This window comes from Anthonomus grandis, chromosome 3 (genome assembly GCF_022605725.1).
Source record: "Anthonomus grandis grandis chromosome 3, icAntGran1.3, whole genome shotgun sequence".
Taxonomy (NCBI): domain Eukaryota; kingdom Metazoa; phylum Arthropoda; class Insecta; order Coleoptera; family Curculionidae; genus Anthonomus; species Anthonomus grandis.
This window is the reverse complement of record NC_065548.1, coordinates 28,253,102-28,324,499: the sequence shown is the minus strand read 5'-3', so window position 1 is coordinate 28,324,499 and position 71,398 is coordinate 28,253,102. Positions and strand designations below refer to the sequence as shown.

The window sequence follows — 71,398 nt, the reverse complement described above, 5'->3', positions numbered from 1 at the left end:
TGATATGAAGTAAACCTTCTTAAAACATCATCTTTGCAACTACCAAAATTTATACTCTCATGTGCAGGAAGGCCCTACCTAGCTTTGTCTTAGGGTCAAGAAAACTTTAAGAGAAATGACATGGAAATCTAAAAAAATTGAAAGAAAAATTATTAATTGTTTATTTTTCTCTGACATTCTTTGAATACAATATATCAAAATAAGCAATTTTTTTTAAGACAATTTTTAATTTTCTATTATTTTTTTTTTTTATTAGTGGGCACTTTACAAAAGAGATGCTGGTAAACAAAAAATAATTCAAATCTTTGACACATGATTTTTGTGATAGGTCAGACTGTGTGTGCGATAAAAAATGTGACATATTCCTATATTAAGATGTAAGATCATAATTGAAAACCTTAATGGAAGAAGGGAATATAATCAAAAAGCTAGTTTTGAGATAAATGGGTTATAAATATAAAATACTCGATCAAATCCTGAAATCATGCATTAATAGGTAAAAATTAATAATACTGGGTATTATTTTACTGAAGATATGTAATTTTAAAATTCGCAAATAAAAATCAAGTATGATAAAAAAGTTTGTTTTATCCAATTCTTGAAAAAAAATGTGGCCTACATTTAGGTACCAAAAATTTTTTTTTTGTCAAAATAAACTAAAAGAAAACTTGGAAAAAACTAAAAGAATGGTTCTTTCTTCCACACTAGGAATATTTTAACAGATACAGGGTAACATCTTAAGCTATCTGAATTAAAACCCATTTAAATTGAACTTGCCATTTTCATTTCCATCTTCGCTACTCCAAACAGCCTAAAATTTTATTTTTCCTATTTCTTCATATATGCAGATAGAATGTACTTTATGTATGTTGGAAGCTTATGTACTTTTTTTCATTCAAAAGTAGAAGTTTATGGTAGCACTCGTTAAAGTTTTTGTTTATTGCATGTTTTATGAAGATGTTATTGGGATTTTCAAGATCAGATTGTGTAGATCCTTAAAAATAAGACCTTTCTGCTTTATAATATTTACTACAAAAGGATTTGTCTTTTTGCTTTTTTAACAACTTGATCCAGTCATTTGGCTTATAAACTTGTCTCATACTTCTCTATGAGAGAGTGAGAAGGTGAGTGTGGCCAACACTTAAAAATCAATGCTTACATAATTTTTTCATTTAACTTACAGCAACTACCTGTACTAAACCAGCCTTCTATTTAAGAAAAGCCTGGATACATAGTCCATGCATTCATGATAATGCGACAGGTGTGGGATATATGTACAGTGTGGCCATTTTATTAAAGGCCTATACATTTTCTCAGAATCTATAGAGTGTGCAAAAAAATTCTTACAGAAGTATTATTGTTTTAAGAGAATTTTTAAATTATTTGAGTTTCATCAATACAGGCTGTTCAAGTGCTGTAGGTTCCTTGGGAAAATTAAAGGTAACTGTCGTAAAAACACCTATCCGAATTTTGTGTAGTTTAGACAGTAAGGTTTTGTATTTCTTTTTGCAAATTTATGTCCTCGGCATACAGTGTTTTGTAGTGCTGGCAATTAAGACTTTTTAATAAAATTCCTACCATGACTTAAGAAGACTACCTTCTATTAATCGACGGTGTCCGGGTATTTTAAATTTATACAGGGTGTCTCAGGTAATAAGATATATTTTTAAATTTTCAATTCGCAATATTTCCGTTTTTTTTAATGGAATACCCTGTATTTTATATGGTATTTTTTAAAAGAGTTAAAAAAGCTATTCATCGAAATATATATATATGTCCTATACCAAAATTTAATAGTTTAGAAAATATGTAGAATTTTTTTGAAGTGATATAGTTTCAACTCTCTACAATAATAACTGTCTTTGAACAAATTTTGCTAATTTAGTATTTTACCATAGGCTGTGAAATAACAATAGTTAATATCCGTACTTGTATCCATAGCTACTGTGATGAGAGATGTGGTGCCTTGCAGTTGTTGATCTGGGGTTTTATTTGGCCGATTTTTATGAGTTCTCCGTTTATCTTTTTCAGGTATTATTAGGCCACAATTTGTTTTCTAAAGTAACTCAATTCTCGTTACATTTACACCATTCACTTTAACAAAATATTCTATTGAAAAATATGTTTTTTTTTGGTGAAACCGCTTCTTAGGTAATGTTTTTATGCAAGAATATAAGTAAATATTTTGTTTATGGTAATCGACGAAATCTCAAAATGATTTAAATATATCCAATCCTTTTCGTCCTAGCTTCTCCCAGTTCTTTTTCTTAAAATTACTTGATTGCTACTATCTATCTGCTACTTACTTAATTCGATTGCTTTGTGATTATTGTAATAATGGTCCAAATTCCTTCTTATTTTAGTTTTTTTCCTCCACTCCGTCTTTGGCAATTGGAAGGCATTGGTTTTTCTGTAGTGGTCAAGAAGTCTCTACTCTTGAAATTGTAGTCCCATGAATCAAGCTGGTTATGGAATTTATGATGCCGGTCGAGATGTTTCGTGATTCACGTAGGGTTTGTCATGTCAGGTAACATGGTAAAATTGGAACCTCCCTACAATGCATGGTTTTTCTGCAAATTTCGAAAAACCTGAAAAATGCTATATTTCGAGAAGATAGCTTTGGTGTAAGATAGCTTGATAGATAATTTTTCTTTCACTCAAATCTAGAGAATGTTTCCCATAAAAAAGCTATTTATCAATTTTTCGCTCTCCTGGACGATTCTCTAATTACGGCGAGTTGTAATAATTGGACAGCCGAAGGAGAGCAGGGCAGAGGTATTTTTATTGAGGCGGAAAAATTCACCGTGCTTGACATTTATCATATTGACAATTTTATGGGTATTTTGCGCAATAAGTAGGAGATGGATGGTGATATATGGCATTAAATCATCATGATCACTATCAGAAGTAGCATGATAAAATTAATTTCACTTTTAAAACTAATTTCATATTACCAGCATATTACCTTATTTCCTGAAAAATATCTAATTTTATTTTTGGAGGAAGAGGAGGATTTGCGGATGGTGGCGCTATCTATGCTCTAAGAGATGTAATATTTCATATTTCACCAAGTTAGATATATGTATTTCATTTAGCAAGCTACATACACTGTTCTTTTTTTTTTTGCTGAAATATGGCTTATGTTAAATCAAAACACATCCTTATTGGGGATAAAAAGTAGTCCTAATGTAATAAACTGTTGTTTATTTTGATATATTTATGTATTCAATGCACAGCAAAAATGTTTATCATCTTTATAGATACATAGATTGTTAATTAAACTAAAGCAATTTACTGAGAAACAAATTATGCAACTTTGCGATAATTCATCATCCCTCTATATCGTAAAGTTTCTGAGGTGACATAAATCAAAATTCTGCCACCCTTTCCATGTGCAAATTGTTTAGAAACTGCCCTAAATTTTATACATACCAATCAATCGGCAGTTTAAACAAATTTGGAAATTATTTTTTAATTTTACATATGAATATAGTCTAAGAAAGCTTTGAACTAAGCCAGTTTCTTATTCTGCAAACTTTGAGAAAGAGCATAACTTTTTTTGGTTTTCTGAAATCAAAACTTTGTTGCAGCTGGTTGTGTTGCTATGTGGCTCAGATGAACCCCTTGATTGGACCCAAACTAGATAAGCATACTATTATGGTCATGGCAAAAGCATGGGTAGGTAATTTTGAAAAATATAAATACTGGATAGTTTCAAGAGTTTATATACTAAAATATTTTTTTTCTTTTCAGGGAAATGAACTAAAAGAACAATAGCAAAGTTTAAATCTCATGATTTTCAAATTTAGTGAATCACTTTGTTGTTAATGTTGTATTTAAAGATATCTTATGTTTTCATAAATGGTTATTTTAGATTTTATTAGCCTTCAAAATAAATTTCATTTTAGGGAAATTAGTTAACAATTATAATCATGATTTGCATATAACAATAGATACTCATTCTGTACTATGTATTTTTATGTATATAATTTTCATTCCATTAAATAGTTTGTAGGTATCAAGGAATGTTATTTTAATTACCACAGTAACTTTTATGAATGATTAGCAGTGGATTTAATATTAATGATAAACCTTAATAAATGAATGGTATCAGGAATTTCATGCTTTGGAGATTTGACATTTTGGAATGGTTGCGATCTTCTCAGTAGAAGGCGATATGCAGCTGTATGTCATCTTGATTCTCGTGGTCGCATTACAGAACTAAATTGTACATCTGAAGAATGTTCAACCATGTTGGGGCAAGCTCTTTTTATTTTCTACCCTACTTTTTGTACGTATTTTATAAAATAAAAAAAACGCTCTTACACGTCAAGTTTTGATTCGAGGAGGGCCAATAAATTTATTTCCAACGCTCCAAAATTTATCCCCTACGCGGGGATGGGTATCAACCCAAAAATCTCAAATGGGCATAGGGGTCGAGTAGCAACTTAGATCATTGAAAACACATTCTAACATGTTAAACATGTTCTAAGAGTAGCACCTTATTTTAAAGGTGTTTCAATTCTATTCGTCAAGTTTAAAAAGTCTGCTGTTATTAATTTGTCAAAATAAAATTAAATTTTAACGTAAGAATAATGAACACAATAAAAATTGACTTAACTATTACTAGTACAAAATAATCTTTTAAAAATAAAACTATATAGCTATCATTGCAACAAAATGAAAACTAAATTCCGGTTCTGTTTAATAACAATAAACTTATTACATAATATGTTCAAAGCGTATGACCGCCATTAACATTTATACAGTAATAAAATCGATTTTCCATTTATTATTTATTTATTCTATCGATTATATCCTTCACATCATCACCTTTCACACTCTGTGGAAATCCACTCTTGCAAATCTTGAAGAGAAGGCGGCTCCGTTTTATAAAAAGATCTGGCAGGCCATTCGATAGGTCCCCTATGTCCAATCCAGGGATGCCTGACCTACTCATTTAAAAAATCGTCTAACACGTGCTGATGATGATAATGATGTGGGAACTCTGTCTTGTTGAAAACAACATTTTGTTTGGCCAAATTCTCATCTTCGGCGATTATCGCTCTCATTTTCAGAACAATATTTTCTTGGAGCAGAGCTAAATACATTTACCTAGTCAGGTTGCCTGGTAAAAAAATGGCCTGATTAGTTCTTTTCCAAAAATACCAGCCAAGATATTAATTTTTTCTGTATATTGAGTGTGAGCTTCTCTATACAAATTCGGATTTGTTGTTTCTAATATCTACAATTGTGCCGATTACCTAATCCATGCAAAAAAAAAATTGTGAGATTTTAAAATCCTTCTTACACTTGTTTGGAAGACGCCGGAAACAGATAATTGCCTGATAATTAAGGTTTTATCCATATTAATTAATACAGCAATTTGGATTGTGCTTGCACCTGAATCCGATTGTGCTTCTGTTTTCGCACTGTCCCAGTTTCGAAAAACTTATTTACTAATTGTCTGACATGTCTAATCGCACTAAATACTACTAAAAAACCTTACCCTAAGTATTTTTGGGCTGCTACATTCTTTATAAAGACAAGACTTGTAAATTATTTAGGACGGCTAAAGCAAAGATTATATGTACGTTAACGTTGCAATGTCTTATTGGAACTTATACCAAAATAAAATTTAATTGAAAAAAAATGTAACGAATTTCTATTGTTCTTTTAATACATTATAATCCATTTTTTATATTTTTTAAAAAGCCCTTTTAGTTTCTTCTTTACGTTAATTTCGACAAGCTGCTACACTACAACAATTAAAGATAGCCGTTTTAAACTGGATCCTCGGTCCCATTTTAGGGTTAACAGTAACCCCTACCTAGGGGATGCACTTGGGGGATTAAAAACGTTAAATTAATTTGTTCTTTTGGTAGTAAAAATCAACGTGTGCAAGCTGCTGAAATTTTTGAATGGAAATATTTTTAAGTCGTTTTTTACGCAATGGTCATAACAGCAAAATTTTGACAAGCTGTCATATATTGGAAAGTTTTCATTGGACCATCTTGTATATAAACAAATTGCGAGATATGATCTACTGTAACATAATTTGCAGATGATACCTACATGCTACCTTCCGGGTCATCTGAAGATCTTTTCAAGTGTATGTTGGATCATCTGCTTCCAGACTGAATGACTAGTTTTAAGATAACTCGTTTTTTAATATGGCTGATACAAGGCAAAGAAACTATAGTAAAATAAATCTTGAATTAAGTAATAAAACTATTATGTGAGGGAGCACTATGCCCTCTTTTTTTTTTAACGTTCTTAGGAATGATCGTTTTTCCAACCAATTCGACCATAATAGGGAAGGCCAGGTGGGGTTGAGAAACTGTATTAATTAAGGTTCGTGAAATTAAAGTAAGCAATTCTTTGGTTGAACACCTATTTGTGCAGATGCTGGTAAAATGATAATTCTAGCTGCATTTATATACCACCGGCGGTTCCTTTACCTGTTTATGAATGATGTGCTCAAACTATGTCGTTCGCGGTAGCTTGTACTTATCCGAATTGCGAAATACAAATGGTTTGTAGCAACTTTAATTTACCGGATGCGACTTGGCTTAAAGCTGACAAGTTACGTTTAGATATTTCACTAACAACCTCAGCTAATTATCTGTGTTTAGCCTGCAAATAATACGCTAATATGTTACAAATAAATTATATTCCTAATTCTTATGGGAACTTGCCTAATTACACTTTTGGTTACAATCTGGATTCCTACGTTACCTTTTATTTTGTCTCTCTATGTTTTTCCAGACTTCTGAAAACAAATTTCTCCGATATATAAAAGTGGGAATAAGAGTGAAATTACCAACTCCAAGAGCCGTAGTTGGGTGGTCGGTATATTTAGACTGACTTCTCCAAGGCGTTTGACACAATGAGCCATGGACATCTTATTCAGAAGTTGTGTGTTACTGGCCTAGGAGACTTTTAAAGTGCATTGCTAGTTTTTTATCGAATCATATTTGATGATGCGAATAAATAAAATAATATTTCTGAACAAATTCAAGTCTTTTCTGGTGTAATTCAGGGCTTAACCACAGAAGGTAGTTTAAATGGCCTTTGTTGTGTTATCGCCTCTCGGAATTTTTATTATTTAAAGACGACCTAACATGGGCGAAGTTAGAGCCTCAAAAATGGGGGGGCTAAAGCCCCCATCCAGGGTCAGAGTTACGCGAAGAGGTGAGGGGGTGGCCATCAAAGAAAATTCCGCCGCAGGCACCGCCGGAGGTAACAAATTTTTTTGGTGGGCACCTTCATTTTTACTTATAAGCCGTTAAAATTATTAAAAAAAAATAATAGTCTTAAACAGCTTCTATTCTAATTTGCTATACTATATACATAATATCATGAATTTGTTTTATTTTTATTTTCATATTAGGTTTCATCCAAGGAACACGTTTCTGAATTTTATTGCAATATACATAATGTATGAACCATTCTGTATTTGTATTGTATATTGCATACACAGCAAAAGTCAAAAGTCGCTAGTTTTTTAAAAAATTTTAAACTTTCAAGAAAAATTTCAAAGTTCAAAATAATATCATTTTAATATCTAATTGTCGAACTTAATTAATTTAGACAAAGTTAAACACGACGTTTCGGTTGGTAAGTATCTCCAACCATTATTATATTAAAATGTTATATTAAGTGTAAACTATCAGTTTACACTTGGTAACGGTTGGAGATACTTATACCAACCAAAACGTCGTGTTCAACTTTGTTTAAATTAATTAAGACAATGCAAATCGACAACTAGATATTACTTCACCATTGTCTGCCACCTTCAAAACCAATATCCCATCTGACCCATCGTTGACCTAAACCAATTTTTAATTCTTCTCATTGTTGAGAAAGAGCGTTCGCAGGACGCTGAAGAAATTGGCAAAACTAATGCTATTTGCATAAGGGTATATGCATTTGGAAAAGTCTCTTTTCTTAATACATCTTTAATATCAGAAATGGTAATGTTGTGGCTCTGGCTTTTATTTATGCAATTCCCAATAACGGTCATTTTAGCTTTTAATATCTCCTTATCGATTAAAAAGGTATCTCCATACAATTTAATGAATTCCAAACTACCATCAAAATCCATCTGCAAAATATTGAAGACAGATTTAGCTAATTTCTGACTTTCGGAAGAAAACCTTACTTTTAGATGATTTATTATATTGTCGAGAGACCTATAATAAATTGAAATTAGCCAAAACTTTTGTGCCTCATTTTTTATCAAAGGTGAATTTAAGAACGTTTCTTCGTGTACTGCGGAAGTGGAAGCTTCAACCACATATTCTTTAAGTCTTATACTTTCTGTTTTTTTACGTTTTGAATAATTTTTTTGGGGGGGCTAATTTCATTTTAAAGGGGGCTAAGCCCCCCCCAAGCCCCCTCCTAACTCCGCCCATGCGACCTAAAACTGTACTAGTTGATAAAATTCGCAATTTTTACAAGCTGAAGTTGATAATGTTTTTTTATAGTCAGTAAATATTGATTTGGAGGTTCATATTAAAAAATGCTTGAGAATTTAATTTTTGTTCTCCGAGATTAGATGTAGATCATTACACAATAAATGGCCTAAGTTCTGTTACTACCATTAGAGATTTTGGTGTATTTCAAGATGCTCTATTTTTCAATTGTTCGTCCTAGGCTTGAATATGCCTCGGCTGTATGGTCACCTTTTTCTTCCAACCATTTGGTAACATTTTAATCCGTTTAGAAAGCATTTCTTCGTTCGCTAGCTTCTAAGATTGAAGGTGAAAATTACCAGAATAGATAGTCTTAAAGTGAGGAGGACTGCTGGGAAATTGGAATTTATTATTGCCCTAGTATTTTGGAAAATGTACCATTTAATGTCTACATGAGGTGCCAGAATCCTGCTGTTTCATTTACCTTTTCATCATTCTAATTACGGTTTCTTTTCTACAATCGTCAGAATGATGAGAGCATTTAATGAACTTTTTCTGCAGCCCTCGCAGATAAATTTGTTAGTTCATTTCAATTAAAACTTAAGGAACTAAAAGACTGAAATTGTCTGTAATTGACTCTGTCATTGAAATTAATATTTAAAATCCTAACTCTGGCTTGTCTCTATGTATTGGAAACTCATACGTATATATGTTTTTAAAAATAAGCGAAGCTATCCAAAATTGCCAATTGAATTCATTTAATATTAGAACTTCATTTATGTATTTAGTTTTAAGATAGATTTTTTCAAAACCATTCCTATAATATTCATTTTAGCTATTAATAAGTAAAGTTTTAGTTACAAAAAAGAAAATGAACTTTTTTGCATATTGAATAACAGATGTTTTGGTGTGCTGAGCTATTTTCAAATCATAGTAATTATAATTTGGTAAAAATAACTTCTTACATGAAATTAAAAAGACAGTTCATTCCTAAAGTCGAAATTATACCCATTTGTAGTTACGTCATGCAGGTGAGAAAAAACGTATGGCGTAGATATTTTTGCCAGTCAATATTAGGTTAGAAACTTTACCATCGCCTTCAGAAATTAATAATCTGCTATGTATTTTTATACGTTCAGAAATTAACAAATGATTTATTTTAGCAGCATATTATTATATTTTTATATTCGTGTATATACTTTCATTTCCAAAAAAATTAAAAAATCTTGTAGTATTTATTGTATTATTAACAAACTTAACAATTAACAAATATTATATTATAATTAATCATAAATAATGGGACATAAACAACAAGTCCGAAATGGAATTGCACTTCAAATTGAGAATGTGATAGAGCGAGCCGCAGATGCAAAAAAATTGAGCACAACAACGATCGCAAATATAAAGAAGAATGGGATAAAATTAGATGAAAATTAGAAAATTAGCTGCTCATATATTTTCCAAACAAAAGACCGCAAAAACCAAATCTACAACATATTTGAAAAGTTGAATTCGGCACGAGCAGTAGACGTAACAAAACCGAGCTTACAAAAATTGTGAATAATGGTATAAAGTTATTTGAACTCACTGGGAAAAATTTAAATACTGACAATTTAATTTACTTGTTCATGAAAAAAAAATGCTGCTTGAAGGAATATGTTAACACATTAAAATGAAAATACTATTCCAAAAAATAAAACATACAAACTCAAAAAAACACGCCATATTGCATTACCAAGTTAATGAAATTGCAACGATATGATTGAATACTTGATATGATATATACTTGATGATTGAATAAAACGACGATCATAAAATAAAATTTGCTAGAACAAAAAAAGCTTAATCAATCTCGTCAGTATTGTCAGAGTCAGAACTGAAATCAGAGATATTGTCTTCGTCATCGTCGCCTTCGTCAGTCGTAATCACAAGTGGCAGAATGTCATAGGCATCACATACTTGTATGCCTCCCAAGCCTTTTCAATTACCTTTTCTGTATGAAAAACATATTTTTGCCAATGATCTATAGAAATTTCGTTTATTACCCTTTCCCATGTAGTTAGAACTTCTGAAGGTGACCCCTTAAAATTGGAAATATATTGATCATATTTTCGTTTACATTCCGACCATACCATTTCAATTGCATTAAACTGGCAATGATATGGTGGCAGTCGCAAAATTTTGTGTCCTAAAGGTTTAACATATTCATCAAGGAAGTACTTTTTTTCACTAGGGCAGTATCTGCGTGCAATACTCCATATTTTATCTTTCATGGCTTTTTCTGGAAAGCCAATATTCTTTTTCTTCAACCATTCGGTCAGTCTCTGCTTTGTCCAAGATTTTCTCGGGATTTCTTCTAATAAACCAGAATGGTAACTTGCATTGTCCATGATTATAAATGACTTTGGGGGAAGATTTGGAACCAGTCGAGTTTTAAACCAGTTTTCGAAGTTTTTCCTGTTCATATTGTCCTGATAATCTCCCGTCTTTAATCCACTCTTGAATATTAAATTTGCACCCTTGATGAAGCCATCTTTGGTTCCGGCGTGGACCACGATATAACGATGACCTTAAAAATAAAAGATAATTCAATTCTCTTCTTTTAGAAATCATTCTTCCAGAACATAAATTTAATATAATTAATAAATAATGTTTCATGCACATACGAGTAGTGTATGGAGTTAAATTCCCTCATATTGTCTTGGAGAGAAATTATATGAAACAGATGAAATTATGAAGTTAGAGGGTCCTTACAAGGGCAATAGTTTTTATTCAAAAAAAAATCTAAAAAGATAACCAGATAATTTTCACCTTCACTGTTTTTCCTTGAATCCGTGTGCTTGGTGTCATTTTGCCAGCTACTACGAAATGATTCCTTGCTAAAAATCCACGTCTCGTCAATGAAAACTGGAGTAAAACCTTCCGGACCTACATTTCTATTTTTGATATACTCCCTTAAAAAATTGATTCTTTTATGAACAATATTTGGCAAGTCCATCAAATATTTTCTGTTATTTGATTTTTTCCACTGGAAGCTTATACTATTGATCCATCTTCTTAAGGAGTCAATGGAAAACTCAAAATATTCAATTTCTTCCCTGAACTTTTCTCTTATTGTTGCCAATATTACATATTCTTTTCTGGCGTACATAGAATAAATTGTGTCCCGAATTCTATGTTTCAAATATCTTGTAATTTTGGTTTTTGCTGTCTTTTGCTTGGAAGATATACGGGCTGCGTAATCCTGATCTGATTTTATCCCATTCTTCTTTATATTTGCGATCGTTGTTGTGCTCAATTTTGTTGCATCTGCGGCTCGCTGTATCACATTCCCAAATTGGAAGTGCAATTCCGTTTCGGACTTGTTCCTTTTCCAGTTGAAAAAAAGACAATATATTTAAAATTATCAGCTGCGATTGTTCATTATATACCTATTATATCTTTTTTTAGGCATTATCTAACACTTTTCGAAATAACTTTCAAGAACAAGTTGACCAACCAATATTTTTGATTGACAGTGACGGATATTTCACATAACCTAGTATATAAAAGATGAATAATCATCAGACACCAATTTTTTTCAAAAAGTTTGTTGTCGCCGCTGTTTGGAATATGCTAAACAAAGATAAACAAAAATGACGTCATTACAAATGGGTATAATTTCGACTTTATGTACTACTTCTGTTACATACACCTGATAACATTTAATCTATCAAAAAAAAAGTTAATTTCTAATTTTTTTCTTGAGATTCAGGACGTACACAATATTAAATAAATAAAAGACTATCAATACTATTAATTACTCTCATAAAATTATCCCAATACAATTTTATTAATATCCTATTTCTTACAAAACAATTATGAATACGTTTTTCGTAAGCGCCTTGTTCTAATACTATGCTATTGGGAATCGCTTGAGGAACTACTGCTTGAATCCGTTGACATAACCTCAACATCTTCATTTTCTTGTTTATGATTCCTAGTCTCCATAGGCACAGTGCCTTGGCCCACACTTATATGCATTTCCCCAGAAGGATGCCATGCAAACTGGTTTTGGTTTGAAGCTGGGATTTCTGTAAATTAAAAGAGTTATTTATGTATAAAATATATTTAGATATGATAGTTCCCTTCATAGGGCTAAAATCAGAATTTTATGTTAGAAAAAAAAAAGAGGAAATATTTTATTTTACCTCCAGGATGTCCTGCTCTATGCAAATCACTTGATGAATTCTGTTGTTGGAACATATGACCATTAATGGGATCCCTATCAGTTCTGTCACTGAGACGGCCTAACATGCCTAATCTCATTTCAATGTCAGTTGGATAGGGCCTTCTGGGATCTCCTTGTTGCCATGTTAGTGGGGCACAAATTGCATTTGAAGCACTTATCCTAAAAATGATAGTAAAATCCATTGAATCTGATTTATCTTTTAATACACATGTACTGGGTAGTCCATTTAAGAGGAAAAATTATTTTTGACTTTATTTTTCCCTATTTTTCAGAGAAATCTAAAATCATAATAAAATACAATTACATGGTATAAAAGTAAATCATGCAATTTTGTGGATTTTTATATCATGCAATATAATAAATATTGTGTTTTTTTAAACAGAACACCCTATTTATAATTACATTTATGAATTCTATGATCAATTCTAAGTGTTTTTTAATAAGGGTCTACCTTCAATCTATTTGACTTATCAATGCTTAAAGAGTAAAGAGGGCTTATATATTTTTAAGGTGTTTCATTAAAAAAATGCCACATTTATGATGTAAGTTTTGTGTTTTTGGCTATCTTGAATTTGTTGAAAAATATGGGAAAAGTAAAAAAATATGCCTTTTTTTCTGTTAAATGGAATGCTCTGTACCTGTGGGCAAATTTGATAAGCTCTTCTGAGGATACTGGTCTCTTTTTTGCTCTTGAAATGCTCTGCAATTTTTGATTAGCTTGGTAAATGGCTGTTGACAAAATTTGCTCTGCCTCTTTTAGTTGTTTTTGAAGGTGGTTTATATCTTGATCCTGTTTTTCTACTTCAGCTTTTAGAAGGTCCATTTTCTTATTTATTTGGCCCTGGAGAAAGCATGAATAAGGTTATTTTCAAAGAAACTCTAAAGGTATTTTATTGTAAAACCTGTTTTTGTCAATATATGGTAGAGCCAATTTACAAAATATTATTAAATAATACAAAAATAATACTAGAGAATTGTATTTAATAATCACTAATTTTATTAAAACGACCAAAGATACACTCTTCTTTACATTCAGTTCCAGACTATTGCAATTACACCACTCAGCAATATTCTTTAAATCATCTTGAAGTAGCTTAGCATCAAGATATGATTCAATGGGTTTATACAGTCTAAAACCTAATGATGGTTTTCAAAGCAAGATGCTTTGAATGAACATCACTCAAATCTCTTATAAAGAAGTTAAAAGAGACAGAGCCAGTATTTGAACTCTAAGGCACACCTGGAGATACTTCAATACCATTAGAAAGATGATTATTTATAGTAACTAGCTCTCCAACCAATAGAAAACCTATGACAAAATTGAACCAAAGTCTGACCATGGCTCACAGCCCCAAATTAGCCCCTATCAATTTGTACCGACTTCTCAAAAGCACCAGATATATGCAATCAGATCAGACTGGTAAGTCAACAAGTTAAACACCATAGATTTACCCTGAGAAATTACAGACTAAATACACACACCTTGATAGTTATAAATATCAGTTCTATTACCATTTTTATGAAACAGTGTTAAAAACCTTACCTTCCAATAATCAGGCAGTTCGCCTGATGTTAAGTAAAGTTTGAAAAGCCATACTAAGAATATACACATAGTTTTTAAGAAAAACAGATAAGATACCATCAGGGACAAAAAAGTTTCTGTTACGAAGGTGTAAAATTTCATCAAATATGTCTAACAAAAAAAAAATATGTCATAAAAAGTTAATCAAGAGCCTTGTTGACAGGTTCCCCATAAGTAGTTTTGAAATATCTGCCAAATAACTTCAAAATATCTTGGCCATTACCAGCGAGCTTGGCTTCCATATTGGTATATGAATCAGATCTACATAATTAATTGATGTGTTTGCAAAATGAAGAAGGATGATGAGAAACTTCAATATATGTTCGTTTTCATGAATGTGTTATTTATTCATCATGAAAAGTTTTACATTGGTTCCTCAAAGTCAAAAACTTAACATAATCCATGGGATCCTTACCATTTTTCAATTTTTTGTAAGCAATCTTTTTTTTTAACAAGATTCTGTTATTTTTTATGAAACCAAGTGGGAAAATTGGGTGATTTAAAATGTTTAATTGGAAGAAACATCTCAATAGCAAAATAGATTATTGTAAAAAATATCAATGTATTGTGATTAACCTGTGGGTAATTAAGAGGCCAATGCAAAATAACATGGGAATTTCTTTTTTAAATTTTATGTTATATTAGGTATTTCCTACATTAATGTTCAATCTGTGGGAATTTATTATTATGGAAATTTAAGGTGAGAGCAGCAACTCTAAGGGGGAAAATACTGAGATGTTTTCTGTAATTTTTTAGATGTTTAAGAGATTTGGTAAATCTTATTGCAAAAACTAAAAAATCAGTAAAAATAAAAAAGTTACCTGCTCTTTGGCTAAGTTTAGAGTGTCCTTTAGCTCATTGTCCTTTGCAACCAATAGTTCTGTCAGTTGGGCATATTCTGGACCAGAAAGCTTATTCGTTTTAGGAGCAATAGCATTTTCAATAATTTCTCTACAAGAAAAAATCGATTTAGCTTAATATCAATTTACCGGTTACTGTTGGATATTATAAAATATAATAAACTCACTTTGCTATAAGTTCTATATCATCAATTATATAGAGGAGCTTCTCTCTGGTGCTGATTTGAGACATTGATAATTGAATTAAGTTAAAGTAAAAAATAATTTTTTAAAAATGTAAAATCCAAATTTTCTATAACGAATTTACTAAAGAAATATAAATTTTAATTAAACATAAATTAACAATAACAAGACTTAACGTAATAAACACAGAACACAAATATATAGTAATAAAAATAAACATCACATAACCTCAAAAACGGTAAAGTGTCATTCCAAAGTAAGGCTGAATCCACATTGAGACGTAATTACGGATCTGTTGGAACCACGTGATTGCTGTCAGCCAATAAAAGATAATAAGAGACCCAAAAGGTTTTACATACCTACGTGAGGGAAAACACGGATAGAAGTTGGTTAATTCGAACTTCATTCCGTATTTGGTCCGTTGTTGTTTTTTATTGTTATTTTTAAATTTTTACCAAATTTTTTTTAACTAGTTGTTATTTTGCGCCATTCTTTTTAGAATGTCGTGTTTGGGCTCGACCCCGGATTCCACATATTTTCAATGTATCTATTACGGTTTTTTAATTAATAGTCAGTGCCAAAAGCATTTCGAGTTTTGCGCCAACGAGAATATTTAATTTTAGCTTTTGACTTTAATGGCCCCTATGATGGGATCCGAGAACCCTTTTACAATCAAGGCATAAAAATAGGTTGAAGGAAATATGGGAGATCAAAATTGTAAACACCAAATACTCGAGTAAAAATGTAACGTAAGTGGATGGAATAAAAGTCACAGATAGGTTTGATAGCCCCAAGTATTCGTAATTACATACCAATGTGGATTTAGGCGCAGACCTTTGGGAAGAAGAAGACATGAGAACTGTCAGCATAATTTGATTTCCTACTAGACTTCTGGTGGTTAAAAATAAACTTCTTTACGACCAACAAAGAATCGATGAAATCAACATGAACTTGCAAAATTATAATAAATTTAATGTGTTTGTGGCTATGGTCGACGTGTTTGATCATGCAACTGCTAATGATTACACAGTTGCTACAAAACACTGATTGTGTTATAGCAATCCGATAGTAAGACCTTTAAGGTCGATCCACAATATATGAGAAGCCAAATAAAAAAAAAATGATATCACTATAGATAGACTTTAAGAACTTAAAAAGTAACTTTACTTTAATAAACGTAAGACTTTTTTAGATGCTTTATACATAGAGAATATCCGGAAATATATTCAGACTCAAAATAGATAATATATCCACATCGGCAACATACGACTTTACAAACCTAACCGAATTAGACATCAAATTAATCTGCAATAGTGCTATGCACAAAAAAAACATTCATCTATTGTCATTAGTATAATATTCGGCATTATAGATTCATCTAATATTTATGAATGAAGTCAGCCGTTAGTATAAAAACCAAATGGTAATTAATTCCAAACATATTGTGGCTGCAGCTAATGCAAATTTCTTTTATTTAAGTTCCACTGTAATATTATCTGTTGATATAGATAAAAGTCCATACTGGAGTGGACTAAAAATTATATTTTACCAATACTATAGCCCCTTCATAATTACACATAATAAAACACTTCTTTTACTCTAATTTAGAATACATATATCCAGCAATATGTTAATGTAAAGTTCTTTCCACACAGACATCGGTTCAATTAAAATAAAAACAATGCGACCTCGATAATAAGCTAACCTCTCGATAATAAGTAAACTCTAGGTGGAAATGGTGGAAAGTCCCAGTAGTTATTCCATTACGAATAAAAAACTGTAGCTCTGGTTATATGTTCCTAAGATATACAGGGTGTCCCAAAAGTAGACGTCTAAGCGAAAAGAAGCGATAGAGGAGGTTATTTGCAATCAAAACAACTGAATATATTATTATCCGATTGTCAATGGTTTAAAAATTATTAGAATTTTTCTGTTTTTTATAAAAATCGCTTCAAGCATAATGTACAAAATTTATGCAAAAGAATATAATAATTTATTTGCTTGTTATTTGGTGCGAGTGTGGCTCTAAAGAGTGCACTGTTTCATAAATATGATTTGGATGCCTAATTGTTTCTTTCAGTAGTAAGAAACAAATTATTTCTCAATGGGTTTCATTTATAATACAAAGTATTTGGGTTTTCAACTATCAGTAAGTTCTCCTACGGTGAAATATCTTCAGATAATTAATAATTGCTTCAAGACTTTTCGATTGACATTTTTGTTTAGCTAATCGTTTTTGGACAAAAATCACAATCATTTTTCGTAATAACGTTGGCCGCTTATCTTATTTTTCTTCGCAGTTTTCCTTCAGTCTGGCATTCATGAAATCATCCTCAAAAAATCTTTTAGGTTCAGGTCAGGTAAGCGCGGCGGCCTACCATCCAATGCTTCCCTTCCTATCAATCCATTATTAAAAGTAGTATCAGTATGTTGCCTATTACGATTTGAAAAGAGTGAGGACGAGGTCCATCGTATTGCAGCCACATGTCTCGACGTGTTGCTAGAGATACGTCTTCAAGTAAATTGTTCAAGTTATGTTGCAAAAAATTTAAGTAATCGCTGTTAAGTCTTCCTTGTAGCTCGAACGGTACAATTAATTTGCCCATAGATTGACTGAAAACTAATGCTGAAAACGATAATTTCTCACCCTTTTAGGACACACTTTAAGGCAATAATCGTAGCAAATAGCAAGCATATACCTGAGAATAATCTTTCTATAATTTTTTTGCAGTTTAAATAATGCTATTTCTAGATTTACTACTTCTACTAAAAACTTAGCATCTAAAAGCTTAGTTAAAACATATTGGGGAAGTACCGTCGCGAGCTATAAGTAGCATATAAATGATATAGATCGGCTATTGCGCGCCAAAACTGGGAGCAAAGTTCAAGGTGGAGACCGACCGTGCGAAGGGCGACAGTCGTCGATCGAACAAGATAGATCATCTTGTTCGATCTGCATCTTGCTATATTTGTTACTTTGAAACTCACGTTTATTTTGCTAGATTAAAATATACATTTTCATATCTATATAACTAATTGTAACTTATTCTATTTAATAATAGGTCTTAAAAGCTAGGCGGACTAAAAACTAATTCTAATAATATGTACAACGCAATACTAATACTATACTGACTGCCGCTTCTCGTGGGTTCTGGGCTGGCAGACCTGGTATTGGGGGAGGGTGTGCTGACCTGGACGGAGGTGGGGGGTTGGTCGGAGCAGGGGATCAGTCTCGCCGTAGTGTGTCGCCGGGGAGGTGGTACGGAGCGATGGGGAAGGCTCGGGTGGAGTGAGAGATCCGGATCAGGGGGTTGCGGTGCTCCAGAGCAGTGGCCAGGTACTTGTCCTTCAACTTTGTCAGGTGGTCTGCCAAGGGTTGTGCTTGGAGATCTCGCAGGATGGTAGTGTTGCGCACGCACCATGGTGCGCCTGATATAATCCGGAAAGCCCTGTTTTCCACTGCTTGAAGCCGCTGCATGTGGCAAGGTTGGATGTTTGCCCAAGTGGGGAAGGCGTAGGAGATAATAAGGCGGATAGTTTGTTCTTGGGGTGGAGCAGGGAGTACAGAGACGATAGCTGGCCTTTGGCCTTGCCCGCCTGAGCCTTGGCGTGTTTTTCCCAGGTCAGCTTGCGGTCGAAGATAACACCTAAATAACGGGCCTGGACGGACCAGCCGAGATTAGTGGTTTTCCATTTCAGATGGCCAGCAGGTGCTTTTTTCCTTTTTGAAAAGAACACCAGCTGGGTCTTCCTGGGGTTGACCTCCAGTCTCCAGCGATCCATCCAGGAGTAGAGGGAGTTTAGGTGTCCCTGAATCCTGATTTTAATATGCTGTTTGTTGGGAGAGGTGGTGAGTATTGCGGTATCGTTCGCGTATTGGAGTATAGTATTGTGTGGAGACGGGGGAAGGTCGCGCATAAAAACGTTGAATAGGAGAGGGAACAGAGGGGAACACCTCTCTTATTGGGTGGAGAGTGGAAATAAAACCGTCGGCACAAACACGAAAGGATCGGTTGGTCAAAAAGGAGTGGACAAGTTTTACAAGGCAGTCGGGAAAATGGGCATCGGCTAGTTTATGCAACAAACCGTCGTGCCACATTTTGTCGAAGGCCCTGCTTATGTCTTGAAAAACAGCTCCGGTGTGCAATCCACGGTTTGCTCCTGAGAGAATGTGGAAAGCAAGCCGGGTCGTTTGATGGGTGGTGGAGTGTTTAGTTCTAAAACCGAATTGACCATCAGGGATTATTTCGTGTCTGCTGCAAAACGTGGTGAGCTGATTGAGGATAGCTCTTTCGGCGTTTTTTCCCATTGCTGAGAGAAGACTTATTGGCCTGTAACTCGAGGGGTTTGTTACTGATTCTCCCTTTTTTAAAGAGTTTTCTTAGACGGTTGCGCCGTCTGATATCGTCTGGGATATGAGTTTTATTGAAATTCCTTGAGAGCTCCCAAGCTGATGATAAAGCTTCAGAGATATTTTGCGTTAACTTTTCTTTTTTTTGGTCGAGACGTGAGTGGGTTCTTGGGTGGGCCATAAATTGAATGGAATGGCTTCCGCCATTTCCTGTATGATGAGACCCTTTTGATTTTGGCGCCTGCATCCCCAGTCGAGGTGCTTGGCTTTCAAGTCGCCTCTTACCAAGATGGGGGTGTCAGGGGAGAAGAGGTTTGCCGTTTGAACCCGGGTTACTTCCCTGGTGGGACTTGAGTAAACGGAGCCTATCAGTATAGGGCCGCTACTCATTTGAACCATCTAGCCTGTCATTCCTTATGACATTATAATTAGCTAGAAAGAAACAGTGTTGGGGCTTTAAGAACGTCCCTTGAATCAGGAGAACATCGAGGCCGTGATCTTTAAGAAACCTTTGTATTTCCGCCTTTTTCCTGCCAATACTATTAATATTGACAGAGGCGATTTTTAAAAGCGAAGGTTAAAAACGAGGGGTGTCAGCCATTAAACGATTTGAGGAGCAGGGGGGAATGACTGCATCAGCTGTAGGAACTCCTGTTGCATGTTTGTCATGAATTCGGCGAACATTTTATGTTGAGTGGGAGTCGAACCTGTTTTGGGGCGCGGTAGGTGGCGCCGGGGTGGAAGCAAGTGTTGTAGCAGCGAGTTTGGAATTGTTTTGTTGTCCCCACTTAAAGTTGGAGACGGTATGGACTGCCGCTGCCGCCGGGATTTAGTGATTTGTTTGGAATTTCTGGGATATCCTTGATACGAAGCGGTATGGACACCGCCACAGTTGGCGCATGTCGGGGGAGTAGCGAGCGGTTTTTCAATATATAATAAATGATCATTGCCGCATTTCACGTATTTGAGATGCGCGTTGCAACGAGTTTGACCGTGACCAAAGAGTTGACAGTGGTGGCATTGGGTGCTGCGTCTTTGGCTCGCTGAGCTTCAACACGTATCACCACGGCACCCAGGGCACGAAGTTGGAAGATTTCCTGTTCTTCCCTGGGGAGTACGACTAGAACCAATGGGACTGGTTTCCTGTCGGCGTTATACCAACGAGAGACGGAGAATGAGTGAAAACCTTTGGATTTTAGTTCCTCATCTATTCTAGAGGTTAGCCATTGCTCAGGAACTTCTCGAAGGACGACATAGATTCTTTTCTCTTCAGGAAGAGCAAAAGAATGACAATAGGAGGGATCCTCTCCCTTTTTGGAGCTTGGGGGGCGGGTTGGCGGGATTGGATGGAGCGCTTATCGAATTGGTTTTTTGTTGGGACGGAGCAGAGTTTCTTCTCCTCCTTTTGGAGGAGACGACGATGAAGTCGTTGTCATCCTCCTTGGGGTGGGGCCATAGGCGGATACAGGGGCAACAGTCGATAATTCTACTTCAACTACTTGATCAGAATTTTTGGACTTGGCTTCGGCTTTTAGCCTGGCTTCACGCTCAGCCACTTGGGCTGCTTGCCGTTCTAGGCATTCCTGGAAATGAGCGGTTATCCGCTCTTGGGCTGCAAGGTTGGCCTGCAGTAGGGAAGCTCTGTCATAGTCCATCTCGCGACGGTTATGACAGAATCTTTCCTCTGGGATGAGCGGAGACCTGCTGCGGTCTGACTCGTCACCGCTGCTAGACATAATTTAGTGTGAATACACTTGATAGCACATTCACAGTCACTACACTTTCACTTTTACACTTTTGAAACACACACTCGTGAAACGCTCGATTAAGATCGGAACGCGTCGCGTCGAACTAGGCCCACACCAGAGGTCTAACGATGTATAACTATATATAAACTTTTTGTCCTACTTGATATTCTGATTTATTTCTATTTACAATGCGGTCAAATCAAATTTTAGCTTTTCCTTTCTTGTCGTTAGTTCGAGAGCGAGCGAGTTTGTAATAATATTCCATACGATTATTTCAATCTCGGACATATTTCATTATTAACTGCTCTTGATTGTATAAGGTTTCCGGTGGTCTACTGGACCTTTGACCAAAAATAAGCTCCTAGGGTGTAAACTCATAAGTTTTATTTTTAGTGTTGTTGTAGCAGATTACTGCATACGGCAGAACATTAAAAGGATTTTCATCAGGGTTTTCAGTTTATTCTTTCAAACGGTGTTTTGGGGGTTTCAGTGATTACAAGGAGAGTACTAAGATTTTTTCTATAATTTTTACCTTTTGACAAATATCACATTTTTTTATAAAAACCTACATCGCGAGTTAAACCAGGCCAGGTATATCTTTCTTTTATACGCCTGACTGTTTCGTTTATGCCACGGTGTAGGTTATTTTTCCCTGTGTGGTATTTATCTAAGGTGATAGGGATTTGGTCTTGATCTGGTGTTAAAACGATGCCTTGACATATTCTTAATTTAATATCTTTGTCGGCAAAGATATACGAAAATAATTCGAGAACCGGTAGGTTAAGATTATTTTCAACACAATAAGTTTGAGTAAGGTCAAATTCATTACTGCACGTGTAAAGAGCATAGAAAAGGTGTTGTGCAATTAAATCTTTATTAGCTGGCAAAAGAAAAATAAAATATTTTCGATTTTTTACACTTGTGCTTGACAGGATATTAACTTTATGAGCTTCAAATTCAATATTCTCTTCGAGTAAATCGTCCATTATTTTATAATGAAGATCTTCGAGTTTAGTTTGACAAAAGAAACTTACGATGTTTTTGTGTGATTTGTCTAAAAGTTGTGAATTAGAAATTTCGATTTTTGAATAATCAATAATTGACTGAGTACTGTATAAATTTACGAATCTATTGTAGTCTTGGGTCATTTCTTTATCATCATCATCGGGTTCATCTTCATTGGAGAGGGGTATTTCTTTACTAGTAGAGGGCTAGTCTTCATTGGCGGCAAGGATAGTAATTTTTGATTGAAGACCTATACAATCCTTGACATGATTAATTTTTACCCTTGAAAGAGCGTCCGCAGTTTTGTTTATTTTACCAGGCTTATATTCGATTTTATAGTCGTACTCCTCTAGTTTTAGGCGCCAACGAGCTAATCTACTGCCGGGATCCTTGATTGAGAAAAGCCAAGTCAAAGGACGATGATCAGTAATTAGAAGAAACTTACGACCGTAGAGATACGGGCGGAAATGTTTCACAGCCCAGACGATGGCTAAGAGTTCTCTTTCTATAGTGGAGTATCTCGTGTCAGCACTACAGAGAGTCCTTGATGCATAGGCTATTGGGAGGTCCTTTCCTACAGGTCCTTGTGAGAGTACAGCTCCAATAGCGAAGGCACTAGCATCGGTTGTTAGAACAAACGTTTCCTCAAAGTTTGGGTATATAAGAATTGGATCGGATACAAGAGGCTTTTTAAGATCGTTAAATGAATTCATACACTCAGAATCAAAATTAAAAGAAGTGTCTTTCTGTAAAAGAGTCGTCAGAGGTTTTGAGATTTTGGCGAAATTAGAAATAACGCGTCTGTAATATTCCGCAAGACCTAAGAAAGATTTGACATCCTTGGTGGTGGTAGGAATGGGAAACTTCTAAATACACTCAATTTTAATAGGATTGGGTTTAACGCCGTCCTGGGTCCCAAATAAGCGATGTTCCAAATAAGCGACTTCCTTCCTAAGAAATTCGCACTTGTCAGGCTGAATTTTTAAATTTGCCTTACGAAGACGTTTAAAAACCTCAGTAAGTCTAGCGATGTGCTCATGAATAGTAGGCGAATAAATTATTATGTCGTCCATGTAAATCAAGCAACGTTCGTTCAGGATACCAAGAAGAATGTTCTCCATAACTCGCTGGAAGGTAGATGGAGCGTTCTTCAGACCAAATGGCATTCGGACGAATTCAAAATGACCATTTTCTACAGAAAAAGCTGTCGTGGGAATGTCGTCTGGATTTATCTCGATCTGATGAAACCCTAAAGCGAGATCGAGCGTAGTGAAGTACTGATATTCCCTATCTGGTCGAAAAGATCGGAAATCCTGGGGTTTGTTTTGACTAAAACAAGGACGATTTTGGACCTGATTTGGATTAGCATTTCCAAAATTCCTGTTCTGGTTTCCATTGTTGGTTCTCCATTGTTGTTGCAAAAAACTATTTCCATTTACACCTTGTTGTGGTTGATGACGGAAATTTGGTGGGTTCGGATTATGACGTTGAAATGCCTGTGGGTCACCATAAGAAGGCGAGTTAAAATGACATTGATTGGTAATATGACCAATACGACCACAAATTCCACATTTAGGCAATTGGGTTTGCCTTGGCATCATTGGTTGAGTTGTTGGCCTCTGCATAGGGGGTTTCGAAGTTTTCTGATTCTCAAAATATGAAAGCTGAAGCTCCCTACGAATTCTGGATTGGGCTTCTAAAAGTGTGGAAGGGTTGCTAGCTCGAATGAGTTGTCGTAGACGGTGTTCCAGACCCGTTAATAAGGTATTTAGAACCATAGTCTCAATTAATGTGGTTTGTGCTAATTTTTGTTCTTTAGTTGTTAATAAAGGTGATTTTTGAATGCACGAATGCATTTTTGCGTTCAAAACTTGTAAATGGTTAAAGAATGAACTGGCGATTCGCCCGGTAGTTGCTTAAGACGTTGCAGGTCTTGTATAAGCGAAGACAAGTCTCTTGAGTCACCAAAATGTAATTAATTAATTACTAAAAATACTTTTCGTTGTGCGTTTGCCATATCGTATGCGCAATCGCACGCATTGATAAAATTGCTTAAAAAAATTTGATTACCCTCAAACTTGGGTACAATTGAAAATATTTCAGAGACCTTATAAGGCTCTACCTCAACACTGATGTTTGCATCTTGAAAACGTTCTTGACCTTCTTCGGCCATTTTGTTAAATTTACTTAAAATGCAAAAGAAAATATAGCAATTCAATTACTTTAGTACGTTAAGGAAAAATTGGTTAAAATTAAGCATCTAATAAATTTTTATTTTATTTCAGGGAAAAGGTTCAAGGACAAATATTCTTGAAAAATCGAACAGTTTCGAATTATCAAAACACTCAAAAAAAAAGAATAATAATAAAAAAAATTTAAATCAATCAAAAAAACAAATAATATAAACGAGACGATTCTTTACTTACAAAAAATAATACTCCATGAGAGCCGTGTTCTCGTTCGACTGCGCCAAATTGTTATCTCTCACAACTCAAAAACCACTTTTAAAAAAAAATCTATTTATAAAATATTAAAATTTAAACTGGCATAGTTTCTGCCTATAATTATTCTGTAATTAATCTGTTTTTTACAATAAAACTTAAACCTATTTATACTAAATCTAACTGCTGACTACGTGAGAACTCGTCTTTATCTCCTAGATTCCATAATATAGTGTGATCCGATTCAAGGATGCTGATTTAGCGGTTCCCATGAGAAAGGTCGCCCACGTGCATAGGAAGATCCAATATAACATATATATACAGTTTTTTTAATTGCAAATGACTTTAATTTGTGGGGTTTAATTAATTTATATACGGTAGTCTATTGCTGATCATAGATAACGAGTAGTTATAATTTCTTGGAGAGGCGATTCATATTCGTTAGATAAAATTTTATATTAAATTCCTTAAATATAGGTTCTATGCAAAATGGAACCAAAAATATTTTTATTTAAATTTCTGTAAACTGATTTTGCTTAATATAATGGTTTGAAGAACTGCCATTCTCCCAAGTAACAAGTTTGTTAGGTCTAATGACAAAAGTTAGGAATAGTGACGCCCTGTGTTTTTAGAATGTGTTTATCATAGTTAACGTGCTTTCTACCAAGCTTCTTTTGGAGGATTTTCAGTATAATTTACTTACGCATACATACAAATCATAAAATATGTTCCCGCAACAATGAAATTACTAAATTTCACGGGTTTACTTTTACTAATTACTAGATAAATTTTTTAATTGAAGACAAAATTTTGTCCGTCCCTGAGTCTTAGCGGTCTTAGAGTCTAAGAGGACGCGTTTAATCAACTCGACTATTTATATTTACCGCATAATATTATAGCAATAGCACATGTGATGAACGCCAGATAGTAGCAAAAGGTTCGTTTAAGGTTAAACAAACTTAAGTTTCCGGTTTTCCACTAAACGAACAAAACAAAAACAAAACACAAACTTGTGTCGAAAAAAACAAAATTGCAACTGTTCGCAAACGTTTTAAAGACTCGAAGTTTTTGCGACAGTTGCTGTTTTGTTTTTCGGGTCCCGTTCGGAAGCGGTAAACATCAAAGAGTTTTACGTATTTGAGAACTGGAGTCTGTCTAGTGGAAACAGCACGTTGCGTTTTTAAACGCGTACCTAGTTGCTTTTCAGCTGTTTGTGTGTAGGGGTGTATTTAATAAAACAATAAAAATAAACCACAGGTAAGTTGATACGAAACGTTTATCAATAGATATACAATGCAGTATAAATATAGGTATACTATTGTATTAATTCGAAAGGAATCTGCCAAAATAATATACAGGGTTATTCACGTAAAACGCACCTTAATATTATTATGAAAATGTAAATACGTTAATTATTTTTCTAATTTTTGTACTATTTTTATTAGTATTCTGTAGTTAAAGTTGATTCGTAGGGTTTCTTTAGGGTTCTACTTACGTTTGGTTAATTATTTTTATCTATAGTGTTTAGTTTTTAGGTAATTTATCTTGTTCGAGAGCCCCATTTTGGCCCCAATTTAGGTTATTTAGGTTATATTATTGTAAATCCCTGTAGTTCTAATTTTCTAGAAGTTATATACTTGCTTGCTTTGACTGTTAGTATTCTGCTAAAATTATTGGTCGCTTTCGGCAAAAACAATGAAGATAATTCCAAATATTTCGAAACTGTTCCATCGGGTCTTAAAAAGGACGCGCTTCGTGACAATTCATTCAGTTTTAATTGTTTAGTCAGTTTTTACCTTGAAAACAATTAAACGACAGTCAAGGCGAGTTAGGTTAGTGTTTTTTTTGACGTTGACAATAAAAGTGTGTTCCCGAATTTCGTTACAATTGGTGTCAGAAGTGGGATATTTGGAAGCTCATTTTAGTGGGTGCCTTTAACAAGAAGTCAAGCCAAGATGGAGACCGAGAAATTAATGGAGCTGCTATTAAGGAAGTTTGAAGAGCAAAAAGTAGAACAAGAAGAACGAGACCGTAAACAGAAGGAAGAACAAGAAGAACGAGACCGTAAACAAGAAGAACGAGACCGTAAACAGAAGGAAGAACAAGAAGAATGAGACCGCAAACAAGAAGAGCGAGACAAGAAACAGGAAGATTTACTAAAGACAATTAAATTTGACCTAAAGAAAGAAAATGAAGACCTGATTCGAACCATGCAAGATGATTTACTTAATTTAAAAGATAATCTTAAAAAGGAGCAGGAGGAACGAGACAGAAAACAAGAGGAACGAGTTTTACAACTTAAAGAAGATCTGGAGAAGAATCAGAAACAATTAATGACTAACTTTGAAGCAACGGTAGAAGAAGAATTGGGGCAAGTACAAAAAAAGATCCAAAAACTAGAGATGAGAGTAAAACGGACTCCTCTTCATCCCGATCCTGGAATACACAATGATAAAAGTAAAGCCACCAAAATTCGGCGGCAAAGAAGCATGGAGTACCTATTTGAATCAATTTGAGGCCGCTGCTAGGGGAAATCGCTGGGATAACGAAGAAAAGGCAATCAATCTTAAGCTAAGCCTTAGAGGAGAAGCTACAGAAATATTAAGAATGGTGCCATCTGAGGATCAGCTCAATTTCGACATACTGGTGCGTACCTTAGAGATGAGATACGGTGAAGCCCATCTACAACAAGTGTACCAGGCTCAATCGAAATCTAGAAGACAACAACCCGAGAAAGGACTCCAACAGTTTGAAGCCGATGTTGCTCGATTAGTAAGTCTGGCTTACCCATCAGCCCCAACAGAGTTCCGAGAACAAATTTCTATAAATTGTTTTATTAACGGATTTCGAGATCCAGATACTAACCACGCTCTGAGGATGGCTCATCATAAAAGTATTTCAGAAGCTTTGGCCCATGGACTAGAGTATGAGGCAGCCTTTCAAGCAACTAGAAGGCACCCACGAATAAGACAAATCAGAACTTCGGAAAGTGATCTCGAAGACCGCCTAAAGAAGATTGAATCATTATTAGCGAGTAAACCTAAAAGACCATTGCAATGCTGAAATTGCAATGAGGAGGGGCACCTTAAACGTCAATGCCCCAAGCCTTTAGGAGACCCAAGGAACCAGGAAAACTTCAACTTCCAGCTGGCTGGGTGCTACCAAGCCCCACGTATAAGACTAAACCGGCTGCCACATCCTGGCTCCGGCCGTTGAATGTGAGATGGTAGTGGATACAGGATCAAGTCATACTATAGTGAAGCCGAACATCGTAGCATACTATAGGCTTTCAGCACCACCCAATTTAATTCTGGAGTTTGCAAATGGAAAAAGGATCCCGATTCTTGGATTGCATGAAGCTACAGTCACAATTGGCTTAACAACATTCCAACAGCCAGTACTAGTGGCAGAAATTATGGATGATGTCATATTAGGATTAGATGTTATGAATGCTCAGCAGTTTAAAATGGATGTATATAACCGGATATTGACGACGAGAAAGTTAGTCGTTAAGTTATTCAAGGATGTTACTATACCAGGAAATTCAGAGGTCGTGGTTAATGCTACAACTGGAGGAAAAGAGGGAGAAACTGTTTTGATTGAGCCCATGGAAAACTGCAAACTATATGGTCAAGGAATTTTTCCAGCCAAGACGTTATCTACGCAGAAGAAATCTACTGTTTTGGTTCGCATGGTAAATTTAAAAGGATATGATCAACACCTGAAACAAGGAGAGAACATTGGCGTATGCTCTGAAGTAGTGGCAGTCATGAAAAAAGCTGATAGAAGTCCTTATTCAAAGAGACCTTTTCCTGCATGTTTACAAAACCTATTTGAAGAATCTTCTGCCAATTTAACCATGGACCAGTGTAGTAAATTGCGACGTCTTCTTAAAGAAAATCAGGATGTGTTTTCCTTGCACGATAATGACCTGGAAAGAACTGATTTGGTGCAGCATCGAATTAACACTGGAGACAATGCTCCGATTAAATAAGCACCTCGAAGAATTCCGATAGCTAAACAAGGAGAAGTTTCCTCAATGCTTCAAGAAATGAGGACACAAGGAGTGATAGAACCTTCTCAGAGTCCTTAAACATCCCCAGTTATGCTAGTGAAGAAAAAGGATGGATCCACTAGATTTTGTGTAGACTATCGGCGACTGAATGACATTACCAAGAAAGACAGTTATCCCCTACCAAAAATTGATGACACCCGGGACACGCTATCAGGTTCACAATGGTTCTCAACACTCGATCTAAAGAGTGGATACTGGCAGGTAAAGATGCACCCAGAAGATAAGGAAAAGACCTCATTCTCGACTGGAACAGGACTTTGGCAGTTTACAGTCATGCCCTTTGGACTCTGCAATGCTCCAGCTACCTTTGAGAGACTTACGGAAACAGTTTTACGTGGAATGACTTGGGAATCATGTTTAGTTTATCTGGATGATGTCATCAATCTGGGAAAAAAATTTGAAGATTATTTGAAGAATATTCAAAAGGGATTTGTTAAACTCCGAGAGGCCAACCTGAAGCTGCTAAGTCCTAAAAAATGTTGCTTATTTCAAAAATAAGTTTAATACCTTGGCCATGTAATATCAGAAAAAGGTGTCAAGACTGATCCAGATAAAGTAGAAGCAATCGAAAATTGGCCACGACCCACTGACAAACACCAGTTAAGAAGCTTTCTGGGGCTTTGTACCTATTACAGAAGATTTGTAAGAAATTTCGCTAATCTTGCAAAGCCTTTACATAAGCTCACGGAGGACAAAATGATATTTAGTTGGTCAACAGACTGTGAAGACGCATTTCAATAGTTAAAAAGAGCACTATGCACATCTCCAATTTTAACATATCCGATTCCTGGACAAACTTTTATTTTGGATACCGATGCAAGTAATGTTGGAATTGGGGCCGTTCTATCACAAAAATATGAAGATGGCGAGCAAGTGATAGCTTATTTCAGTAAAACGTTATAAAAACCAGAAAGAAACTATTGTGTCACTTAGAACTGACCATGCTTCGTTGAAATGGCTGTTTCAGTTTAAAAACCCCGAAGGACAAATAGCAAGGTGGCTTCAACGATTACAAGAGTACGACTTTACAATAGAACGTAGAAAAGGCAAATATCACCAAAATGCCGATGCTTTATCGAGAAGACCCTGTATTGAAACATGTCAACATTGTTTTAAAAAGGAATCAAAACAGCATCCAGAGATATTTACTTGTAATCGTATTGGCCTTCACAGTTCTAAAGAGTGGGATGTAGCTAGTTTAATCCAAGATCAGTGTGATGACCCAGTATTTGGTCTTATTTACAAACTGAAATCTCGAGAAATTTCAAAACCAGAATGGAAAGATATTTCTGACAAATCTCCAGAACTAAAAGCTTATTGGTCTCAATGGAATTCATTGGTTATAAAAGATGGATTGTTAAAAAGAGTTTGGAAGAGCGTAGATGGAAAAGAAAAGACATATCTGACAGCCCTTCCTCGAAAACAGATTCCGGAAGTTCTTGAAGCTGTTCATGGCGGTGTCGGCGGAGGACATTTTGGAGTTAGTAAGACCTTGGCAAAAGTTAGAGAACGGTTTTACTGGCTGAACAGTCATCAGGATGTTGAACGCTGGTGCCGACAGTGTGAGCAGTGTTCGTCAAGCAAGGGCCTAAGAACCCGGACAAGTGGAAAGATGATGCAGTATCTTGCTGGTGCACCCTTTGAACGAATTGCCATAGACGTAGCAGGACCCTTTCCTACTAGTAGCTCCGGAAACCGATATGCTCTTGTTGCTATGGATTACTTCAGTAAGTGGCCCGAGGTTTATCCGATTCCAAACCAAGAAGCAACGACAATAGCTGAAATGCTGTTCCAGAACTGGATTTGTCGATTTGGTGTACCCAGAGAGATACATTCAGACCAAGTACTAGAACTAGTACAAGAACTTTGAACTTGAACAAATATTCCAACAAGTATGCCAGTTGCTGGGAATCAATAAAACCCGTACAACCCCACTACACCCTCAGTCTGATGGAATGGTTGAAAGATTTAACCGCACATTTGAAACCTATTTGAGGATGGTGGTAAACTCTAAGCAAACCGACTGGGATACCTGTATACAACCATTCCTATTGGCATATCGTTCTTCTATCCACAAGTCAACTGGAAAAAGTCGGGCAAAAGTTGTCTACGGTGATGAACTTCGTTAACCTTTGGACATTATTACTGGAAGACCCCATAAGTCTGAAACCCTTGAGGAGTACGTCGACCATTTACAAGAGCGTTTAAAAATTGTTCACGAACAAGCACGGGATAAACTTCAACTAGAAAGTAACAGAATGAAATCACGTTATGACATAAAGGCAAATTCTATCGGTTTTAATCCTGGGGATAAAGTCTGGTTATACAATCTACGGAGGACGAAGGGCAAGTCACCAAAGCTCCAGAAGGATTGGGAAGGTCCATTCAATGTGGTCACCAGAATTAACGACGTGGTGTACCGTATCCAGCGACATCCGACAACGAAGATGAAAATTGTAAACATCGTCCGGTTAGCGCCCTATCATGACTCAGGTGGTCCTATGTTTGATCGGGACGATTAAACTTGAGAGGGGAGCAGTATTATGAAAATGTAAATACGTTAATTATTTTTCTAATTTTTGTACTATTTTTATTAGTATTCTGTAGTTAAAGTTGATTCGTAGGGTTTCTTTAGGGTTCTACTTACGTTTGGTTAATTATTTTTATCTATAGTGTTTAGTTTTTAGGGAATTCATCTTGTTCGAGAGCCCTATTTTGGCCCCAATTTAGGTTATTTAGGTTATATTATTGTAAATCCCTGTAGTTCTAATTTTCTAGAATTTGTATACTTGCTTGCTTGCTTTGACTGTCAGTATTCTCCTAAAATTATTGGTCTCTTTCGGCAAAAACAATGAAGATAATTCCAAATATTTCGAAACTGTTCCATCGGGTTTTAAAAAGGACGCGCTTCGTGACAATTCATTCAGTTTTAATTGTTTAGTCAGTTTTTACCTCGGAAACAATTAAACGACAGTCAAGGCGAGTTAGGTTAGTGTTTTTTTGACGTTGACAATAAAAGTGTGTTCCCGAATTTCGTTACAATATTATAGCTAAACTATTTAAAGAAAAATTGAAAAAAAAACAACTGAAATTAGAAGGGACTTTCCAAAGGTATCTTTTAAAATTATTTTGTTATTATACAGGGTGTTTTAAAATACTTAAAAAGGGAAAAAAATTGTTTTTTTTTTTTTAAATAGAAAAAACCTATTTCTCCTTTGTTTCAGTATCTCTACTTATTTTTGCTTCATAGAAGCAACACAAACCAAGCACCAACCATGATAAAAAAATCATCTTTATTATTAAACATTTCCATAACTTTTGTAGCACAAAACAAACAACACACTAGTTCGTTTGGTGGAAAAGCACTAAAAACTATAACGAAACTCCGATAAATTTGTCTGCTTAGTGGAAACAAAAACTTAGTGGTTGATTTTTTTGTTTTATGTGTTTCAAAAAACAAGAACAAAACAGAAACTCGACTAGTCCGTTTGGTGGAAAACCGGTTCTAGGTTTACAAAATCTCGCCGTGACTCACTCTGCCTCACCTCACCAAGCTGCGTCTCATTTTGCGCCTGGCCTTAATTGTACCTCGCAATGCTGTCAACAAAAAAAAATTGTGACAGTGACTGACTGACAAGACGAGTGACAGTTATTTTGACTTTTGAATTGGAGGTTAAATTGTTTTTTGAGTTCTTGGATTTTTTATTATTTGTTTTGTGAAAAGATGAATAAAATCGTGTCTTACTATTGAAAATCACCATATTTTGTATTTTTTTACCAGATATACAATATCAAACCTATAGGAATCTCTTAGCATCTCAAAATTGTTGTATAGAATATCTCTGTGGAGAACAAAAGATTTTTTCCAGTAGTTTAGTAACAAATATGGCGGACCTAAATGGAGATATAAGTTTGTTAAAAAAAAAGAGTATTTCTGTCTTTGTAGATGAAGCACTTCCTGATATTCTGGTCGTAACATACGAGTTCGGTCTTAAGATATTTAAGGGTGTTCTGTTGGACTCCACCAAGAGGTAAAAACTTACCCTTGAATTGCTATAAATAAATAATTTTTTAGCTACACCCTTCCTATTCTTAACTTTCCTCTATGAACCTTATTACCATATTAGTCTGGTCTTAACCCAAGGGGCTGCTGATCAAGTTCATGACATTTTGTTGATATAGTAATCTTATTATTACACAAAAGTGATGCATATATTTTTTTCCAATTTCAGGAATTTGCCTTGTGGTGTTCCAAATCTTAATCCAGCCTTTGATATCCCAAAAAACCCAGAGGACAATCCATTATATGCTGTTAACCAAAGATTTGCTTACTTGGACCCTAATGCACAAAAGAAAAAAGTACAGGTACTTCTATCAAGTAATTTAAAATGCTCTTCCAAAGTTCAATAATTGCTTTTCAAAATCTTGAATTTTTAAATTTTATTTTTTTGTTGGGCTTTCCTAGGTATCATATTATAATTGACGAAGAATTTGCCCTAATTACCACTATACTACACTGGCAACATGTTAGATAAGAGTATACATAGTTTTTAATTTAGATGTACTCTGTCTTAGCAATATTCATAGCAATATAGATATGAAATTAATACTAATTCTTGGATGTGTAAAATATGAAGCTGCCATGGTATATTTAAAATGTAAAAACCTCTGAACATTTTTGGCAACATTGAAAAATTAGCAAATCTGGTGAAATAAACACCTATACATTTCATGTATTTGATACTTGGGATTAAGGTTACATATAATACTATGTATGACCTTTACAACCCTTTATTAAGTGAAAAAAAATCTGTTTATTCATTGTCTTGTCCATTTATTTTATGGACAAGACATGGAGTTATCTGTTGTATAACAAGAGTATAAACCTAATCATTAAGACAACATATGGAAATATAAGTAATAACAATTTTTAAAATAATAAATGTATGCAAAACTATATTATGCGATAATTACACAAGTCAATGATAATGTAAAATGTAATTGAATGTATTTCATTTAGTTGTATGACTCTATAGCTTTTCTAAGAGCATGTGATTTTCACTTTAAACTAGCAATTTATTATATTTATAAATAGAGTTCCTTGATACTTTTGCAAAATATCAACAATGTTTCTTTAAAGCAATCATATGCCATAAAGGAATATTAGGAAGATAGAAAATTATTTGAATTTGATTTGCAAGTCTGGGAAGAAATTCACAGATATTTATCTAACTTTAACACATTTGTATTGTCTTCGAATGTTCATAATATAGCATTGTAATTGCAGTTATCATTATAAACCAAATACTGGGACAAAAACTCTTTCCCTTTCTTAAAGTTTATTTAAAAAGCAAATAGGTTTGCTGAATGATTTTATTGGCTTACTTAGCTTACTCAGAGGAATAGCAATATTATGCCTTTTTTAATTTTGAAAATTCTATTAGGTGTTGATAGCAGAGATACATGATGTTATTGCTTCTCTTAAGAATAAGCTGTGTTCTGGACCAGATGGAATCCCAGCATTATTATTAATCCATATTATCTTTAATCCATATTGAACAGATTTGCCGATGTCAATTTAGTTTTGTATGTTAATCACTTTATTTTCACATAACATAAAAAATGTTGTTGACAAAGCTGACTTAAACATAGAGTAAATAAACATGCAATAAAAGAAACAAATATGAACACATAAAAAATAAAGTGATCAATAGCTTGAGGCCAAAATTAAGGCTTTAGGTATTGCAAATTCTCTTCTTTAGTGGATATCTGAGTTAGAAGGAGAACTCAAGTGGTCAATCTTGCCAGCTCATTACCTGGTAAAATATGTCCTAGTGTTCGCAGATTATGTTAAACTTTTTAGCAGTATTGAGTCTTTCATTCATGCTCCTCTTCTAGAAGACGATATTCAATCATTTTTTAATTGATGTGATTTAAACAGGATGTCACTTAATATCAATATATGAAATTACGTTTTCAAGGCAGAGAAACCATATAAATTTTATTTACTTAATAATCTTTTCTTTGGCTCTAAACAGAAGTTTTGGACTTGGGAATCTGGATGGGCTCGACTTGACCTGAGAGCCAGATCAGTCATGCAACAAATAGGGTAATGAAGGCTCTTGGTTTAAGATGCTTGTGCAAATTTCTGAATTTAGAAGTGCATATTGCAGGGACAAATAGGGCTATGAGTGGGTGAGGGATAGTCTAAATTTGGCTACCCTAGAAACATGAAGAATTCTACTAGATTTATGTTTTTTACATAATGGAATAAATTCTGCTAGTATCCTCAGTTGTTACTTTTTAAACTTAGAATTCCTCCAAATATCAGATTGCCTGAATCTTTTGTAATACCATTTCACCAGACTAACTATGGCATGAATGGCCTGCTAGGACAAATAAATCTGTTTGTATCTAAATTTAGTAGGTACTTTTAGGCAAAAATTAAAACAAATTTTGTAAACTGTTCTTTCTTCAATCATAGTCTTGTTGGTAATTCATGGAGGTGTTAAATGATTTACTTTGCCACTGTGATTTTGAGTGACTTGATATGGAGTGTGATACTTTTTACTAAACTTGGATGGGCCTTATTACATTTTTATAATTACAATGTAAATGGATTCCGTTGATAAAAAAATAAAAAACACTTTTACATTGGTCTTTTAGGTACCAAATAAATACAAAAATAGCAAAATGACAGTTCGACTCAGACCTAGACAAGTTCTATGCTCAAAATGCAAAGGAATTTGCAATGAAAATTCAGGTAGATTTGATATGATACTATTTTGTAACATTCTTTTACCTAAATTTCATTATTTTTTGTATTATGTAGAAAATGTATCCAGAAAAAGGAAATCTTCAGAGACTGTAAGCAATGCTCCTTCTGCTAGCAATAGAAGATCAAATGCTGCTCCTCTTACAAGGTAGCTATAAATATTTTTACTTGAAGCATATGCTAAAAACCATGACTAAGTTGAGATTAAGAATTTAAAAAAAAATCTGAACTTCATCATATTTGTTAACATTTAAAATAGGATAATAAATAATTGTAGGTCAGTAAAAACTTATTTAAGTGCAAAAAGAAAATTAAGGGGCTATAGCCAGGGTGAAGAGGAGGATACCAGCAAAACTAAATGTAAAAAATCTGAGAAAACCAATGAAAAATCCCCTGGTAAGCAGTCATTTAACATATGGTTTTCTACATTTGTAGCTTTTCAAAAACAGTTTGTGTATAAAAAATACTCCCTATAGCAGAAAATCCAAACTGGGTCGATCCCGACACAATACCAACAACAAAAAAACCACTGTCTAACATTGAAAATGAGCCCCAAGAAGACCCACTATTCATCAAGCATTCCGAAGAACATTCCCAAGATTTTGAGCCGGCGAGTAGTATAGACGTTCAACCGCCAGTCTTTCAACAGCCAACACAGACACAAGTGTTAAGGGCCGCGAGAAGAACGAGGTAAGTTGAAATAAGATCTTAGAATTTTGTTTTTAGGCTAAACAAACTGAAAATAATTAACGTTTATACATTTTCATTTCATATTTTGGTTTGAATTGTTTTGAAATTAGAAATACATAAATCTCAATGCTTTCTTCAAATAATTGTAACGTTTATTTTTATTTTGTTTACATAAGTTAAGATATATGTGTATTGCCGTACAACTTCAATAGTCTGGGCACATATTGTTCCAGAGTTAATGAGGCATTGGAGCGATTCTTATTATTTTTTTATTTAGAAATTATAACAAAAGAGCACATTATTATAAAATACATAAATCAAAACTTTATAGAAAATAAGTTCAATTTTACAATCATATGGTTTATATTTACATATTATATATCACTGATTACATTTAAAAAAATATATGTATCTGTTTCAGTTTGAACCCTATTTGATATAGCAATATTGCATCCTTTTTCCTTGAGCCTTTTTAGGATTAATATACTCATATCTTCACTGGGAAGATTGTCTTCCTGTCTCTTGATTTTAAGTTGGTATTTTTTCAGCACTTCAAAGGTAGGCCGAATTTTTCCCTTCCTTCTTTTACCAACACGGTACACCTTAATAATATCATCGTAACTAATAGAAATTTTCATATTTTCGTTTACTTCGACACTCCCTTGAATCTGATAGCCAGAGAAAACTCATTGACCGCATTTGTACGACTTTCAAAGATTTGGTGATTCCTTCTAAATTTTTCTGGGTTAATGGACGAAGTTTTTCCTCAAGCTCTGAGAGTAGTATATTTTCGACATCTGCTTCTTTCAGTTTTATTATAATCTCAGAACATGATAATGATTAACTTTTTTTAATATCCTTTGAAGTTATGTCTCTCCAAGACTGATTAAGATTGTCTACTGCATCTTTCAAATTGTACTGCTTTAAAAGGGTTGGTATGTATTGACTGTTGTGTAAAATGATATGAATAATAATGCCATTTTCTTTATGACTCTAATGTTCTGAATTAAATTTTGGTCTAGTGGTTGGAGAACAGCAGTACAATTTGGTGGCAAAAACATAATCTCTAAATTTGAATCGATGTTAACTTCTTCCTCTGTGATGCTGCATTATCTACTAACTGAATGCCTTATGAGGTTTTTTAAGACTAATTAAAAACTTCAACTTAAAAGGTTTTTTGCCTTTCGTGGACACCTTATTAATAACTGGTAGAAAGTTTGCATTTTTAAATGCCCGTTGGTTCGCCGCTTTTCCCAGAATTAGCAGAGGTAACCTATGTTATTTGGCCGCGTTGCAGCATGACACAATAATGTCATGACATAATAATGGCGTCAACATCGCTGGAAAGTTTTTCTCCACAGGTATTCAAAAAACGGATTCCATATCGTAGCTTGAATTTATCTCGCTACACAGAACTTGTTAAAAAATCTTTTTTGCCTATTATTTGTTCGAGAAAACCGTTTAGCTTTGTTTGTAAGATTTCTGATGAAGTAGGCACATAGGCACATTGCGTTGTTGCAAAACCTAGTTATATAATGCTATTATAACTTCAGAATGCTCCGCTTTTCTAATAACTTTTTTGTATCCTAAAAATAAAAGCGTTAAATTGTAAAGTATTACGCGTGCATTGGTATTCCTACCTGTCCCTTGAAATAATTGTGATATTCTGGAGTAATTCTGTACATCTGATTAAAAAATATCTGCATCTGATAAAAAACCAGATGCAAACTGGCTATTTTTAAGCAAAGCGCAATGGTCATTTGTCTTTTCAGCTTGAACAGTTCAGTTCTTGTTATTAACGACGACTTGTTACTAAAACGAGACTTAACTGTTTTGATTGCCACGATAAAGATCGAGCCGCCATGACAACTAAAACAACTAATTAGAATGACCAGCAGGTAGAGTTGAAAGATATAGAAATTTCCTAACTAAAAAAGCTAAATCAAGAGCTTGAAAGCAAAACAGGCTATTGGAGGAAAATTGCTCTGCTTTGAGAAAAACTATCAAGGTATGAAAATTCCAATAACAAAACTCTCTATCGTAAACAATGTCAAAATCCTTTCATAGTTCCCACAGTCAAAAATAACACAGATCACGGATAATCCTGTCGCGCAGGAAACTACTAACATACAAAAAAAAGCAGTCAATCCAGTGTGTACACTTCGTTCTTCTAAACACAGAGATCGCGATAACCACCCACAACTGACGTCACTGTAGCGACACAAAATTAACGTAGCGTGGCTACTCAATCCCGTACTTTTCAAGTAAGCACCTTGGTAAACGCGGTGGCACAAGAAGAAGAGACAGATGAAGTATTTACCTTAACTAATGATGATGCAACAACAAACAAACAAAATCAAGAAGAGCCCTTAAAGGAAACTAGGCCCGTCCCAAAATTAGGCAGAAGTAATGACTGCACCCCAAAAGCCACAATTTCATGCCCGGTGGAGTGGATATTTATATCGGGTCTCTATCCAAGAAAGAAGCCAAGACTGTCGGGCAATATTTAGACCAATTACAAGTTACAAATGAAAGTTACAAGTTACAAATTCAGTGCTATAAGCTGTGAACCAAGAAAGACAACCACGGTAGTTCATTTAAGGTGGGATCTCCTACAGATCACAAGGTTGCTTTCATGAACGCTGAACTTTGGCCAAATGGTGTACTAATTAACCATTTTATAAACCCAGTGCAGTGCCCCAATCTATCAAACCAGCTTTAAATGAGGTTTATGGAGGCTTATCATTGGAAAAAAGTAAGTTCTGCTCAAGAAAAAATAGCATAAATTGTACCAATGCATTTTATTCTGAATTTAGTTTTAAGCTTTTATTTATTAATGTTTTGTCAATAAAAAAATAAGATTAATGAGCTGGAGGCTTTCATGACGGGGATTGGGCCGGATCTACTTTGTCTGGCTGATCAGGAATGCAGGTCTTTAAGAATCTCCAATCTTTTGCCAGCATCTGCCTTCTTCCGAAAAAACTGTAAGGGCGGGAGAGTTGCTATTTTAATAAATAAAAATATGCTTTTTAAAGAGTTTCATAAGGTAAAAGATCTGTCCATTCAGGAACAAATTGTTCCATGCTGAGTGTATATTGCCAAATACAAGATATATTTATTAACCTTATATAGGCCTCCATCAGGCTCTTTTAGGAGATTTGGAGAATTTTTCTCCAATAGGAGATTTGGATTGGATACTTTTTACAGATGAGTGTACTTTTGCATTCAATGGTGAAGTCAATAAACAGAACTATCGATATTGGTCCACAGAAAACCGAGATACGAGAAAAACATACTCAGCGTCAGCAAAAACTTAATGTTTGGGCAGGCATAATTGGCGACCAAGTCATTGGCCCAATATACCTTCCAGCTAACTTAAATAGCACTACATATTTGAATTTTTTGCAACAAGAGCTTATGCCGGCTTTGACTGCTTTATTTCCTTATCAAACAGAAGCAGATCTTCATGATGATGGAATATGGTTTCAGCAGGATGGGGCTTCGCCTCATTACGCCTAAAACGTGCGACACTATTTAAGTGAAGTTTTTCCAAACCGCTGGATAGGAAGGAAGAAGAGGTACCATTGAATAAGCGCCAAGATCACCGGACCTTAATCCTCTGCATTATTTCCTTTGGTGTCACCTAAAAACGAAAGTTTACATAACAAGACTAAAAAATTAAACTTAGGCAACGACTTAATAATTCCAGATATGATTCGTAATGTCAAAAAATGAATTTTATTTTAGATTAAGATTTTATCAAGATAATATGGGCAATATTTCCAACAATACTTAGAATAAAATAACTTTGTCGAAAAATTCGATTTTTATTTCTTTCTAGCTTCCTACCTAATCAAATCGCGAAAGTAAATAGTTAGTCATATTCTTTTTTTTATTCCCTTTTCAACGAGCTATCACAAAACATACCTTCACATTTGAAAAAAAAAGTTGGGGGTGGTTTCTACCCTTAAAAGAGGGTAAATTTTATAAGTAAACCAAAAAAAAAGTGCCAAACTGAAAATAAAGGGACCCGTTTTTTTTGTTCCTTTATTTTTTCAACAAATAAATAGGCTCCCTAATACTGAATTTATTCCAGTTAAAAATTCCACCCTGTATACGTTTTATTGTTAATGATTTAATGAAATAGTATTTATAGGGCTTATGTACCAGGTTACTTCGAGTAGGATTTCTATTTATTGTTTTCTCTTATCAATTTATTTTTTTTATTTGATTTTTTAGATTGTTACTTAAATGTAAATCAAACTTGTAACTTTTGTAACAGCTAATCGGGCTTTGCCGTACTTAAATAAATAAAAAAAAATCTAAAATTATGATAATCAAATTATTGCACATTGAAGTTCAAAGATATGTAGTGCATCATTTCATATTTAAATTAAAATTAAAAAAAAAAAAAGCTTGCCAAAATACTTAGATTCTTTGTGTATTTCTGCAACTCAATGGACATTTTGGAGAAGGAATCGTTTTAAAGGGTACCAAATAACAAATGCAAAAGCTCAATTTTTCGAGTTTTTGATTTTTTATAAAGTTAGCTTCAAGACACTGCATAAAATCAACAGTCATTATAATTATGATGCTACTGAACATTTTCTTTTTGTTACATAACTATTTTATTATAAACCAGTATTTTTTTACATCAATATTTATATCACTATCATCGACATTGTTTATTATCTCTTTCTCTAAAGAAAATATATTCAGTATTACTGCAATTTTTTTAAAATAATTTTTATACTAATAATGACTGTAATAACCCTTAGTATTAACTACCTCTTGCATTCTCCTAGGCATTGATTCAATTAAAGTTTTGTATTGTTGCTCTGGAAAAGGCTCTAACTGACACAGTTCTTTATTGATTTGGCGCAATTTTTGATCAGCGATTGGACGTATTTTTTCGTTATTTATTTCTAGGTTTTTGGGATTAATTTTTACGCCTTTGACGTAATTTTTATGTCTTTTATAGGTATCCAGGAATTTAAAATCAGTTTTCAGGGATTTTAAAAAGTAATAAATTATTTTAAATTATCTCCTAAAAAAATATTTTTGGGGACTCATTGACTTAATGGATACGCTGTCATTTCGTATCTATTAATAATATTCACAGCTTTGTTGACAATAGAATAAAAATTAGCTAGATCATCTAGTCTAGAATGGTAAAATTTTCTCAGGAGAGCCTGATTATTAGAATAAGAGTTACTATAAATGTCAAATCAAATATGCTTTATTTTCATATAACATAAAAAATGTTGTTGACAAAGCTGACTTAAACATAGAGTAAACAAACAAATTTGACAAGCTTAAATATTAGTTGCATAGAAAACACATATTAATTGACTTAAATAATAGTTCCAAGCTCTTTGACCAAGACAAGAAACAAAAATATTTACTATTATTTAATAAATGAGAAGTCAGATATTACTGTTTGGTATTTCGATGTTTGCTTTACCTAATTTTTAAATGCCTAGGCAAACGATGATAAACTCTTGTTGTGAAACCTACTAGTTCAACAAAAATGCTCTAAAAACCAGGTTTCTTTTTTCAATAGAAAGAAAAAAAGCACGGGAACAACAGACGACGAAGGCTCCACATCCGATCAACCGTCGTCAGCGAACCCTGGCGGCAGCTCTGGAAACATTACCTCAAATACCAGAACCATAAAAATATCGTATGGACCTCAGGGCGAAGGGACAGTCCTTAAAATTCCCGCACAAATAGGTTATTAATTTTAATTATCTTTTATATATTTTGTTATTTACCTTTAAAAGAGTTTTAATAGATGTTTATTGTCTACCTCACAGATTGGTAGTTTGCTTTCTAGAAATAGGCAAATTGTTCTATTGAATCTGTTACGGGACGATTTTAACATTTTCGAAACTTAATAATGACTCTTTTATACTTTAGTCTAGCGAAAAAAAATATCTAGTCTAGGCAAAAAAATACTGATGGAATCACGTTTTAACCACTAGACAATATCACTGACGATGATTCCGAGGAAAATGTCAGTATACCGACCCAGGGGGTATCTGTCAAATTGCTCAACACGAAGGCCGCCAAGAAAGCTATGAAAAGGGCAAAAAAGGAAGCAAGAAGGAAAGTGCTCCTAGGGGGAAGTCCCTTGTATCTGGGTAAGTTTTTTTTCATTAATGTCTTAATTTGTTGTTAATTTCATTAGAGCAAGCTGTCAATAGAATGCAATTTTAAGGGATTCAACTAATTTGGAAGCAAAATTAGCAGTTTCAAACACTGTTTAATTCACAAGTCCCTTGATAAACCGAAATATTCCTGAACATCCTATATTGATTCCTTTGGATATTAAAAACAAGTTTCGCAACATTCCACCTCATGATGGTTTCCATTTGCTGAAAAACCTATAAGTAATAAGCTTAGGACATTGAAAGGCTTTTCAATGTTCTAAGGTAATAAGCTGTCTGTCGTTATAATTAAAAACCTACTTTTTTTCTACTGTTTAGAGCAACTTCTTTAAATTCAACAATTAATTTTTCAAATGTTGTCTATGGCTTTTTTAATTGCTTTTTTTACGGACAATCACGAGACAAACTTTCTAAAAAGTAATTTTAAATATTCTATTGTATTTTATAAGCAATACGTGGATAATATTTTTGTGTGTACTGAAAATAATTTGAAATTGGATGAATTTTTAAACTTTGCTGATGTACTTACAAAAATACAAAAATTCAATTTAATGTGGACACACAACAACGTAATCAAATAACATTTTTGAATCTTCTAGTTAAACGATTAGGTAACAAAGTAGAGTTTTTCTGCCCCTATATATGAATAACTTTTCCAAAGACTTTTCATAATTTTTAGTTTTTTATTATAGTTTAAGGGACAAATTTTTTAATTTGCTTAGCTTAATTTTCTAAGCTTCTTTAAATCATCGGCTTCCAAACATTTTCAATCCTTAGGTAAATCCTTAGGTCTCATTATTGATTCTGATCTTTGATTTCGTGAGCATATAACTGATAAATTAAAGAAAGCGTATAGCGCTCTTAAACTTCCAAATCTAGAACCAAAGAAAACTCTTAGGTCAAGACTTAAAAAAGCATCTTTGTGATTCTTTAGTGTTATCCAACTTCAACTATTGTGATATCGTGTATGGACCATGCTTAGATCAAGTCGATTCTAGTAGAATTCAAAAAGTGCAAAATGCATGCCTTCATCTTATTTTTGGAATCTGAAACTATATATCTCATAAGCTTAAGGATATAGGATGGCTAAATATGTTCAATCGTCGAAAATTAAATTTTGCTTCTCTTAGTTACAACGTTTTAAAATTAAAAACACCGTCATATTTATACAGTAAAGTCCAGTTTCGAATAAATACTCATTGCCGACGCTTTAGACAATTACATCTACCAACTATTCCGCGACATAGAAAAGAACTTTTTAAAAGAAGTTTTTTATATAATCTCGCCAATACTGTTAACTCATTAAACATTTGTCTTAGCCTGTGCTACCTTTAAAAAACAAATGATTAATTATTATTCTCTCGCCAGTAAATAAAAAAAAATTATATATAAATTTTTTTCTCATTTGTAATATATATGTATTCATCCAGACAGTAATTCTTTTCCTGCCCTTTCCCGCTTCTTATCCCTTAATGCATTAAATATGGGTATATGTGCTTGCTTCATGCTGCTTGTATTTTTAATTTATATTATAAAAATTCTTATATTATATATAAGTTTTTTTCACTTTGAAGTGTCATTCTATATATTCTTTGGTATTTCATTAGGCCTAAACAGTTTCTGGCATCGTCTGAAGGCTGCATTGACATGGCCTTTTATTTTTTATGTTCTATTATTATTTCCCGTACATATTTTTGTAAAAATCTGTTATGAAAAATAATGAATTTTGTTTATTATTATTATTATTATTATTATTATTATTATTAAGCTATTTTTTAAATTTTCTGGTTTTGGTAGACCTCTGCTGCTATATTTCATCAAAAAATATAAAGATTATATCTAATGAAATTTACGTCGCAGAGTTCCAATGCTAAATTCGGATTTGTGAAACTAAAACTAAAAGTAGTATTTTTTTTTTAAATTATATAATATTGAAAAACTGCCTATGATGGTCAATCTGCCCCTTTTTTAATAATAGGCATATAACGAAACTAAAACTTTCCTAAATTATTTAGTAAGATATGACCTAAAAAAGGCCAAATATATATTAAATTTTTTCGCACTATCTGTTATTGCATAAAAATGCTTGTTCCTAAAAAAATGATTATTCACAGAGCAGTTTTTTTGCAGTTTTTTTTTTCGAATCGTTGATTTATATAAATAAATTATATTAACAAAAAAAAACTGTTTTAGGATTTATTATTTATTGTTTATTTTAGGTGGGGCTTCTCCTAGATATCTAACTAGTCCAGGGGCTTCCCCAAGATACACATTGGGGGGCTCCAGTCCCAGATACACAGTGGGAGCAGCTTCACCAAGGCAGGGACTAGGTAAATATTTAATTACTTATTATGCATTTAATTAACTATTTTAAAATAATATTGCATCAACATTAATATTGTATTAGAAGAGTATTTCTAAACTGTATACCATTTCTTCGTTTTCAGGAAACAATTCTCCAAGGTACATGATCTCCCCGTTTGAGCTGCCAGTTCCCCGACGAAGAAAACACAAAGTTAAGCACAAGAAGAAACACAAGGAAGACAAGGACAGGAAGCATAAAGAGAGCGAGGTCAGCAGCTCCACCCAGGACGACTCGAAAGAACAGTACATAACTCAAAAGCTGTCAATTAATTTAAAGCGTTTGAATAATACTTACACGTCATATTCCACACCGCAAGACTCGTCCGCGTCGAGTTCGGACGAGCATAGCGAACTTCTCGTGCCCGATTTTCCGCCTCCTAATCCGCCACTGATGCTTCGAATTAATGCGCAGACTTTGAGTAGTGCTGTCGGAGCCGATGGTAAGTTTAATAAATTTAGAATAGTATGTACACATTGTATGTTAGCGTTTTTGACGTTTAATGTAGGAAAGTGCTGAGTACGTTTATCGGGGCGATGACAGCAATAAACATAGTTATTTGAGTAGTAACGTTTCGGCGTTGTAGCAGATTAAAAAAAGAAAAAAATAGATTTCGTTACACCGGCAGGCCTAGCAAAAAATTGAGAGTTTATTTCATTTAGTCCCCAGTAGTTTATACTAAGAAATTTAAAATGGATTTAAGAATTTTATTTAGAAAATATAAGGCTAAGATAAAAATGACAACTGACAACGGATTTTAAATTTTTTTTACATTCTTTATTATAATCTTATATAAACATTTTTTTACTTTATTCTAAATACCAGCCAGAGCTAAAAAAAATTTATAAAAATCATGAGAATCATGCATGCAGCAGCCAGCTTAGTAAGCTTTTTCCTTTAGTAACCAGTTTCCTATGAAGTATTTGGATGAAGACAAGGAGCAATCGGGAATTATCTGAAATCATTTTAACAGTATTTATATCAGATGTCAATTCCAACATAATTTTTGTCTCCTTTTCACTCCAGTTAATCCCTCTTTTTCTCTTATCCGCACCGTTAGTTTCCTTAAAAGGTCTCTTTTTTTTCAACCCTAGTATAATTTATTATGTTATAAATACTTATACCGAGTGGTGCGTCGCCGAGCGGAACATAGAAAAACGCATGTAAATTTTAAGGGAGTCAATTATTGGCTTCCCTGTACATTTTATAGAAAAAATGTAAGATAACTTTTTGAAGAGACCAATCTGGCAAACCCTTGTGCAAAGTTTCAAAAAATTTTAATAAGCAACTCTTGAATTATTCGATCGGTTAGGATATTGTTTAGCTGTTAATGAAAATGCTAAGTTTTAAAAAAGTTATTGTATTTTATTTTATTTTATTTTTTCACACTTAGTAAAATATTAAGAGTTCTGTTCTCTCTTTTTTCGGATCTGTTTTCGCTCTTCTGAGTTAAACATTTACAGTTATTTATTGCAATGTCTTTGGACTCGAATTTACTAACAATAGGTTTACTGGTTGAAATGGACCAGATAGGCTTGATGGGAAAATAAATTGAAAATATTTCAGATACTGCTATTGGTTTAATTAAATTCTAAGTATGATAAAATATTTTTTTTAATAATCGATAATAATAATTGTTATTGGTTTAACTTCATCGTTATATTAAATGAAAGTTTAGATAAAAAAGTAATGTTAACGTGTCTTACTTTGAATGTATGGTTGTGAGATTGATAAAACGAAAAAAAAAACATTTCTTGTATTCGGCTGTACGTCAGATTTGACAAAGCCTTATAACAAATTGTTTGCTGGTGGCTGGTGTCTGGTTTTACCTGAACCGAAAATTTGGTAATTTCGCAATTACATTTAATTGAATAATTCAAAATTCACTTATTAAAATTTATTGAAACTTTGCACGAGAAATGGCGCGTAATTCAACTTTAGTATCAGAATAAAACCCACACGAAATTTAGGAAGGCTTAAATTGCGTACTAATTTTTAGGACACGGGTGTTTACATTCGATTCATATTTGTACGACAAAACCGTTAGTCGTTTCACAGTTTGTTGTTCGCCGTTTGTAAAATGCCGTATTTAACTAAAACACACAATATTGAAATTCTAATTATGATTTGATACGGAGGCGGAGGTAGGACAAGAAAACAAAATGAAGTTATCCATTTATTCAGAGAGAAGTATCCTGATATGTCATAAATATCTTAAAGTATCGTAAGCAAGATCAAAAAACAGTTCCGGGAAAATGGAAATTTACGACAAACAAAAAATCATCGTCGGAGTGCGCTCAGTGAAGAGATCAAAATTAATATTCTTCTCTCTCTCTCACAGTCACTTGCATCTGCCTAGAGCAGTTTTTTCAGATCATTCTTTGGTCAAAACAAAAAAAATAACTGCTAGGTATTTAACTTTTTTTGAACGGTGTTTGTGTTTCTTTTAATTTTTATTATTAGTAGATCGTCTACAAGCCAAGTAGATTGGAGACAGCCTCAGGCCACCCTCGTTGTTACCTACTGTGTAGACATGGGCACAACTGCTATTTGTTAAGAACCATCTAACTGCTACTGCCATTTTCAAAGCTGTAGCTGCTTTTAAGAACCAGTTTTAAAATTGAGATGGACAGAAGCTGCTAATTTGTACCTGGTTTTTGACAGAAGCAGCTTCGCCCTGTTTTTTAATTCTCAAAAAAGCTGCTACTAAGAGCAGTATATTGTGAACAATGTTACTGAATTATACATTGTTATCACGTCTAATTATTTTCTTTGAATATTATGTTATATGATTGCGTTACTACCACTTCTTACTTTGCATTACTACCACTATTGATGCTTGCGAAGTGTATTATGTTAGGACTTGTCAGGTCTTACAGTATTAGTATTACATGTCTAGGAGTTTTCGTTAGAAATGATGTTAAGCTGCTAGGGAATAAAAGCAAAGAACAGTATGGGACATAAGTTATTTAATGGTTTGTCGGGATACTGAAAGCAGAAAAATTAAATTCATATTTGTCGAAAGGTGTTTCCGCTTATTAGTGATTCGTTATGTATTTCTTTCTCTCTTTTCCTTTGGTTTTCTGGTTACATTGCACTGAAGCAGTCGACAAGCAGCAATACGTGTCGGCAAATCCAAGACCTTTATATTTTCTGCTTACTTACTCGTGGAGTATCCCGACAAACCGATCCTTTTATCACTTAATTTGCCCTTCTAACGTCCTTTTTTTGTATTTTAATAATATTATTTTTTTCTTTAATTACGTTAATTTTTTTAAGCCTACTCCCCAAAGAAAGACTCATCAGTTTTTGAGCAAATACCATAGGATACTTATTCCAACATCTATTATTCGATGTAAACATTTTTCATTTGGATTTATATTAGATATAATTAAAAAATATAACACATCAATATATAATTTTCAAAAAACGAAACAAGATTCTCCTCTACAACTACTTCTGTTTAGACTAGATTTAATTATATATTTAAGGTGTCCGGTATCGTTATGTTCAAATTTTAGGGGCATAAAGTACGCTTCATTTTAAGTAAAAAAACGCAAAACTTGTAGGTCCATTTTTATACGTTTCAAAGTTACTCGCCAATATATGTTATTAAGAGGGTAATACTAAAAATAAATTCCTAAATTAATTAAAAGCTACTACATTTTTTTTCGGAGATCACAATAAATACCAACGAAATTGTTTTATGATAAACAAGGCAGTTATTCCTGGTTTCTTAGTGAGTGACGGTATCTTTATCAAAATGCCCTACCGATTTTCTTCTGAAGAGTACACAGAAATGCATTTTGTTTATGGCTACTGTAACGGCAGCGCTCGTCGCAGTTATCGAATATGAACATCGGTTTCCAAAAAGCGCATTTAGCACACAAGTACTTAGACAATTTCTAGAATGCGGACTGCATGATTATTATTTCAATCGGGGAGTGAACTTGCCAGCAGACTTGGATCAACGAGTATTAGATACTGTTGCAAGAGATTAAACTATCAGTGTTCGTCGAATCTCTACACAAGTCGGAGTACCGCGAATTTTAAAACGTGAAGGCTTACATCCGTATCACTATTGTAAGGTACAAGGTTTGCTTGAGGAAGATCACTATCCTCGTCTAGTTCATTCTAACGGGATATTAAGACAGTCCGGTCGTAATTTTCATTTCTGCAGAACAGTCCTGTGGACAGATGAAGCGATATTTACAAGCCGTAGTATTATAAATCTGAGAATCCTGCATAGGTGGGAATCAGCAAATCCAAGCTGTACGTCCTTCTAATTTTTAACATGAATTTTCTGTTAACGTTTGAGCTGCTTTAATCGATGACTTGTTGATTGGTCCTGGTCTGCTTCCTGCAAGGTTGAATGCGGACAGTTACCTTCAGTTTCTTATGGAAGAACTGCAAGGACTTTTGGGGATGTCCCACTGAATATTCGTCTACACGGGTAGACGATGGGGCTCCACCGCATTTCGGAATTGCTGTCCGAAACTGAGTTACGACCAACTATCCAAGATGGATTGGTCGAGGTGGTCCTGTTGCCTGGCATCCTAGATCACCATGAAAGATTTGATCTATGCGCAAGTTTCAAATACAAGGGAAGAGTTATTGGACCGTATCCGGAAACTTTCTGAACAAATAAGATAAAAAAAGGAGTCAAATACGGATAACTACGTCATCTGTAGGCTTTTAGACACAAGCTTTATTATTTACTTTACAAATTAATTTTTAGTATTATCTTCTAATAACATTCATGGGCGTGTAACTTATGTGAAACAAATAAAAAGGGACCTACAAGTTTTGCGCCTTTTTAACTTAAAATGAAGCGTACTTTATGCCCACAAAATTTGAACATAACGATACGAGACATTCTGTATGTATATTTTCCATCTTGACTTGCATAGAATCTTTTTAATACCGAAATGTTATAGTTTCAAGGTAACATATTATTGGATGTAGTCTGTTAGACAAAGATGATGATTAGTATCATTATTATAGATTTCATGTCAGACGGCAATCGCACTCCCCCCTGGGGAAGGAGAAATCATTTACTTACCCCAGATATCTCAGATATCAACAGGATGAAGCTCTGATGGAGTCCTTTCTATGTTATAGAACTCTGTTTTTAACCTTTATTTACAAATAATACGCTTAAATTAAATTACATTGTAGGTTTCTTAAACTACTTTCTGTTCTCTGCGATTCCAATAAACTTTCTGACGATTCGAGATGTGGATAATAGCGTCAACTTCTGCATTAGCTTATAGATGTTTTCCTTAAGATTGAGCAGTTTTTTGTTTTCGATCAGGTTCTTTGGTATTACTCCTGTTATTGACATAATAATTTAGATTGTTCGCACATCTCTCATTTTCTATTGTCTTTGAATCTGGTGTTCTAGATCCCTGTACTTAACAATATTTTCATTATGTTTCGCTCGAAGGGTGTTATTATTAGGAATAGCTATATCAATAAGGGTTGTCTTCCTAGAAATTTTGTTGATTAGTATTAGGTCAGGCCTATTGTTACTTACTGATTGGTCTACTGTGAGTACAGTGTGATCCCAATTCATATTGTCTTGGTCATTATCAAGAACGGGTTCCGACTTATAGTTATAATCTGGTACCTTGGCTGCTGATAAGAGGTAATAGGTAGGTAGTATAGTTTTTGTACGAGCTCTTGGTGCAGTATCTTTGCAAGGTACGCCAAACGCGTACCTAGTTGGATTGTGTTGGCTAGAGAGTGGGTTTATGGCAAGGCAGAACCAAAGTGGACTTAAGGAATCTCTCTGGAATATACCCCTGCGGATACGAATCGTGTTAGTTCCAATGCAGTTATCATTAGGCTCCTGGAGTTTGATTGATATTTACCAAGATGCCATAGTGAATTCTAAAAAAAAAATTATGTAGTTATCTATTTTGTACAATTTAGGTACATTCATGAGCCATTTATCTGGAACTGCATCAATAGCTTTTTGGTAGTCACTCTATGATGGGACAAGGTTTCTTTTATTGTTAAATGCCTGATTACAAACTACGGAGTCGATAATTAGCTATTCTTTCCACCCCATGGCACCTCTGGTACATCCTGTCTGTTGACCCGCTATATAGCATCATAGCTCTCGATGTTTTCTTTAGTGGGGTACATGCTAATGGCAGTATCTGATGGAGCAGGGTCGTTCAGCTTTCGATAAAGTTGGTTGGCTGAGCGTAGAAAAAGTAAATTCTTGTTTCCTTTTATTACTGGACTTATACCTTCTTAAGCGACGTGAAAAAATAGGTAACTTCTGTTCATGTTCCAATTTTCTGGGTCCTGTTGTGTATGTTCTTGGGTCTGACACATTATTTCGTCTACTCTTTCTTGTACTTTTCTGTTTCTGATACCTCCTTTAGCCGCCCAATGTGTTGTCGGTTTCTTGATTTATTATTACTTTTTGTAATGGTGCCTGGTCTCGTGGGTCTAAGTTTTCGTCGGCTTCTGTTCTCTCTTAGTCGGCATTGTCCTGCAAATTGCCCCTTACTTCGTTTAAGGCCTGATCATTTATTTCTGCTGTAATTTTCTTTTCTAGTTAATTCGGGTTTCTGGGATCACGTTGTTTTTAAGAATTATGCGGTATTGGTCAGCGATTCTGCTCAGTCACGTTCATATTTGGATATTTTCTGCAGAACTCAACATGTAGCTGTTGTCTTTAGCCAATTATTTGTTGCCCTAGATTTGTTACCTTAAAGAAAATGCGCATTATAGATTCGTTCATGGCTGCTGTCTATTTTAAGCGCTTCCTCGGTAACCCCACTTGAGAAAGCACTGGCTGAGTTTCCTGCGCAACACCTTAAGCAAGTTAGGTCCGGTTAAGTGCCGGCTCCAGATAACTGGCGATTCCCAGGCGATTTTTCCAAGGCTTCGGTTATTCTCCATTTTCATGGGTATGTGCCACGATTTAACCTTGGTGGTCAAGGTTTAGTCGCCTTTTACGACAAGCAAAGCATACCGGAGAACTATTCTTTGACCCCGGTCCACTACGGGGTTTATTATTAGTATTTTAATACCATTTTTATACCAGCATAGATCAACATCAATTTCTGCTCTGCTCTAATATCGAGAGACCAAACAATTTGTCTTTTAATAATTAACAAAACTATTTGTTTCTTTTAACTGCATTCAAGAGATTCACATAATTTTTATGTTCTCAAATAGTCCTCCCAACTTTACAATATAATAATTAAAATTATTATGGTTGTTTGTTTAGTAAAAGGGCCTAATCTTACATATTTGCACGTTAATTTGCAAAGCATTATCCTGACAACAAAGTAATAAGATGTTTAGGTCTGCAGTAATTATAGTCAATCAGCATAAGATACCAATTAAATTCTTTACTTTAACTTCTTGTTTTCTTTGGATAAGTGAAAAATCCTAAAAGTAAAATATTATATATCGAATTTCAGGTGTGCGTTTATTAGTTGGTGACGTAGTTTGGGGGAAAATTCAAGGGTTTCCATGGTGGCCAGGAAAAATTCTCACCATAACCAACTGTAATTCACAGGGTCCTCAAGCGCATGTTGCCTGGTACGGATCGTCTACTTCGAGTCTCATGCAATGTGATCAACTTAGTCACTATCTCGATAATTTTAAGGTAAGATTTACTTTAACAAAACTGTTAAATTTTACTAATTTATTGAGTGTTTTTAAGCCGTTTTTATTATGTTTTGACAATAATTATATCTTGTGTATTGGTTATTCTGGAAAAAGGTTGCAACATTTATTTTAGCTGCGGTTATTTGAAGTTTATGGTTAGATCTTTAAGGAACCACTTTTTCAAATTCGAATTATTTAAATAAATGTGAAAAAATTGGTTTACTAATAATAACAGCTTATTTACAACAAATCATACATAAGAAATAAACAAAAATGTTATTGTCTTTGAGGCATCAATACCAGTTTTTGACACAATTTTTGAAATACTGTCCTGTATTTATTATTCCATATTTGAAAAAAGAATTATTCTCTTTCTAAAGACGTATAACTCAAATATTTTCACCAAGCAAATGCAAGAAAGGGAACATTTAGCTGCCAAACAGCTATTCTTACATAAAGCTGTAAATTCGATAAAAATTATTCGCCCGCTTTGCCAGGGTAAAGAAGGCAGGAATATGTAAAACGCATGCAAGAATTTAAACACAAGGCACATTGTTTTCGAGCATTTTCAAAATTTAAGATGACAAAATTATATACGACTAAAAAATTTACTCACATGCATTAGAAATTTGTGCCTTTGAGTCGTTTACCTGATTTTCTTGTACAGAAGTGTATTTAATTTTTATTTTTGTACTCTTCGTATAATTATTTCTCTAAGTAATTAAACCCAAACCCTTTATTTTCACCCCCAGGTTAGGTATAATAAACGAAAGAAAGGGCCATACAAAGAAGCTATAAAGCAAGCCACGACGGAAGCAACAGAAAACGCCGAAAATAGAGTAAGACAACCTCTGGGAAATTCGCCCTCACACAACATAATTCCTCCTGTACAGGTGGTCCAACCTGCGTTGGCTTCACCGCGAGAGATCGATGTTGCTTCGTAAGCCATAAAAACTCCGATTTAGTCATAAAATGTACAAAAAAATAAGTTTTAAATGTTTTAGTTATCTTCAGGAGAATTATGATTTGAATAATTCAGATATTCTTTTTTTTAATTGTTATTTTTGTTAGATCTTACCCCTTTTTTTACTAGTAAGTGTTTATACATCTTAAACGTTTCTTTCTAAAGAAAACCAAATAAATCTCTAAAACTTGGCTATTTTTATGAGTAGGTTACTTAGGCTAGTCTTGAATTTTCTAAATGTTGTAGGAGACCCTTACTCCTTAAATGTGAGTTAAATGAATGTTCCCATCTATCCATCCTGTGTCGTCTTAAAATTGTAAAAAACATATGGTTGATACTGTTGGTTTTGGTTCCTATTTGTATTAAATTTTAATTTTTCAGTTGCCTGAGGTTGATTTTGCTGTCTCTTTTAGTGTGTTGTAGTGTTTGAAGCTAGAGCCTCATAAGCGTAGCGAATTTTTGTGTTATGTTTATAAATTTATTTCATTTTTAGTGCAACTCACAGGTAAATTAATTTCATTTCAAAATTTTCTTTTTTGCATCTCTTAATTTTTGTTTAGAAGCTACTTTACTTTTCTGTTTTCGGTAGGTATATTTTTGAAATTGTATGACATACAATAATATATCTGTGATTTTATTCTTTTGTCATAAATAAACTGTAATTAAATATACTTAACTTCTTTGCTAAGAGTATTTTTTAACCTTTAAAATGGTATCATAGGTAAGTTATATACCGTGTCAACTATATTAGGATAAAAAAAAATAGGATAATTTTAATATTTGGTTCTTTTTTTATGGAACATCCTGTATATTTTTGATTAAAAGAATTTCTATTTCTTTTGTATATTGCAATATATTTAAAGATCATATAATTCATAATTCAAAATATCATATAATTTTGAATATTTATTTTCACTAGTCAGCTATTATAAGAAAATATCATATTAGGGACTAAAAAATAAAACAAATATTATTTTGTTGTTTATATTGTTTACTTCCGCTATTATCGGAAAACATTGACCGTCGATATTTATTTATATTTTATTTACGATATTTATATTAGATTTTTTTATTAAAAACTTTTGGAGATTTTTGCGACTAATGGAAACGAGGCAAAAATTTGACTGTCATACAGCACTGCAGTGCGACGATACCATGAGATCATCTGATGTCAGATTTCTGCTTAATTTGCTTAAATCGCAAGTATCTCGAAAAGTAATAAAGCTTTTTTTTTTCATTAAGAAAAAAAAATTTACATAATTAAGCAGTCAAAACAAAAATATTAATAATTTACAAATACTTATTGTACGACGGATCGTTTTCGGGTGACAAAAACAAACATTTTTTTCTTCAATTCATCGAGTCCTTTTAATTGTTGAAATTTGAGCAATTTCCATGCGTGGAAGTATGAAATGCTCATTAATGGTTAAAAGATATGTACAACATTTCAGAGTAATAGGAAAATAATGATAAAACTGTTATTTTTTCTTGAAAAAACCATGTAGAACGAAAATGAAAATTTCCTGGCCATGTGTTGATATTAATTTTTCTTCTTTAAATGACTCAAAGTAAACACCCTGTATTATAGGCACATAGTCAATGAAAATATTGTATACATAAAAGAGTTTAAAGTAGTTCTGAATTCCCAAAAACAATGTATACAGATTAAGTTAAGCAATAGTATATAAATTTTCTATAGTTCTTGCTGTTAAAAAATAACATGTTAAAGGAGTTTCGTCTTTTCAAGATTTACGTTTACGAGAGATATATATATATATACAGAGTGTTCCAAAATATATGGGCAATGTCCCGTATTTGGATAGCTTGCAAGAAAATTAAAAGTCAAGTCAATAAAAAAATTTCCCACTTGTTTATTTTACATAATTCTAGTTTATAATTCCCAACATATTACGGACACAGGTGTCCATCATCAGAGGATAAAAAGTTTAAAATTGGCATAAGTTTCACATACCAGGGTTTGATGTTCAGTATAAATACTGACGTCTCTTTTATCTTTGTCAACAATAGAATATTAATAAATAAAAGATTTTTATCGACATAAACTCAAACCCGGGTATGTGTAACTTTAAACTTCTTATCCCCTGATGAGGGACACCGCTGTGTCCGAAACATGTTGGAAATTCTAAACCAGAATTATGTAAAATAAACAAGTGTAGGGACACTGTGAGATTTTTTCATTTTACTTTGACTTTTAAAATATTTTGTATGATTTCATACAATTTTTGTATGATGATCAATAGAAAAACCGTCTTAATATGGAGCTATTAGAGACATATCTCGATAATTTGGTATCCAGGAACGGACTACCTCTAACAGATTTGGTTATACCCTGCATGATGAAAGCAAGAATCTTACTCTAAAAAAGATACCCTCAGTCTATATCGATAAATTGGACAATTTCTGGGATAAATCAATTTTTATTTAATAAGATTTAAACCTAAAAATAAACTTGTTTTTAAATGTAATTATTTATTAAAGATCATTTTTGTATGTACAACTTGACTTCCTTCTAAATGTATTTATAAAGTACTCTTATTCTCTGAACAAAAGCTAGTTAGTTCTCCAGAATTGTATAATATGGGTCCTTATTTCTTTCCAAATAAATTGTTATAAAAATTAATTATTTCTAATAAATGTTCTCTATAGTCAACTGGATTATCACAGATTTTAGGTATTCCCATACGAAAAAATCTAAGGCGTTCAGATCATCGTTTGTTTAGCTTTGATAAACGTTCTTAAAATTATGAATGGCATTTATTTCCAAATCAAACAATTACATATATATATAATTTTTACTAAATTCTTACTACATAATTTAAAACAAATTAAAAATTATAGTTTCTCCTCATACAATGATGAACTCGTTTAAGCGTTTTTCTATCATAAATTCTGCCTGAAAAAGGATTTGGAAATCGTTGCTCATAAAGCTTTTTGGCTTCTAAGGTATTAAATGATGCAAGTCCATACATTAGATGCATATCAGGATGTTCAGAAAACGTTAATTTCGTTATTATCGCAAATAAATTAAATGAAATTTATAAAAAGAAGAATTATCGCAAATAAGTTTTTAAAAACACAGTCTATGGCTAAGAGATATTACCGAAAAAATATTTATGACAGCCTTAGAAACCTATAGCGGCAAATACTAACCTATCACAATGACAACAAAAAAATTTTGTTATTGAAATGGCTTTTTGTTAACTGTAGGAAAATTTCAAACCCATTTAGGATCTAATTAATTTTTGATTTTGGTGAAATTTTGTTGTCATAAATAAAAGCTTCTCTTATGGATATATAGTTGTTAGACTGTACAGGGAAGTCAATAAAATACAGCAATTTTATTAATGCTTGGGGAATTTTTTTAACTAAAACTGCATGTTTACCTTTACCTATTTGTAATCATATTAAAAATTCATGCCACAACTTAAAATCTTTTAGAGGCACTATGATGTAACATATAAACATAATCCAAGTCTTTAATGCAAACCCAATTGAATAAAAATACCTTTTTCTCGGAAATCGCTGATTTTATTGATAGTGATAGTAGATTTTATCATTTCTTTGCCCACATATTTTGGGACACTCTGTATAATAATAAAGACTTACTAGAGGAGCGATTTATTCAACATCTTCGTAATAAAATCCATTAAATCAGAAACATAAAACATTGTACTTCTAGGGATATTTTTCATATTTACTCCTTTACGTTTGCATAATAAGAAAATTTAAAATTAAATGTATCTTTGGTATTTCATTATCCATTCGAAGTGTAATAAAGCAATTTGGAGAGTTTATTAATGTAATTTTTAAGAGTGCTTTGAAAACTTTAAATGAGAATATCTCGAAAACGGTGAATTGTAGCGAAATTTTTGAAGTGTACTGAGCCAAACTGTTTGCACAATGCACATTTTAAGTAAAAAATTTAAATTATGCTAATCCTAAAAAAGTTACGGAGTTTAAAAAAGATAAAAATTTTGCTGGTGGTTAATTGTCAGATTTGCCATATGGAAAAAACCATTGCCCAAATTTTGCTAAAAACAAAGAATAAATGCTAGATTTATAGCCAAAATTTTAAAAAAATTAATTAAGTTTATCACCCTGCATCTTAGTTGTTTTTATCTCTGTATATAGTACATTAAGCCCTATTTTTAAAATGCTGCTAGTATTTTCTATTATAATTAGTTTTCACGCCTTATTTATAATTGAATTTCGTATTATATTGAGTTTTTATAGCGAGTTAGTCATAAAATGCATAAATGCAGACTTGGGTACAATCTTGAATACCCAGTAATTAATAAAATAATCGAATATTCTCCATAGAATTAGAGCAAACAAATTGTATCCGAATACGATTTATTCGATTCCCTAAACTTATTTTAATATGAATATTTCAAAGGAACAACTCTATGTAAATAGGTATTTTATATTTAAATAAACAAAATATATTTAGCAAAAAAAAAAATTATAAAAAAATACATCTGTAACTGATTAATACTATAACTTAAACGCGTTTCTATAATCTATATATATAAAAGAGTTTGTCCTGACTGACTGACTCATCATCGCAGAGCCCAAACTACAATAGCTAGAAACGTGAAATTGAATGCCAATGAATGAAAATGAATTGCCAACGGGTTCCTTTTATAATGTAGGCACCGGATAAGAACGGATTTTTCGAAGTTCCATCGATAAGGGGTAAAAAATGGGAAAATTGTTACCCGTGACCTCGAGAACTAAGGGGGTGTGGCTTCGGAGTTTGAACGGAGACTGCCCCCACCAACGAGTCGCAGGCATCAACTTAAGAAAAAAAAATTAACTGCAACAATGTTTTTTTATAATGTAGGCCCCGGATACGAACGAACTTTTTGAAATTCCACCGATAAGGGGTGTTAGCGATATGATAAATATCGCATAGCGGCATAAAATGATTAATAAATACGATTGAAAAAGTGCCTCTGTATTATTTACATTTTGGTAGACATAACAACAAGGCGGGTCCATGCGAGACTGATACCCGAGAGGTGACTCGACTCAGTCTTACCGCTCTCTCTGCATCTAACGAATCATTTTTAAGATTATTTGTGTCTTGATTTTATAATAATTATATTATATTAATCGCGCCCCTTGACCTCAAGAAAAACGGCGTGGCAATTGTGGGTTGCATTTACTATTATTGGAGGCCTTCTTCGACTTTTCTTTTATTTTCACGCGAGCAACGCCGCGGGCATTCAGCTAGTTTTAACATAAAATCGATTTATATTAAAATGATGGAATCGATAAGATCGTTTTGTTCATTATTATGAAACAAAATGTGTTTTGTCACAGGGTTTCGATTATGTTTTTAAAAACTTAATAAAATTTATATTTTTTGTTATATCCATTTATTCAAATATTACATTACCAAAGACTGTCAATAGATTGTTTTGTTGCGTGTAATATAAAAAGTACGTAATATATTCTAACGAAAAATCCATAATATAAATAATAAAAAGATCGAATACTTTTTAATTACAAAATGAATAATAAAAAATACACAATATAAGAAATTTCTTATTCAGCCTTATAAAAGACCATTCATCGTTGTATTGTCAGCTGAAAACCACAAACGAGTTTCTTCGTTTAATTGTTTATTTAAGTCCACTGAGCGTGCAAAGTTTTGAGTCGTTCGAGCGTCCGTTTTGTGCAGTTTAGAGCGGGCGACATTTCAGTCAGGTCGGAGAAGCCCATCAGGCTTAACCCCGCTAAGCCAAAGTAGGTGTGCATCGGGTCAGCAGCAGAATTTACCTTCAAAAAACACGTTATACATTTCTTTTATAAAATTAAGACTGAAGTAGAAACAATTAATGAAGTTAAATTGAGACTAAAGTAGAAATTAATTAATTGATGAAGAAACAACTTGTGAATATGACATATAATTCTGGAGGTTGTAATCAAGAATACAAAATATTTCAAAGAGATCAATTCAGCATGGCAAATATTAAAATTAACCTTTTTGAAAAATATGTTATCTAAGACGCCGCGCCACCAGCAACATTAGAGCGAATTGAAAACTTTAAATATAATTATCTCGAAAATCGTAGCGAGATTTTTGAGGTGTATGTTTTTTTAAGCAGAACTATTTGCAGAATGCATATTTTAAATAAAAAATTAAATTATGGCAAGCCCAAAAAGGTTATGGAGTTTAAAAAAAAATCAAAATGTTGCTGGTGGCGCCCTCTGATATAATTGAAAAAAAAACATTAAGTTTATCACCCTGTATCTTGGTTATATGTGACTTTTGGACTAGGAAAATTTTACTCAACTGATTCTTTTTTAAAGGAAAGCTGCTGTTAAATTTTTTACCATTATTTATGAGACACCCCGTATATGTGAGGATTCGTCAATCGCATTTATACATAATTTCCTATAGAAGTATGTTCATAGAATTGAATATGGCAAGATTAAGTGTTAAGCGAAGCTTCAATGATGCAATATTTATTTATTATGAAAACTGTAACCCAAAGTATAAGACATATTCCTTTATTACTTATCTATTATTTGCAGTTCATATAATGACATAACAAAAACTGATTTTAAGTAATATAATATAGTGCAGTCAATACAAGAATTTTTCCTATTCGAATATGAACATAATACCTATCCCTATTTTAATAGTATCTTTTATTGTTGCTAGGTTAGTTGTTAATCTAGTTGTTTTTGTTTTTTTTTCTATAAACATTGTAGGCGATTTCACATATTATTACAATTAATTGTATTTGTAAGAGCACAAAATAAATAAATAATGTTAAAGAACAATTTTAATTCAAAAAAATATAAATTAAAAATTAAGCAGATTTTTTTTAAATGTTAAGTTATGCATGTATGCTTGCATAAAACAAACTAGATAGTTTAAAAAAATTCAGTCTACGCACTAAACTTATGTATTACTTTAGTTTGGTTTTAAAATGATCCTGATGAGGAAACATAATGTGTCCTAAGGTACAAATATTATGAAATAAAACGTTATAAAAAGTCTAAGACCCTTAGCAAACCTAAAAAATTAAAACGCATTTGATTTATTCGCTAGCATCGGCAAAGGTACGACCAAAGAATAAGTGTCAACTAATTACTTTTTACAATGAAGATATTGATGTGCTTAAAATAATATTTTTGTGGAAATTTTTGTCTAATAGGTCATAAATATACAACAAAACATTACAACTCATCAAATTTTCCGTGAGACTTTGCGATATCATAATAAGCGCAGAACACAGAGTGAGAACGCATTCGGAGAAAAGGAGTTGCATATACGGTGTATACTCGCCTCGCTGTTAGTACACTAAACGTAAAATTTAGTATTTCGACAAAAACTTTAACTTTCTTTTATATTAAACGCATAAATTTACTAAGAAACTCTAAAGATATTATAAAACAAAGTCAAACTTCTAAATGTTCGCTTTTGTCTCAGAAGTACTGTATTTTTTTTTTTTTTTTTTTTTTTTTTTTTTTTTTGGGGTTGGTGGAGAAATTCTTTATGAACACTGGTTACGCGGCGCCGCCCCCAGTAGTGTGGGACTCAGTGTCGAGTCTGTTTCGTCCTGTACCCACTAAAACTCCACCGCTGGGTGGTGCCTTGTGGCTCCCTACACTGCGGTCTGCTAAGAAGCAGTCCTATTGTGTCCCATATGTTTAGTCCCACAGGTTCAATTCTGTAGCTTCAAGGAAGTCCAGGATTGTGCCCAGTGGTAGATTTCTTATACCCTCTGGTGAGGGTTTCTCTTCCCCCAGGAATGTTGCCCTGGTTTGATTAAATGCATCACAGAAGCACAGTATGTGAAGAGTTGTTCCGTCCTCCTCATTGCATCCCCTACATAGCGAGGTAACTGATTTCCCTAGCGTATGCAGGTGTTTCCTGCTGGGCGCATGGCCTGTAAATAGCCCTGCGACCCTTCGCAGTTGTTGTCTGGAGAGGCCCAGTATGTTCTCACCCTTCTTGAAGGGTGAGAACTGTATTACTGAACATCCACACTATCGGTCATACTTCCGTCGGCTGATCTTGTTCCATAGTCCAGGTCCAGTCTTGTTCCATAAAATAGCGCTAAAAAGAAATAGCATGATCACAAGATTTCATCCACTTCTCTTGAAAATATTGAGAAAAAAGTTCATCATACTGCTCAATATTTAATAAATAGCATGATCACAGGATTTGATCCACATCTCTTGAGAATATTGAGAAAAAAGTTATCATACTGCTCAATATTTTTGAATATACATTTTAATCATCTGCAACATATTGTTTTAAAGCAGCCCATACCAACTCAAGTAAATCTAAGCCCGGTTGGAGAGTAGAAGCCGTAAAACAGAATGACCTGCATCGGTCATAACCTTATCTATTTCGAAGGTTTTATATTGAGGTTTATATATTTTTATCTGGAACCCATGGTCGGACATTTTTCCACTTGAACATTATGATATGGTGCATTATCTATAATTAATACACTATTGGCTGAAATTTTTGAAATGAGTTTTTCTTAAATTCATTTCTTGTAGTTGGTAAAATTCATTTTACTATGATAGTCACCGGACTTAGTTCCAGGTTTAAATTTAAAATATGCGTTTTTTATTAAACCCATTTCGCCGCCTATATCAATAATAATAATTTTTTGCCTTTTAGATACTCAGACCTTTCGTTAGTACTGTCTCCCCAGGTTTTTTAATGGTCATGCAAGTTTCATCCATGTAAATTATGGGGCGATTTTCTTCCTTATATTGCCTAATGCTCCTAAGAAAATTTCTCCTAAGCACTTGCAGAGCTTCTCCATCTGAATTTTCCTGTTATTTTTAATCTTTTTCCATTATTTTTCTCAAAGTTTCACTAGATCCTGTATAATTATTCGCTGCACTTAACTTTTTAGTTATTTTTCGCAAGGTAGGAACTCGTTTTTCCGTTACATAAAAGTTTATTACTATACGACAAAGAAGGCCTCTGTCAAAATAGTCTAAATTGGATTTTGTTGTTAAGATGATTCTGTTTTTGCCATGCTGGGAAAATTATATAATAATAATAATAATAATAATAATAATAATAATAGTCGCTCAAAAAGCAACAAAAAAAAGTACAAACAGAGGTACACAGACAGTAAATAACATCGCGTAATTTAAATGTAAATACGAAAAATAAGAATATTATTCATTATCCTAACAATATAATTTTGTACATACATAGTAATAATGGAAATGAGTGACCAATAGGCCATTATATTCAGACTTTAAAGAAGTTACCCCAAATTCTGTTAAGGTCTTAGAATTAAATATCGTATGCAAAAAAATAAACAGCAACATATACCTAAAGCAGGAATGGGATAGCAAGAGAAGAAGGGAAAGTTAAACTATAATATCAATTTTAAATTCCATCTTTGTATATAATATAAACATTTTTTTTAATTTTATTGTAATATATTAATATTTGCACATTAAAATTCATAGTTATTTTTAATTAGTTTAGAAAGAAAGAGAAAATTTATGCGTTGAACAAATTTCGCTTAAATTTTGCTTTAAATGCGTTCTCGGACATCGCAGTTTAATATTTTAAATTTATTTACAAGATGCACTATTCGTACGAGAATGACTTTCTTTGTGGTGAGAGGGAACAGTTAATATTTTTTTTTTCTTATATTTAAATTGTGTATCTACATTTGTTCGATAGGTCACCTTTCTAAATAGATATGGTGGAGTTTTCCATTTAAGCACCTTATAAAAAAAACAAACAGAATGCAGCAATCTTCGATTTTTCATATTTAGACGTTTTGCGACCTTCAGTTTATGAGATATATGCTTTCTTCCAAGATTCTTGGCACTGTTTTAAAAAATAATTTCATCGTTATTAAGTTGAATTTTTATATTACTTAAAAGGGCAGCTCTGTGACTATCGCTACAATTTTTAAATGTAGCTTTTGAATTTCCAGTAAATTGCTAAGATCAGTATTAATTTTTTGATTGGCCTGAGCAACATCAGTGTATTTAAACGAAAAATAAATTTGATTTTCTTCAGCGTAGTTATGATGTTTACAATATTTTATTATTTTTGTAATCTGTAATGTATAAAGTGTATAGAGCAATGAATCAAGAATACTACCTTGGGGAACGTCAATGGTCACATCCCGGGCTTTCGACATTTTGTCATTTAATATTACCCTCTGTTTCCCATCAGCCAGATAAGAACATATTAAATCAACGGCCGATTCGCAAAAGCCTAAATATTGTAGTAATGCTAAAAGAATTTTATGATTTTCCAAATCAAAAATCTTGGAAAAATCTAAAAGAACCAACACGGTGGCTAGGTTATTATCAAGAGCATTTAAAATATCGTCAGTTCCTTAAGTTAGTGCAGTAGTACATCTATAACCTTTACGAAAACCAGACTGATATCAAATTATTAAAATGTAAGTAATTGAAAATTTGTTGTTCCATAACTTTAGATAACTTTTTAAGATTATTAAATTCAGTGGGGTTTTTTATTTTAGACAAAGGAATGACGTTAGCCCTTCTTCCATAATTTAGGAAAATATTTTTTTTTCCAGGCAGACATTTATATTGTGGGTAAGCGCATTAATTATCATGGGACAACAGAGCAAAACAAATTCAAATTCAAATTCAAATTCAAATTTATTAATCATTTTGGTTATATTATAACAATTTTTAACTTAATTATATTCAATAATAATAGTTAACAGTCATTGTTTTTAACATACACCTAGATGTTGTAACATCTGTTTGTGTATGCTGAGAAATCACAAAATTTTAGTAATAATATAAAATATAACTAACCATAATCTACAACTAAACAAAAATTCTCCAATAAAATTTCCCTTCCCAAAACTATTTAAAAAAATTAAATTTATCTATATTTGAATAAATAAATTTTCTACAGACCTTACTAAAGTTTTTAATATTATTTATATTTTTTAAGCTGTTTGGTAAGATGTTATAAAATTTCGGGGACAAGTATCCTAAAAATCGTTGCCCTATAGTTTTTTTTATGTTTGGTATTTTTAGGTGTCTGTTTATATTATTTCGGGTTGTGTAGGAATGACTAACATAATTCTTGATTTTTTCTGATTTATGTGTATAAATGCATGTTGACAATATGTAAATTGAGCGTATATTAAAAATTTCTTCAGAATATAATTGTTGTGTAGGAAATCTTTTTTGTTTTTTGTATATAACTTTTAAAATAAAGTTTTATACTACATTAAGTTGTTTTAAACAATTCTTGTATAGACCTCCCCAGACAATCACCCCATACCTTAACAAGGACTCAACCAAGGATTTATAAATTAAAATTAGTAGTTTTTCATTTAAGATATTTCTCAAAATATGAAATCGATAAATAAGTTTACGGATGTTTTTTGTTAATTTTAGAATGTGTTGGTCCCATTTTAAATGTTTATCCACAATGATACCCAGATATTTATTAAATGAAACTTCCTTGATATCAATTAATTCAAGTTTAATTTGTTGAAAGCTGGGGCGATTAGCAGCTGTTATAGAAAATGCAATATAGTTTGTTTTTTGACTATTGAGACTTAATTTAAAAGAATCCAGCCAGTTCTTGACTGTTGCTAGACCAAGTTCTGCAGTTTTTTTTGTGTCTCCCCAAGAAATTCCGTGAAACACCGCAACCGTGTCATCTACAACAATAGATATATTCAAATTATCCACACCAAATGCTTTGCTTGTAGCACTAATATTTTGTAGAACGTTTGCAATCACGTCCTGAGTAATCAAATTAAATTCAAATTCATTAGGAGAAATACTATATTGTTTAAAAAAAAATTACATATTCATCATCAGGTTTATTATTCCCATTATTTATGCTGGTAAAAAAACAATTAAGTTTTTCGACGTCTTGTAAGTGCAGAGGGAGCTCTACATTCGATTTTTCAGAAAGATCAATATTTTTTAATTTACACCAAAGTTCTTTATTATTACAATTTGAAATTTAAATATGTCTGTTTTTCAGCTCTTATTGCACTCTAACGCACTAGTCACATTTCTAAATTGTTTGTATGTATTCCAATCATCCCGGGATTTGATTTGTCTTAATTCGATTTGGTTTTATGATTTACTTTAATTAGGGCGCATGTAGATTAATATTCGTAAGTATAGATTGATTTTAAAAAATCAATCTTTTTATCTATATCTACCATGCTGTACATAGTGTGCCATGGTATTAGCTTTATGTCAGATGTAAATTTAGCCCGGTCCACATAATGTAAATTACGATATATATGCAAAAATTATGTTAGGGGTTTTGAAGTTTAAATTTTTATATTACAGTAAACAAGCAAGGGGTCTGATATCTCAACATCTCTTACCCCACAATCCTCAATTAAATCTACATTCGAAAAAATAAGATTAATTAAAGACATAGTAAAGTTTGACACTCTTGTCGGATCAGTTATAATTTGCTTTAAGCCATAGACCTTGGTAAGTTCTAGTAAGGGACAAATTTTATTTAAACCTAAAACATTAATGTTAAAATCGGCAATTAAAAAGACAGAATCATACACTGCATATAACTCGACTAAAATAGTGTCTAAATGATATTAAAATAAGTTTAAATCGCCTTTGGGTAGACGTTATATGTTGCCAATAAGGAGTTTTTTGCCACTTACTTTAACTTCAATCCAAACATCTAACTTCTAACTTGATAATTTCGTTATTGATATCAACATGCGGCCAGGACTCTGAGACACCAATTACATCATACCGTTAATTGAGAATATGGTACTATTTATTATTCTCAATCATTGTATATGGGTACCATATCAACAAGCATACTGAAAGTTTGCCACATGATTTTTAAAAGAACACACGCACATGAACATTTTTTTTTAATTTACAATGGTACAAAGAATAGGTAAAAAATAAGGAAAATAAATAGGGATAATGCTAAAAGAAGATAGAAAGGTATGTTCCTTAACCTGTAAAGTTTTTTAGAGAAGCAATAAGTTTAAGCCTAATAAATCGCTCACTACTTGGTTACGTAAAGATAAAAAAATATAAAGAAAAAAATACCTACAAAAATACATAGAATTTTTTTCCCAGAAGCATGAGTTTTACAAAAAATAGATAAGTAAAAAAAATATATTAAAAAAAAAAAAAACAAATGTCTTAAACCCATGAGATTTAAGTAAAAGTATAGACATAACTTAAAAAGTGAAGTAAAAATGTAGAATCTTAGATGTGACTCGGTGGCATTTTTTTATGGCATTGTTTGATATGTTAACCTTCATATCAGAATTAAATAATGTTAGTATTTTGCCATTTAATATTTCCGCGTTTTCAGCTGACGGGATATACGCAGATTTTTGTTGCGGCTTTGCTGCTCCTGGGCATCCAATAAGAACGCTGATGCTTGTTATCCTCATTAACCTTAATTGGTTTTTCTTCTAACGACGATATCTGTTTTTCCTGTTCCTTGTTTCGGTGTTCAAGTTTCGTTTCAATAATGGTGGTTAAGCTATCTGCTATTTCTTCCAAAAATTTCTCACTAAACATGTTCGTTATCCGGCTTTTCATTTCACGGATATCTGCGCTTGCCAAAACCATGATGACAGTTAAGCATATAAACACAAAATCACTGAATTAACCAACAGAAAATGTTAATCTTTCTAAGGTAGTACTGGAAAAACCACAACAATCCTACTGCAAACACTTTTAAATATAAAATAGTAAATATTTCTTTACTTTAACTACTTTATTTCAAAGAAAATTACAGAGTGATATTAATTTTTTTAGCACCATCTTTTCGCATATCAAAATTATCAAATTCTACTTGAAGCACCCTCTTAAATATTTTTAAATGCCAGAAAGATCCGTTTAAAGAACTCAGACTTAGTCCCTCTGCTAAAGCAGCAAGTTCATCTTTTCTAAAATCTTTAAGAGACTGATTTTCTGTGGCCTCTCGTTGCATAAAAAAAATGAAATTAGCAATAACCGCCATCGTTTGTCCCGAGAAGACTTCGCCTTCTAATTTTTAATGAAATTCCATTAATAACCATTAGAAACATAAATATTAATAACAATCTCCTCAAAATATAGCAGATAAACAACAGGTATAAGAACACCATAGATTTTGTCACCAACTTACGGTACAAGTAGTTCGCTCTCAAAAATGAACGAAATAATCTGATTCACGTCTCTAGAAACATTTAACTAGCTGTTAATGTTCATGTAAAAAGTAAAATTTATTAAAACTAATGTAATATCGCTTTCTTTAAAAGCAAAAATAAAACATTATGACTTTTTACACTAATTTTAAGGGAACATGTGAAATAGGTTATTAAAGTTATTTGGATTTAACTGTACATTTAATAACTTCAAACCTTAACAAAACTTTTAACTCATGTCAATGGCTTAATGAATCAGGTCACACACATCACAGTCAGTTGTAGATGTAGTAATATTACCATGAAAAGTTAAGTGTGGGAGAGGGGGTATATGATCCTGATTGTTTTAAAATAAGTAAAATTTTTAAAACAGGAGATTAACAGTCTATTTTTATAAAAGGTATAATAAGTAATACTTTTAAAGGCCAATTTTTCTAATCTATCTTTTTTCAAAAAATATAGAGTGATTTTGAGCCTTAAATGAAGGGGGTAGCGAGAGTGTCACATTTCGGGGAGTGATGAGCATAAAAATGTGGACTCATACATGGATAATCTATTGCAAGAACTTAAAATGAATTGATAACGTTATATTCCAATATTCAACTCTTTTAAAATATAATTTGGTGGTGTTAATTTTTTAATACATTTAAAGTAGTCGATTCTGTATTTGAATTTCCCGATTTTTGCGTAAAAAATCCGACATTTGCCGACTGCTGACTGCTTAAATTTATTCTTAAGAAGTTTAAAAAAAATACACTAGAAAATAAAATTAAACAAAGAAATTACCCATTTAGCAAATCCACCATATTTATCTTGAGTCATTAGAACAAAACTGGGATTTTCATCTGACTCAATAAATTGATATGCATTCAATATTTGTAAGCTTCCTCCAGTCCAAAATGAGTAACATGTATCAGTTGGCTTATTTGGTCTGCCATTAAAACCTGTAAAAAAATGTTGAATAAAAGAAAGACTAGTGAAAGCTCTCTTTCATTATGCAAAACTTACCTGTTTCTAAACGAAACAACAGCCATCTTTTTAAATTTCTAGTTTGACTTATTGACAGCCTATTTAAATTATTGCTTAATGCTAAAGAGGCTAAGGCACAGAAAGTTGAGCCACAATGACTCTCAAGACTTGGACCTTGACCTATACCTCCATCATAGGACTACAAAATAATCATTAAAATTTATTTTAGGTGTTTGATGATTGTAAATTGCTCACTATGCTCTTTAATATAAAATCTACCATCCTCTCCAGATCAATACCACTCCAATCATTCAAAATATATGATATACAAGCTGCACAAAAAACGAATCTCATATCATTTTCTGTACCTTCAATGGCTGCTTTAAAAGAGCCATCTGGTAATTGCAAGGCTTTTAAACCTACAAGTTATTGAAAAAAATGTAAGTATATTCCTACATGTCACAAATAATGCTTTTACTACTAACTGCTAATAATCTTATCCTTCTTTATTTTACTCAAATCATCCCCCAGTATTAACAAGGCTAGTAGGGCCGAATAAGTTGTGGCTATATGCCCCCATTTATAAGGTGCATCAATTCCTTGATTTTCTGCGGTATTTAATGTTGAAGAGCCTTGAAAACCACTGTAAGGTTCTACAAGTAAAAACATGCTTCTTTAACTGAACATAATATATTATGTTTGGTTAAACTCACCTGAATCTACTTGCAAGCTATATAGCCAGTTAATCATTTGTTCTTTACATTCTACATCAATATTTTGGATTTCACTTAGTACATCTAAACCAGCTACACAAAAAAACATAATAACAGCCCTAGAGAATAGAAAGGTCGCATCACAGTGTTCTATGTTTATGTTAAAAATATGAATTTTACCTATTTGTATCTAAATTGGCTAAATATGATGGAATCCTTGCATGCAGAAACCTGTTAAGAAACTTCTTATGCAGGTCTCTTTCAAATTCAAGCCTTGGCATCGCTTCCATTACAGTATTGATAATTTATCTTTTATGTAAAAAAAAATGACAAAAAGAAGACATAAATATATGGTATTTTTTAAGTACCTACCTTATATATAATGTAAGAATAAAAATTGGAAAAGTGTACAGAAGTAATTTTCCAAAAACATATAAACATTAGTTTGCTTATAAAGGTTTTTTTTCTGTTTATAGGTTCAACATCTGAAAATAAGAAGAAACATATCCATACCTATTCTTTATATCACATTATTGAATAATAGTTATGTTTACAAAAAAATCACAGACTTAAATGAGTAACAGATTAAAAGATATTGTCATTTAAAACTTTTAAGTTAATAATACATTAAGTAATCATAAGGTTGCCAAGTAGTTGGGCAGTCAAAAACAAAAAAAAAATATTTAAATACAAAATATTTCATTCTTTTGTAAGTTAGAAAACTAGTAATTAATTTATAAAACAGGTAAAATACTTGATAGATTTTTTTTAAATCATTTAAAAAATATCTTTATATACATTTATATATGTAACAAACATAACTGAATATTATCAGAACTAAATTTTGCACTGTTTAGTTGTTTAGATCAAAAGGTTTTTTTTTTGTTAAAAGGGTCAAATTTTTTTAAACATTGATTTGGAACAAAGATCATTATTTGAATAAAGATTTAAATAAGAGAAATAATATACATCTTCTTTGCAGTGGCATGGAGTTTTAAAATTATCAGAATTCAGTAGTTTAAATAATATTCACTTACTGCTAACAAACACTAAATTTCCCCAAATTTTTAATAAACAGATTTTAATATACTTATTTAAAAAAAAACAATTAATGATTAAACTCCAATAGAGAGGAATGATGCAAAAGTTTGGGGTTTAGTATAAAAGCAAGGGTCAAAGATAGATTTGTTGCTAGTTATTTTGGATGTGTGAGCTTTGGCGATGAGAGAGTTGATATTGGCAGTTGGCTATTAGTCATCCTAACATCTCAGTTCATCAAATCTAATCTTCAATTATATATCAAGTGCCCCACCTTTTAAATTTACTTATTTCCTCTAATTTGTTATCACCATTTTGTGCGTATTGGGATATGACTGTATTAATACCACAAATCCGTAAAAACCACTATTATAATTATTGTAAAGCACTAAACATTTAGAAAAACTATTATTTTTTTATAATCCCCATGATTTACAAATACTGTCAATAAAAAAAACAATTCAAATACAATCAGCTGATGAAATACTGACGAGCCGATCTGTCAAATTAAATTGACAGATGACATAAGATCGTACGTAAGCCATATGTTAGCGAGTAAGCGCCTTAAGCTTAATTCTGAGTAGCGCGAATATCGCGGATTTTTGACAGGCAATTTTATTCTCCCACATTCCCATATTTTACCCAAACACATAAAAGCAAAATTCGTCTACGCGAAAAAGCAGATATTTGGAAAATAGTTAAAACGATTTCAACTAAGTTTTCTAAAACACAACAACTAATAGATTTAATTCGACCCTATTTTCCACAACCTTTGTTATAATTATAATAATAGAGACAGAGGAAGTAGAGTTACCATTAAATGGGCAGTTTTACTATGTTAAGATTTTATGCCACAGATTGTTACCAAGGAAGCATTCGACAAGATTTTAAATTTGGAATTAGCCACACTACAAGTCGTTGGATCCATAAAATTACTGAAATTATTGACAGTCACTTTGCTGACCAATTCATTAATTTTTTAAATATAAGAGATAAGAGACAAATTAATAAATTA

General features: G+C 32.9%; 5 protein-coding genes and 2 long non-coding RNA genes across 10 annotated transcripts in view; 2 read left to right on the top strand and 5 right to left on the bottom strand.

Moving 5' to 3' along the window:
* LOC126734098 (V-type proton ATPase subunit e 2-like) overlaps positions 1 to 4,022 on the top strand; it is a 4,606-nt gene extending 584 nt beyond the window's left edge. Inside the window, exons 3-4 of the mRNA XM_050437621.1 lie at positions 3,591 to 3,678; positions 3,754 to 4,022. Of these exons, the coding sequence (XP_050293578.1) occupies positions 3,591 to 3,678; positions 3,754 to 3,777 (112 nt within the window). The 3' untranslated portion in view covers positions 3,778 to 4,022. The remainder of the gene's footprint in view (positions 1 to 3,590; positions 3,679 to 3,753) is intronic.
* A 5,721-nt stretch (positions 4,023 to 9,743) lies between these two features.
* On the bottom strand, positions 9,744 to 12,071 carry LOC126734096 (uncharacterized). Its single transcript, XM_050437618.1, has 2 exons — positions 11,229 to 12,071; positions 9,744 to 10,986 (listed from the first exon to the last, which is right to left on the bottom strand). Exons 1-2 carry the CDS (start codon positions 11,566 to 11,568, stop codon positions 10,343 to 10,345), a joined length of 984 nt encoding a protein of 327 aa, XP_050293575.1. The 5' UTR covers positions 11,569 to 12,071; the 3' UTR covers positions 9,744 to 10,342.
* A 136-nt stretch (positions 12,072 to 12,207) lies between these two features.
* LOC126734097 (mediator of RNA polymerase II transcription subunit 4) lies at positions 12,208 to 15,483 on the bottom strand. The gene is made up of 5 exons (XM_050437619.1): positions 15,258 to 15,483; positions 15,052 to 15,181; positions 13,287 to 13,489; positions 12,608 to 12,807; positions 12,208 to 12,490 (listed from the first exon to the last, which is right to left on the bottom strand). The coding sequence occupies exons 1-5, from the start codon at positions 15,320 to 15,322 to the stop codon at positions 12,318 to 12,320; spliced, it is 771 nt and encodes a 256-aa protein (XP_050293576.1). The 5' UTR covers positions 15,323 to 15,483; the 3' UTR covers positions 12,208 to 12,317.
* A 17,064-nt stretch (positions 15,484 to 32,547) lies between these two features.
* On the top strand, positions 32,548 to 54,172 carry LOC126734060 (PWWP domain-containing protein 2B-like). 2 transcript variants are annotated; one of them, XM_050437570.1, is made up of 12 exons: positions 32,548 to 32,924; positions 33,126 to 33,258; positions 35,560 to 35,656; positions 35,726 to 35,816; positions 35,946 to 36,064; positions 36,148 to 36,358; positions 41,922 to 42,091; positions 42,343 to 42,501; positions 44,748 to 44,858; positions 44,976 to 45,332; positions 52,336 to 52,523; positions 53,278 to 54,172. In XM_050437570.1, the coding sequence occupies exons 1-12, from the start codon at positions 32,779 to 32,781 to the stop codon at positions 53,467 to 53,469; spliced, it is 1,974 nt and encodes a 657-aa protein (XP_050293527.1). In that variant the 5' UTR covers positions 32,548 to 32,778; the 3' UTR covers positions 53,470 to 54,172. The 2 variants fall into 2 exon arrangements, with proteins under 2 accessions (XP_050293527.1, XP_050293526.1); XM_050437569.1 differs by having other exon boundaries at positions 32,549 to 32,924; positions 36,145 to 36,358.
* On the bottom strand, positions 37,877 to 40,274 carry LOC126734062 (uncharacterized). The gene is made up of 2 exons (XR_007659949.1): positions 37,999 to 40,274; positions 37,877 to 37,944 (listed from the first exon to the last, which is right to left on the bottom strand). It is a non-coding gene; the product is annotated as an uncharacterized LOC126734062 (long non-coding RNA).
* On the bottom strand, positions 45,646 to 46,755 carry LOC126734063 (uncharacterized). The gene is made up of 2 exons (XR_007659950.1): positions 46,597 to 46,755; positions 45,646 to 45,845 (listed from the first exon to the last, which is right to left on the bottom strand). It is a non-coding gene; the product is annotated as an uncharacterized LOC126734063 (long non-coding RNA).
* A 4,816-nt stretch (positions 54,173 to 58,988) lies between the features above and the next one.
* On the bottom strand, positions 58,989 to 70,850 carry LOC126734168 (geranylgeranyl transferase type-1 subunit beta). 3 transcript variants are annotated; one of them, XM_050437702.1, is made up of 9 exons: positions 70,658 to 70,847; positions 69,718 to 69,830; positions 69,526 to 69,654; positions 69,346 to 69,464; positions 69,118 to 69,285; positions 68,888 to 69,051; positions 68,672 to 68,831; positions 68,450 to 68,607; positions 58,989 to 59,294 (listed from the first exon to the last, which is right to left on the bottom strand). In XM_050437702.1, exons 3-9 carry the CDS (start codon positions 69,633 to 69,635, stop codon positions 59,142 to 59,144), a joined length of 1,032 nt encoding a protein of 343 aa, XP_050293659.1. In that variant the 5' UTR covers positions 69,636 to 69,654; positions 69,718 to 69,830; positions 70,658 to 70,847; the 3' UTR covers positions 58,989 to 59,141. The 3 variants fall into 3 exon arrangements, with proteins under 3 accessions (XP_050293659.1, XP_050293660.1, XP_050293661.1); XM_050437704.1 differs by lacking the exon at positions 58,989 to 59,294 and adding an exon at positions 64,283 to 65,179 and having other exon boundaries at positions 70,658 to 70,850; XM_050437703.1 differs by lacking the exon at positions 69,718 to 69,830.
* Positions 70,851 to 71,398: the final 548 nt, after the last annotated feature.

What these genes read in the sequence shown, in the direction of transcription:
- LOC126734096 (XM_050437618.1), bottom strand. Translation starts at nt 11,568, where the DNA reads ATGTACGCCAGAAAAGAATATGTAATATTGGCAACAATAAGAGAAAAG. An exon ending in TTCAAGGAAAAACAGTGAAG is followed by an intron (nt 10,987 to 11,228) that starts GTGAAAATTATC and finishes TTTATTTTTAAG; the next exon opens with GTCATCGTTATATCGTGGTC.
- LOC126734168 (XM_050437702.1), bottom strand. Translation starts at nt 69,635, where the DNA reads ATGGAAGCGATGCCAAGGCTTGAATTTGAAAGAGACCTGCATAAGAAG. An exon ending in GCCAATTTAGATACAAATAG is followed by an intron (nt 69,465 to 69,525) that starts GTAAAATTCATA and finishes TCTATTCTCTAG; the next exon opens with GGCTGTTATTATGTTTTTTT. An exon ending in GTTGTTTCGTTTAGAAACAG is followed by an intron (nt 68,608 to 68,671) that starts GTAAGTTTTGCA and finishes ATTTTTTTACAG; the next exon opens with GTTTTAATGGCAGACCAAAT.
- LOC126734097 (XM_050437619.1), bottom strand. Translation starts at nt 15,322, where the DNA reads ATGTCTCAAATCAGCACCAGAGAGAAGCTCCTCTATATAATTGATGAT. An exon ending in TAAACTTAGCCAAAGAGCAG is followed by an intron (nt 13,490 to 15,051) that starts GTAACTTTTTTA and finishes TGCTTTCTCCAG; the next exon opens with GGCCAAATAAATAAGAAAAT. An exon ending in TAGAGCAGGACATCCTGGAG is followed by an intron (nt 12,491 to 12,607) that starts GTAAAATAAAAT and finishes TTTAATTTACAG; the next exon opens with AAATCCCAGCTTCAAACCAA.
- LOC126734060 (XM_050437569.1), top strand. Translation starts at nt 32,779, where the DNA reads ATGGCGGACCTAAATGGAGATATAAGTTTGTTAAAAAAAAAGAGTATT. An exon ending in GGGAAGTCCCTTGTATCTGG is followed by an intron (nt 42,502 to 44,747) that starts GTAAGTTTTTTT and finishes TGTTTATTTTAG; the next exon opens with GTGGGGCTTCTCCTAGATAT. An exon ending in ACTATCTCGATAATTTTAAG is followed by an intron (nt 52,524 to 53,277) that starts GTAAGATTTACT and finishes TTTCACCCCCAG; the next exon opens with GTTAGGTATAATAAACGAAA.